Source organism: Rosa chinensis, chromosome 2, assembly GCF_002994745.2.
Source record: "Rosa chinensis cultivar Old Blush chromosome 2, RchiOBHm-V2, whole genome shotgun sequence".
NCBI lineage: Eukaryota > Viridiplantae > Streptophyta > Magnoliopsida > Rosales > Rosaceae > Rosa > Rosa chinensis.
Genome location: NC_037089.1, coordinates 63,904,730 through 63,976,043, shown reverse-complemented (window position 1 = coordinate 63,976,043; position 71,314 = coordinate 63,904,730). Strand labels below are relative to the sequence as shown.

Below are 71,314 nucleotides of genomic sequence, written 5' to 3'. Positions count from 1 at the left end.
CGTCATTGCCTAATCATGCTACTGCACTTGCTGCACTCATGCTCGTCCAATTCTACTACTGCACTCGTTGAACTCATACTCGTCCAGTTCTGCTACTGCACTCGTCCAATCATGCTACTGCACTCACTGAACTTATATTCGTCTAGTTCTGCTACTGCACTCATCATCGCCTAATCCTGCTACTGCACTCGTTGAGCTTATATTCGTCTAGTTCGGCTACTACACTCGTCATCGCCTAATCCTGCTACTACATTGGTCCAATCCTGCTACTGCACTCGCTGCATTCATACTCATCAAGTTCTGCTACTGCCTTCGTACTCGTGTTCTGCTACTGCACTCATCATCGCCTAATAGGGCTGGGCGTCTGGACAAGAGAACCTGTAACGCCCCAAGCTGCACCTCACCAGCTTAAGCACGTCACAGTGCCGCGAGCCTCTAAAACATAAACCGAACGCTCGGTTTACATTCTAGAGAACCGCTAGGCATTTTGTTTGAAAACTTTTCGTAGAAACACAGCGGAAGCTACGAATATTTTTGAGGTGAAAATAATTGAGTTGCTAAAATTTATTTCATTAGTCTAGAACTTGAAATGAGTTCTCACACAAGAGGTACCAACTCCAAGGAAATGAGAACTCAACCAACATTGACACAAGGCTACTATTAACAAGTCTCGGAATACGAAGTTCGAGAAATAGAATTTAGAATAAGGTTCAAACGACGATTACCGAACTTGTTTCCACACACCCAGCTCCTTTCGCTACTGTCCCGTCACCAGTGCACAGTACCTGCATCCACACTGTTGTAGGGGTGAGCTTTCGTCCTCGCTGCTCAACAGGAACTCTATCTCGACTAGATTTGAAAACCGATAAATAAATTATTGAGGCCTCAGTATGAAAACATGCTTAAACCAAGTGTGTAAAAGAAACGACAAACTTGAATGTTTTTCAACTAGAAAACTGATGCATGATGCTTAAACAACTATGGCGCCAAATCCAAGTTTTACCTGATGGCCGGTCCCATAGACCCACTACACGACCTTACCTCAATTTAATTTATCACCAGGTAAGCGTAGCGAGAGCGTCCGCTACCTAGCTATACACACGGATCGGGTCGTCATTGCGATTGCTCACCATCCGACCGGTGTAACTAACCCTCCGGAGGTTTTGGGGATCGAACCCAAGGAATTCAGAGCCACCCTTCGCTCTCAAGCCATCACATTTCTCACAGGGTTTGGTTAGTATGCATTGCATTTGAACATAACCAAACCATACCAACTAACATGCATAATTTAATAACAATATATAAGAAAATCACCAACCGAGGAGAGTCCTGAATCCCTACCTGGACTCCGATGCGTTCTCTCACGTACTCCGAGAGTTGCGAACCTTCTGTTCCTCGGGTAACTGGAGTCCTAGATTCCGACATTTCGTTAGTTAATACCTTTTGAACAGTTAAACGAAATCTCAACGATTAATATATCGTCCATCCCCAGCTTTTCCTGGTTTGACCAGGAATTGACCAACTTTGACCATTGTTTGACCAATCGAGATAGGTTCGATAATTAACTTAGATTATCGAACTTTCACTTAAAGTTACGTTATCCACCAAACATATATTGAGTGCACCCGATTTACTAAGGCCACCCAATACATGTATACACATTAATTTCTTTTCTTTACTTAATGATTGTGTCGCACAATAATTCGACAGAATTACTAAGGACACCCATACACTACTTCAGGCCACTTTCACCACATAATTTCACTTCAACACTAATCCCAAATACTAGTCTTGAATAAAAATGCATCAACAATATCGTTCAACCAACAGCCAAGGCAATGCTAACAAAACATAAACTTGATCATCCAAGTCCATTCAAATAAATACACGACAACCCATTCTGCCTATGCATTCAAACTTATAACTAGGATATCTCAATCTTAACCACAGCACAACAATTCATTCAATCTGTCCTCCCAGTTCAAACATATTGTCAAACCACCAAAACTACACAAATCAACCAAAACCAACCGGCAACAGTAACCAAAATACCAAGACGGAAATAATTCAAGAACCCTTCAGCCCACAAGTTCGAATTCGTCACAAGAACAGCCTTTCAATTCAAGGTTTGAAATTATACCTTCAAAACTCTACGCTGATCAAGCTCAGGTTTACAGAACCTCTTGCCGGAACTGGAACGTTGCTGAGCTGAAGATTTTGATGCCAACAACCCAGAAAGCCTCTTAATTCCTCGTCTACAGGTGAACTCGAGATGGAAACTAAGCCCAGAAGTGCCCGAAATGTCTCCAGTGTCGAAGAACACGACGGAGCCGTGGCTACCCAGAAACGAAATTGTCAAAACTTGATTAAATCGAAAAACTAATTTTACTAGGGTGTTGAGCATGACGAGGAGGTGAGTTTCCATACCAAATGCAGCTTAATCGGTCGCCGCAAGTTGCAGAGGTGGCCGGAGAAAGCTCGGGGCTTCCCGTCGTTGCTGCTCCCTTCATCGTCGGTGCATGGATGATCTGAGGATGTAGGGAGGTAGGCAACGCGGAGATGAAGCAGATGGTGGTCGTCCGTCAGCGATCGGTGGCCGGAGGAGCGGTTTTCAGTCGGACCCAGTCGCGGGTCGCGTTCCGGGTCGGAGAGCTCTAGTCCTCTCTCTCTGCCTCTCGATCCTTCTGGATCTCCCAACAGAGCAGCACCTACCACCTAGATATATAGACTGATCTAATTAAGGATGGACAGCTAGGATCAAGCGGTGGGTGAATCAATGGCTGGGATTTCACCACCTATTTTCTATTTTCTTAAATGATTTCCAAAATCTCAAAACTTCAGAAAATCGTTATAAATAGCTCGGGTAACTGGAAAATTCCCCGAAAATTTCCACGACCTCGTCGTGTCGTGTACTTTACCGTTCAATCCTTAAATCGAGGATCTCACTTTATGAAAATTTCTGAAAATTTTCTCGAGCATCTTCACCTTTATCGAGACCGTTGAATAATTTCTCGTACGATCTCTGCTAGGCTCGATATATTTTTTTCCGGAGCTCACAGAACCCGACCCAAACCAAGCAAAAAAACCCGACTCGGTTCGGTTTTGTGTTGGAAAATGTCGGTTCGGTGCAAAGCTCGACCCAAATTACAGTTTATCGGGTCGGTGTCGGGCTTGATATTTTCCTGGACCGAAAGACCGACCTGAACCGATTTCTCCTCCATCTTAGCCTCTTGAGATTCTCCTCCCAAGCCAGCTCCTCCTCCTCCTTCTCTATACTCAAATGTACAGAATTTCAGAAGAACCCAGAACCTGTATGAAACAAACTATTAAAATTTGAGCATAGGACATGGGAACACAGAGAAAGTTGTTGCTTTGAGTAATCTTACCTTGGGAACCAGTGAAGCAGAGAAACTCCTTCATCTGCAAAAACTCTTTTCTTGATGGCCTCTTGAGCTTGAATCTCGGAGTGGAGTAGATCGAAGTCGCCGAAGAAGAAGAAGATATGGTAAATAGAGAATTTCATAATGGGGATTGGGGAGGAAGAAAAGAGGGAAAAAAGAAGAAGAAGAAGAAGAAGATATGGTAAAGAGAGAACTGCATCATGGATTAATGAGGATTGGGGAGGAAGAAAAAAAGGGGGACAAAAAGAAGAAGAAGAAGAAGAATACGGCTAGAAAAGAGAGAGAGAAGAAAGTGAAAGAGGGTTCTGCACTTCTAGGTTTTGTTTTGTTCATTTCTCTCGCTTAGGATCAAATAAATATAAACTTTGGACAAATTATGTTGAGAGCGTCTCGTGCTCCAGTGGTTGGGAGCAAGGCTTTCGTGTAGGAGGTCGGGGGTTCAAACCCTGCCTCTCACCCAATTTTGTGTGTATTTTGCATAAAGCTGGGAAACTGGATTTGGGCCCGAAGACCGAACCGGCCCGTTTGGGTCGATTTCCATTTTTGAAAAAGCCCAAACCGGCCCGGACCGATTGTTTCAGGCTCGGTCTCGGTCTCACCAAATTTTGGGCCCAGCCTGACCCGAGCCCAGGCCTATCGCCCAATCCTGCTACTGCACTCATACTCGTCCAATCCTACTATTGCCCTTGTACTCGTGTTCTGCTACTGCACTCGTTAAAAGGTAAAAACAAGAATTTAAGGGAGAATTTGAACCAAAAACATTGAATATCATATCATTAATATAAACCATAAACTATAAAGTAACATATCAATTCAGTAGGAGATCATATCATTGACAGTAGCTGATCATATCAAAGTAAACTACAGTACCTCAGTGATACTAAATTCATGAATCTGCTCCTCATGTATATCAAAAGTAAACTACAGAACCTTTTGTGAGGGCAATTTCGTGTTTTGGATCTTTTGCAGCAGGGCCCTCTTAATTAAGCGAGACTAGGCCCGAAATTGATCAAAGGTTGGACCTGAGAACAACTTTGTTGTGACTAGCTGGGTGATAACAGCGGCAATTGGAATGATGACATCAGCGATTGGATTAGATGATTACAACAGCGATTGGAGTTAATTTCACGAGAACAACGGAGCTTATAGGTGGATATGGTGTGGGAGCTAGATGCCTTTGAGTTTAGTGAGGAGGAAATTCTAGCAGTGGCATGGTTTTGGGTTGTGGGATAAGGCTATTTGGGTATTGACAAGGTTTTATAGAGATCAAGCTTGATCTCTTGCTTGAAGTTTCTGGGTCGTTCTGGCTTTCCCTCCAACAGTAATGAACTTGCTTTTTATAGTGAATGTGGGAGGAGAAGATCAGTGCCAAGGACCAGGGGTTCTGAGAGAGCATTCTCAATTTTGAGGAGATGGTTCATATGCTTCCAATTGCTTGGTTTTCTCCATGAAACTAATTTAGTAAAAGGGGCTATGGAAATTTGTTCAGGCTATGAGATTGGAGGGCGATGGCATAGGTTTAGGACGGTGGTCATTCCCATAATTTGTGCTGCTGTGATTTTTGGGGGATTGTAATTCCCTAATTTCTGCTATTGTGAATCGTGATCACAGAGTTTAAGGGTTCTTGGAAATTGAAGGAGGATTACGAGGATATGAATTGGGTGACTCCTTCATAGATTCTGGGCTCTTACCAGAAATGGTGGAACAACAATCCCAGTAGCAGTTTTGATATAACATGTTTCTGGTTCAAGAAGAAGATGACTCCAATGTGCTTTGGGCTATAGGCTAATCTAATGGACTTTGGGTGAAATGACTCTAGTGGGCTTTAGGTTTTTGCTGGGCCTTCTTTGCATTCGTCTCACTAGCCCATATTAAGAATTTGGTCCGTCAAGCATGAATTTTGGTTCCCAAGTCCAAAATTATTGACTAACTTTATCTTAATGATAGGCCTCACAGGATCCGTTACCTTCCACACCACATCCTACTGTATAAGTACCAAACGTAGCTTGGGCTTACGTGTATTGCGTGGTAATTAATCATGTCGGCTGCTTTGAAGAGGCATGTTAGTTTGAGAGTTTGGGCTTGTTGTATCTCTTTCTAACTAGGAGGCTTTCTTTTGGCATGAAATAGGCTTGCTTAAAGGCCCAACTTCGTTACGAGGTTGATGACTCTCCTTCTTCACGTGTCACTTATTAAATTTGAACTCGTGGAAATTTGGGTGTCAACACCTTTGATTAACAAAAGACCAAAACTTCAAATAAACTTCACAAATACATTCATGAAGAATATGTACTGCACACATAGTAGCATATAACAATAATATGTACTTCACACATACACTTTATGAGTGATGGGATAATGAAACAATAGATGATCCCACAGAAGTGAAAATCATATTTTAGGCTCCATGTTTGGTTTCAAATAAAATCTCCAACAAAAGAAACGGATCCAAGATGTCTAGTTTCATAACCTTTGCAATATGATTAGACAATGCTACATATTGTAAGTAAATATGATTAATAATATCACTAATCTAAACGAAACATATACATATAATATAGAGCATCAAAACAATGAATTTTTAAAGGTAATAGCAAAGTAGCTGAGATATGAAATTGGCATTACTAGTAAACAAAACAAGAAACATATTATGCATAACAAGGTTTTCAATGTTTGTGTATCTCAGGTCTCACATATAGCAAGATAAGAACATTGATATAACAAAACCAGAAGCCAGAACAACAAAAAGCCATAACCCAAAATGGGGTAAGTTCCAAAACTGCAATAGAAGATGTATAGATAATCAATATAGCCTTAGGAGACACATGGGTTTTTGGATTTAAGGTACAGACACTTTTCCTCATAGTCACCTATACCAAGAAAACCTTCTCAGCCTTGCTCATTAATAATGATGTGAATGCGTAGAACTAGAATTTGTAAAGAGTGGGAATTATATATAACCAAGATAGTAGAAGCCACTAAGAGAAAAGAGAGATTCAAGAAAATGATATAGTTTCTATACAAAGAGGTATTGAACAAATAAGGTTTTCATTAGAACCTCAACCATGAGCAAGCAATCAAGCTAAAGTTGAGAAACTAGTAGAAATTGCTGAAATGGAATAAAGAAGCAAGCAATACCTTATGGTCTGTGAATTGTAATTGCAGGGAAACAAAATGGAATTTTTATTTTTTTTTTGCTGAAATGGATTAAAGGAGCAAGCAAGCAAGGGTGTTGGAAGATGTGCATCTAATTCTTGGCTTTGGGGTACTGGTGGTAGCAGTATATCATAGGCTTTGATAACCATAACATCATCCACAACATTTCATAATTGGGCCATCAAAAATCCTTCAACTCATCTAAATTACCTTGAAACCAGTACTTAAACCAACTTAATAACATCCAAATTATCCAAACCAAAATACATTTAACGAAAATTTTAGTTTATCAAGAGATTGAAAAGAAGAGCCTCATTGAACATCCAAATTAAGCATGATACTGCTACCACCTGCACCCTAGTTTCGTGATCAATTTCATTGGTACTAATCAAATGAGGAAATAACAGCTAATCAACTACACGAAACCAACCCAATACATGAATTCAACAGCTCTCTAGACACCATTGAAAGTACCCACGAAAGAAAAAGAGCAAAATCAAGCAAATTTCCACTCTGAAACTACCAAATGCAGCAGAAAACCAAACCCAACTCAAAGATTACAACTCAAATCTTCACATCCAACCAACGAAAGAAAAAGGGCTTACCTTATCAACCTCCATTGAAGCCAAATTCGAGCTGAGCACGGAATCGTAGCTGCTACTGCATTGGCCGCTGGGCATTTAGGCGTCTGTTTTGGCGTTTAGATCGGTTTAGGTTTTGGGTATTGGATACTGGCAGTGTCGTAAATTGTGGTGAAACTTAATCATTTTGGTCATTTTCCATTAAAACTGGGAATCAAGCTTGCATCATTTAGCTTTTGGGCCTGGACTCATGCCCTTATTTGTATAGATCTTTTAGTAAGTGAGTTTTCTGTGTTTACATATTTGGTCATGTGCTACTATGTAATTTTCTATTTGTTTAACTGAATCATAAACTAAACCATGAGAACAGAATTTGAGATGTTGGTAGTTTCTTCCGATATTTCATATTATCTGATAAAAATCAATAGAAAAGGAGAGTAATTTTTGACAAAAGAAAAACAATACTGCAATTGTACATTATTGATCCATCTCTTTAAATGGCAAAAACAGAATTATTGTCCTAGTTGCTCATTGTCATGTTATATGTATGTGAACTGAGTAATCATGCAAAGAAAGCCTCATATTCTCAAATGAAGTGTTATGATCAAAGCCACATAATGGAATAGTAGCTAGAATTGCGACCTTAAAAAGAATTTTTCACACATGACAATTCAATTAAAACCTACCATTCTAGAAAATTTATTTCCCTTCAAATTTCATGAAGAATTTCAGCTCTCATCTAGTTGATTATGTTTAACATCTAGTTGATATGTTTTTTGTGAAGCAAATATGGTTGCCGTGTCCTTTGCAAATTTAGGCAAGTCATATTCGCAAAATTGTATTTGGTTTACCAATTATCGTTCTTCTATAATGCCTTTGGTTGCTTTTGATGGTATGATATACAAGATCACTAGAGAATCTTCTCTTTAATGTATTTTCTTTTCTTAAAAAAAAAAATCATTTTTGCATCCTTCACTACTTGTAACTTGTAAGTGCACAATTTAAGAACCAAATAACCAACCACACAAGGACAGGAGTAGATACAAGATTCTGAACATATACGTATGTTTCTCTGGCATATGCATGATTTCTGCTCCATATATTGGAGCTGAATCTTATCCTCTTCCTCATCATCACTTGTTAATATCTCTAGCTTATGGTGCGATACGGACATCCTTAGAACTTAGAAGGCAGTAGAGATGGTTTTATGAGGGTCACTAAGTTGTATCGTCCCTGTCAAACTCTTCGTTTGCATCTCCAGTGTAAGCAGAAGAGATATAAAAGAGTGGCAGTTAAGTGTCCAAAACGAAATTTTGCCAAGAAAAAAGAGTGTCCAAAAAGAAAGAAGCCAGTTTTCAAATAAACTATGGGAAGTTGCCGATCGAACGTTTTGAAAGATGACGGAACTGTAAATGAGAGGATGAAGTATGATGAATCATGGAAGCCGGGGTTTTACCTGGTTGATTCTGGGATGGTGCCCAAAGAGTGAGACATAGGAGAGAGAAAGATAGAACTTGCCAGAAGACAAGGACGACCCATGCATTCTGCTACTGCTCATGTAGGTACGATAAACCCTAGCATAAACGGCTCATTGTAAACATCATTTGATTGAGTTGGTAATGTGTGTGTGTGTGTGTATAACTACAACTCTGCAAGCCTGCAACTACAAAGCTGAGAACTATCAAAGATATCAAGGTACTGTGTACGTACATGCAGAACTTTTGGCGAGGCTTATCGTTTAGGTTTCGCATGTTTTTAACACATATTGGTTTTGTAGGCCATCGGATAGAACTCGGTCGCTAAACCTACATATCATCATTTGAAGCTTCATCACTCTTCTCCAGAAAAGCAGAAACAAACATAATCTCTAGCTCAGCCCGAGACAATGGTTTCTCTGCAGTATACATGATCAATAGAGCAATGTTTACTAGCTCCTTTTTTTTTTTTTTTTTTCTCAACCCTATCATGACAAGACAATCCATTAAACCTGTGTGTCTAGGTGGTAGGAGGAACCTCGCTATCCCCGTTCACCAGCGAAGACAAAAGTGGTTCCATAAGCACAGGAGGCACATCGACGTTACCGTCATTTGCCACATTTGGTAGGGGTCGATCTCTAACAGAACAATCTCACTTGGTTCATTAGTCGCATTGCATTTAATAATCCGAACAGAGTGAGTAACCTCATTACTAGTAGAGCCTTATGCTTTTGTCTTCGATCGAGATTTCTTACCCTTTTTTTTATTGCATCTATAAGTCGGTTGAGTGGTTCTATCCATACCTCCACAATTAGTATTTAGACCTCTCAACTTTTTTGAAAATTTTATAGTTCTATTTTACCCTTAATTCAAAAAATGTCAAACACCATCCAAGCATCCACACCCCACTAAGCAGTACGAGCAACCTCCATAACTCGTTTCTAATCATTGAAACTGATCAAATATGCTTCAATTAATCATCCTTGAATCGACTAATTAAATGAACAGGTCAATTAATATGAACGAACACATCTCCTTGAATGTTTTTGCTGCAAAGTACTGACTATGGTTTTATGATTTCTCCTGCAAATTCTCATCAACTGTAACCAAAGAATAATAAAACAAAGAAACAATAGTGAAAAGGAAGACTCCAGTAAAACAATTACTAAAAAGTTTCAATATATTAGAATAGAATGAAAAGGATCGGAAGACTAGTCTTCAATTCTTGAGTTCTCCCAAATGATAAAGCTTGTGGGTTTTCATATATGGGGTTTCATCTCCAAATTTCAATTAATTCTAGATATGTACTTACTTTCCTAACTTCTTCAAGGTCCAACATTATACTTGTGAATTGAGTGTTGTTGAGGTAAGAAGAAGCAGCTAGATGAGCTAAAAAGATACATAAGGGTAAATTAGAACTTTTACTGACAATTTTTTTTAGATGAGGTCCAAATAATAATTGTTTTTTGTTTTTTCCAATTTTAGTAACATATCTACATTTCGATCTTTATAAAAATGAAAAATCCATTAACTAAGAAGACACACTGAGAGCATCTTTAGCAATGTTGGCCATTTTTTAGTCAAATTGTAGCTAAAGTAGCTAAAAAGTCATTTTAGCTAGCCACTTTAGAATTACGTCTGCATCAATGCTTTCTATTTTAGATAATTTTGAATTTATATTATTTTTTAAATGAATATTGAATAATTTAAATGTATTTATAAATTACATAAAATAACTTAAAATGAATGTTTTAAATTATAGAGAGCCTCATCCCACTCTCTATATTTAGGAGCGAGATAGCTACAAGATATAATAGAGAGCCACTTAGGAGTCTGGTGTAGCTGCTAAAATAGATAAAAAGCTAAACATGCTCTCCAAAATAGTTAAGAAGCCACAATAGAGTCTGCTAAAGATGCTCTCAGTTAAGAAAAAATCTAAATGCGCGCATGGTATGGAAAGTTAACAATTACTAGAGGCTAGCTGATTAAATGGATATCCGGCCACGCTAATTAAAGCGAGAAAAAAAAAATCATGATTAGAGAGGCATTCACAATATTAGGTAATAAATCAGATTGCATAGGATCGTAATCCGATTAAAATTTAGATACATGTTCATTTCACCTACTGCTAATCCTTGCATATATAAACAAGGGTTTGAGTTTGCATTCTGTATTAATCTCATCAACAATTCTTATAGCCGCATACAAATTTTCAAGCATGAGTAATGTACTTGTGAGCTGTGTGTTATTTTGCATTCTTGCTTCAACAGAATTTAGAATTGGTTATGGCCAAACGACTTATAATGTACTCGACCATGGTGCAGTTGGAGATGGCCAAAGAGATGATTCTGAAGTAATTCTCTATTTTCTTTTTTCTTTTTCTACTTACCCTTTGTGATAGTCTTATTGATTTTACATGAAACTAATTTGTTAAATTATTGTTAATTCGCATGAAACTAAGGCTTTCTTGAAAGCATGGAACGCCGCATGTCTAGATAAAGGGACACCAAGACTTGTAATACCAGGGGAGAAGACATTTTTACTTCAACCTACCAAATTCTCAGGTCCTTGCCAGTCCAGCTCCATTCAGGTTGAGGTAAGAAACCAAGTAGCGGATGAAACTGGAGAAGTGTTTTCTTGTTGATAGACCGAGCAATATAATTGAAATGATTAAATGGTTAATTAAATGCTAGAGTTTTTTATTTTTATTATTTATTATTATTATTATTATTTTATCAAAAAAGATCAGCCAATTATATAGATTCAGCGAGCAGGACAAAAACGAAACACCTCTATGGGGTCGATAGAAATAATCGTTTCTCAGAGTACTCTGAGATTCCTATTCTAGAACAAAAACAAGAACCCAATATACCCCCAGTACACCCACCTTTTAGAAAATTCACGCATCATTATTTCAAACAAAGACCTAGGAACTCCAAAGCAGAGTAAAAAACCCTCAAAGCTACTGGTCTTTGCAATCAAGATCAAAATTAAAAAAACATTTGGAGTAGAGGATGATGTATCACCATCCAATCCGTCTTCATTCATCAGAGCCGCCCCAATTGAGAAGTTCTAATCAAACTCAGCCCAGGAAGAGACTCTTGCAGCCCAATATCCAGCCCATGAGGAACCCAACATCCAAACTCGAGCCCAACATCCCCAACCATGAGCAAAAGTCCATCTCTCGCCCAACAACTCTGGAATCCAAATTGTTGTACTATAACTCATAACCCAGATTAAGGCCCAAAGAGCCCAATGTATGGAAGTTGCTATGGGCACCCTAACACCACCTCCAAACAGTTTCCAGCCACCAGCATTGTGAACCCGCGTCGCCGTTACAAGGCCTCCGCCACCGAGAAGCCTCCACCACCGTGTCCCCGTACGACACCGTCCCAACCGCTATCAAAAGCAAATCGGATCAAATCTCCACGACCAGCCGCACCCACGTCAGCTGCCTGAAAAGATCACATCGGAGTCAACCCCCAATCTTCGCCGTCCTTGGTCGGCCCCCCTCGAGAGCTAGCAAAATCTTCCGGCCATACCCCAACGAGCACCGATGGATCTTCCATTAAGCTTCACCCCAAAGTCGAACCCAGCCATTGCGGACGCTCTTCGGAAAGTCCGAAGACCAAACCATCCACCATAACACCATCCTCCAGTCGAAGCTCCGAGAAGCAAGCCAAATCAGCGACAGAGGAAGAAAGAAAAGCCCCAGACCAAGGCAGCTCCCCATATATATGATAAATCGAACACAACAAGCAAGACGAGACAATTAGCCACAAGGCTAGTGATGACCCTGGCGGCCATCAAGGTTTGGAATTTTTAGGAGTTTTGTCGAAGGTAGAAAACCGCCGAGCAAACCCTAGCAGAGCGCTAGGTCAGGATAAATTTAATGCTAGAGTTACGTAAACTTAAATTTTATTATGATGGCCATGATGGAAGGATGTTAGATTTGGAAACAAAGTAGATTCAACGGTTGATATAACTCGTAGATGTGATAATTTAAGAACCTGATAGAAATTTTCAATATTAATAAGACCTTTATTTTATTTTTTGTCGCTTATCAAATGTATTAATACATTATAAAACTTCCACATTGTAGATTTCGGGAAAAATTGTGGCACCCAGTTCAGAGGCCTGGAAAGAGTGTGCAAACCCTTGGCTAGCCTTCTTCCAGGTGACCAACCTCATCGTCAGTGGATCAGGAGAAATCAATGGCCAAGGTTCCTCTTGGTGGGCTAAATATGACCAACTTAACTATGTAAGAATTGTAAATTAATTTGTTCACATTCACATTCTGATAATTAACCACAATGTAGAACGTATAACCTTCTACATTTTGGTCAATTAATATTTCAGGTTTCTAGCTATGTACTTCTATATTGCTCTAACATGAAAATGTTCACCATTTCTAGGTGAATAAGGTGCAATGCGAACGACCAAAGGTACCAGTTTGTGAAAATCATTCATTGGTGTTCTATATATAGTTAAGCAAAGTTAACTTGGTAATCTGAAAAATTCATCATACATTGCTTGTGATACATTGTAGGCATTAGGTTTCCGCCGATGCGATAATCTTCAATTAAGTGGACTTACTCATGTTGACAGTCCAAAAACACATATTTCCATAAAATCTTGCAACAATGCAACTGTCTCTTATCTTACTATTAGGGCACCTGAAGATAGTCCGAACACAGATGGAATGGACATATCTATGTCAAGCCATGTCAATATTCATGATTGCAATATTGGAACCGGTAATTTAGTTTCTTAGTCTCACTTGGTTTTCCACATTATAATCAACTAGACAATTCCATTATCAAGTAATTAAGTACATAATCATCTTCTTGTTTGATTTTTTACTACGCCAGGTGATGATTGTATCGCCATTAACAATGCGTCATTCTATGTCAATATCAACAACATCCAATGCGGACCAGGTCATGGAATTAGGTAAGTATATCATCATGTATTAACCAAAGTATATATATGCATGAGTGCATGATCCCTGCTATAATTACATTTATACAGCATTGGAAGCTTAGGCCAAAATGGAGCTTATGAAACAGTAGAAGAGGTACATGTACAAAATTGCAGTTTCACTAGTACAATGTATGGAGCCAGAATCAAGACATATCAGGTAATTAACTTGTAAGGCGTTAATTTTATTTTATTTAAGAAACGTGAAAATTGTTGATGAAGTATACATGAGTATTCTTGAGCTAGATTATCTAAAAGTACCCTCTTTCTTTTTCAGGGTGGTTCCGGATATGCTAGAAAGATATCGTATGAACAAATCGCCCTTAGAACTACTAGGAACCCCATTATTATTGACCAATTCTACTGTAATGGTCAGCATGACTGCCAAACTTCGGTGAGTTATTTGCAAGCATGGTCATGAGATTTTTCGGCATGAGACGATAAAACATATACTCTACTTAGATATGACTAATGACTTCACGCAAACATACTTTTATTTAACTTTTCATTCACCTTACCTACTCGAATAACCTGAGATGAAAGGAACTAAGCTTTTCTTACATGATACAGACTTCGGCCGTACGGGTGAGTGAAGTGACATACAATGGGTTTCATGGAACTTCTGAGAACGAGCAAGCAATTACATTTAATTGCAGCCAAAGTATAAGTTGTGCCAACATTGTGATGAATCAAGTGAGTATCACTTCACCAGTTCCCAGTGAGCAGGTTAGGGCTTCTTGCAGCAATGTAAATGGGACTTCTCACGCAACTGTACCACAAGTCCCTTGCCTAAAAAATATTTAATTCTCCCATTTTTAGTGCAGTTTTTATTTGCATATGTTTTATGCTGTTTCTTTACAGCTAGCTAATTCAATGACACCCAACTGATTGCACAAGTTGCACAAAGTCGATCATGTAATAATGTTCAATGTCATCAAAGTTAAATAATAGTGCAGTTCTTCCGGAAATTTTATTTCAATTTCTACCATGCATAATCCATATATATATATATATTTGTGTTCTTCTAATTAACGAGTCATCTTGGCCATTTGCTCAGTGAATTTCAGTTGATTTGTCATATATTATAATCTACAAGATAATAGTTGTGTGTGTCTATATATATATATATATATATATATATATATATATATAAACACACAAATGTAAAGAAAATATTGAGAGACAAATATTACACAATAACTCGTCCTATGAAGGACCCATAAAAAATGAGCTACTGCTAAGAGCCACAGAAACTAGAATCTGATGTAAAGATGCTTTTGATAGCAACCGAAACTAAGTAACCAAGAAATCATGACACTTTCAAGAAATGAACTAAACCAGGCCAAATTCTCAACCTGTTGTAGTAAATAGGTAAAATGTCTATATCATGGAGTATGCACTTAAGAAGTGGAGAATGTGTGGTTTGTATGAAATGCACATTGAGAGGTAGAGAAATTGTGTAGCAAATATACTAATGTATGTAGGGCAAATTTACACTACTTTGTAACCCTATATAAACCCCCTCAATATGAGAAGAAGACTCACCAATTCACTCTTCAGTTTCTCTGAAACACGTTATCAGCACGAAATCGCTCTAGAATTAGAATCGAAATCGATTAGAGTAGTGAAAGTTCATGATCCGAACTAGGTCATTTTACCAACCTTACAAGAAACCCCCAAATCCTATCACATATCAAAGCCCTTGATCCCAGAAGCTCAGAACCGGTCTCAGAACCTCCAAAACCGGCCAAAAACAGCCTGAACCGGCCTCTGGAATTCCTGAACCGCTGCCGAACCGCTGCCGAGCAGCTGCCGAGGGCCCTGCACACCACCTGCCGAGACCTGCCGAGCACCTGCCGAGAGCCCTGCACATCACCTGCCGAGCAGCTGCCGAGGCCCCTGCACACCACCTGCCGAGACCTGCCGAGCAGCTGCCGAGGCCCCTGCACACCACCTGCCGAGACCTGCCGAGCACCTGCCGACAGCTGCCGAGCCCCCCTGCCGAGCACCTGCCGACAGCTGCCGAGCCCCCTGCCGAGCACCTGCCGAGCACCTGCCGAGCATCTGCCGGCAGATCTGCCGAGCCATTTCCGGCCACTTTTCCGGCAACTTTTCCGGCCACTTTTCCGGCAACTTTTCCGGTCACTTTTCCGGCAACTTTTCCTGCCACTTTTCCGGCAACTTTTCCGGCCACTTTTCCGGCCACTTTTCGGACACTTTTCCGGCGACTTTTCGGACATTTTTCCGGCGACTTTCGGACACTTTTCCGGCGACTTTTCGGACACTTCTCCGACGACTTCCGGACACTTTTCCGGCGACTTTCGGACACTTTTCCGGCGACTTTCCGGACACTTTTTCCGGTCAATTCTTAAGGTAAACTTTTCTAAAAGTTCCCGTTTTTGAAGTTTTTATTACTTTTCTCTTCTTTTCACGGGGACTTCCAACATCCCTTATTCTACCCCCCTTTCTTCTTCATAGGGGAGACCAAAAAGGCCGAACTGTGGGGGTTCGTGCTCACTCCAAGCTTGGAGCTTGTAGAGTCCTCCAAACTTAGAATTTGTTGAGAAGAAAACAATCGACCACATACATCATTGTTTCGATTTAATCCAAAACCCCTCTTGGAATCAAGATTTTCTTGGAAGCGACTACGCTCAGAAAATCCCTAATTTCTTGAAAGCGATTACGCTCAGAAAGTTTATAGTTTTTCGTGGTAGCTTTTTTCGCTCCGAAACTAACCCTATTTTCTTGTTGTTCTTCAGGATGAGTAACCTGAACAAGTTGAGCTTCAACCCACTAGGGACAACAGGCGCAGGATACCACAGGTGGATCCGTGATATGCGCCAGCATCTTAAGGCTGATGGGATCCTGAGTACGATCCAAGAGCCGAGTCAGGACGTGCTTACTCCTCAACAAGCTCTTGCTTTTGAAGCAAATAGAGCAAAGAGAGAGGCTAACGAAGCAAAAGCCATCATTCTCATGACAAGGCACATGAATGACGCGCTCCAAAATGAGTACCTCAATGAGGAAGACCCAAGAAAGCTATGGGTAGAACTCGAGCAGCGTTTTGGCAACGTCCGTGATTCCCTGCTTCCCGACTTAGAAGAGAGATGGCAAAGCCTCCGCTTCTGTGATTTCAAGACAGTTCTTGACTACAATTCGGAAGCACTTCGTATCAAGTCTATGATGGAATTCTGTGGACATCAAATCACTGATACGATGTTGATCGAGAAAACTCTCTCTACCTTCCCTGTCTCTGCATTAATGATAGCTAAAAACTATCGAATTGATATCAATGCTAGACGCATCACAAGATTTCATGAGCTAATTGGTGTCATGAACGTAGCTGAAAAGCACGACAACATACTTGTGAAGAACTATAACTCTAGACCCGTGGGAACCAAGTCAATTCCGGAGTCTAATTATAGTCGCACCTCCAAGGGAGGACGCAAGGAGCGAAACCCTAAAAGAAGGGATAATTATGGACGTTCAGGTCCATATTCTCGCCCTAAAGAGGAAGGAAACCGCCAAGATAGGCGTGCACGGAACCGTGGTGGTAAACGTGTGAAGAGAGAACGAGGCCAAGCCTCCGGTTATGGTGGTAACACCACCAATGGAAACAACCGTTTTCAAAGTGCTCCTAAAGCACCTCGATCAAGGGAACCTGACCATAATGATGCTTGTCTCCGATGTGGACTACCTGGACATTGGGCAAGGGCATGTAAAGCATCCCAGAATGTTGCAAACGCGTACAAAATGTATCGTGAAGCAAGGGAGGCAAATTACATGGAACAAGAAGATCAAGATGGCAATCTCGATCTAAGGGTGGAAGACGACAAAAATCAAAACCCAGAAACTGGCGATTTTGATTAAGTCTTTTCATTTTCCAAGAGATGTAGGCAATCGCCACATTATCCTATAGTAGATGCCAATGGGATTAATCTTTCTTCAAAAGTAGGCGTACTCAATGTAATTGTGATGTCTAGGAAGGTTTTGAGATAATTGGTACTTAAGCGAGCCTTTGCTCCACCAACATCTCTCTACTCACCTGGTCACCTTTGCATTGGAATTACCGAAAGAAGTTAGACGACTACCATTGCTTTGCATTAACTAAGTTTATTGGATTACGCTTTCTTTGATGAAATAAATGATGATGTAATTCCGTTTGGCTTATTAATAAAAGTTGAGTTCTTTCCTTTATGACTCCTTTTAATTACGAGCTTTTCTCTTAAGGAATGGATGAACTACAATGTCTCGCTGATAGTGCGACTACGCACACCATTCTACGACATAGGCAATTATTCTTGGAGATGTTGCCTACATATTCCACTATGACTACGATGGCTGGGCCATCAGGTTTAGTTCAAGGACATGGAATGGCCCAATTCCTATTGCCAAATGGCACCTTGATTAAAGTCACTGAAGCTCTCTATGCTCCTAAGGCAAATCGAACCTTATTGAGCTTTAAAGATTTAAGAGCCAACGGATTCCATGCGGAAACGCATACTGAGAACGGAAAAGAGTTCCTTTGCATTACCTCTAATGATTGCGGACGAAAGCGCATCTTAGAGAAACTTATGTGTCAATCTAGTGGACTTTATGTCACTACAATTCGACCAATTGAATCCAATAATGTCATAAGAGAAGATCTCTTGGATTCTGACACATATTGGCTTTGGCATGACCGACTAGGGCACCCTGGTCGTGATATGATGCTCCGTATACTAAAGACTTCACACGGACATCCATTCTTCAGAGTGAGAAGAAGCAAGAATCGAGAATTGATTCCTGGACTTAACAAGACCGCAACAATTGCAGCATCTGGTGCTGCAGCCGTCTTGGGGCGCCATAAGGCTGCCCAAGTCCCATGTAATGACACCAACCATGAGCATAACGCCATGATTGTTCCTCCCAATGGCTACGATGCCATAGAAGGAGATGTAGTCACACATTTTGCTTCTAATAGCGCTACAGACGCTCAGGCCCAACCAAAATCCTCATTGGTTGCTTCTAAGGCCCCTCGCTCATTTTGCAAAGCCTGTTCCTTCGGGAAATTAGGACCGAGACCGTCCTACGCAAAGGATCCTAAAATACTCATTCCGTTCTTACAGAGAATCCAAGGGGATATCTGTGGACCAATTCAACCATCATGCGGACCTTTCAAATACTTTATGGTATTGGTTGATGCGTCGACACGCTGGTCACATGTCGCGCTGTTGTCCACTCGAAATGCTGCTTATGCTAAACTCCTAGCCCAGATTATCCGTCTACGGGCTCACTACCCTGACCATCCAATTAAGTCAATTCGACTTGATAATGCTGGGGAGTTTACATCGAAAACATTCGATGACTATTGCATGTCACTGGGGATTGATGTAGAACATCCAGTTCCCCATGTTCATACCCAAAATGGTCTCGCAGAAGCTGCTATCAAAAGACTACAAATGATAGCACGGACATTAGTAATGCACACTAATCTTCCTGTTTCTGCTTGGGGATATGCAATATTACATGCAGCGACGCTAATTCGTCTACGACCCACTGCAACCCAATCTTACTCTGCGTTACAGCTAGTGACTGGGTACGAGCCTGATATCTCGCACTTACGCATTTTTGGGTGTACTATTTATGTGCCTATTACGCCGCCACAGCGTACTAAGATGGGTCCACAACGACGAATGAGCATTTATGTTGGATATGAATCTCCAACTATCGTCCGCTATCTTGAACCCTTGACAGGCGATCTCTTTACCGCTAGATTTGCGGATTGTCACTTTGATGAGACAGTCTTCCCATCATTAGGGGGAGATAAGAACACAAATGTTCAACAGGAACGACAGGAATTGTCGTGGTCTGTCCCCACTATGTCTCATCTCGATCCCCATACCGCACAGTCCGAACTTGAAGTGCGAAGAATAATCGAGCTCCAGAACGTAGCAGACACTCTGCCTGATGCGTTTTCTGATATTGCTAAAGTGACGAGATCACACATACCTGCTGCAAACGTGCCTGCAAGGATTGATGTCCCGAATAATGGACATAACGCCACTCCTATAACGCCAGGAGATGGCACCATTGCTCAACATGGCAATAATGTGGCATCTATGGCTGCAGGTCCCGCAAGGAAGCGCGGTAGACCGATTGGTTCGAAGGATACTCGCCCTAGAAAAAGAGCGAATGAGGCACAAATAAATCCTTTGATCATCGATACTCAAAATCCGTCCCATGAGAATGTTCCGGATTATGGTTATGTCCAAGAGACATCATTGGGGGACGCCTCAGTGTTAGAACCTATCCATGAGAACATAGAGATCTCTGTAAATTACACTAGTGTACATGGGACGTGGGAAAGAAACTCCATCATCATTGATGATGTATTCGCGTATTCAGTGGCGCGTGAGATTATTGAGACCGATGACATCGAACCACGCTCCGTTGATGAATGTCAACGTAGAGCTGATTGGCCAAAATGGAAAGATGCGATCCAGGCAGAACTTGATTCTCTAACGAAAAGAAAGGTATTTGGCAAAATTGTACCAATACCACCCAACACCAAACCAGTTGGTCACAAATGGGTATTCGTTAGAAAGCGTAATGAGAAAAACGAGATTGTAAGATACAAAGCTCGTCTCGTGGCGCAAGGCTTCTCACAACGCCCTGGAATCGACTACGAGGAGACCTACTCTCCCGTAATGGACGTTATTACGTTCCGCTACCTTGTCAGTTTGGTAGTTTCCGAAAAACTGAACATGCAGCTTATGGATGTGGTTACTGCATATCTATATGGGGATCTAGATACGGAGATATACATGAATATTCCAGATGGAATTCAACTACCCAAATCAGGTGGCTCTAATCCACGGAGCGCGTTTGCAATTAGATTGAAACGCTCACTATATGGATTAAAACAATCCGGACGGATGTGGTATAACCGTCTAAGTGACTACTTGATTGGTAAGGGATATGTCAATAACGAACTATGCCCATGTGTGTTCATAAAAAGGACAAGTTCCGGATTTTCAATAGTAGCGGTTTATGTCGATGACATGAACATAATTGGCACCCTTAAAGAGTTAAGGGAAACCGCTGAACACTTGAAATCCGAGTTTGAGATGAAAGATCTTGGGAAAACACGGTTTTGCCTCGGTTTAGAACTTGAGCACCGTAGAGATGGTATGCTGATTCATCAATCAGCTTATACCCAAAAGATGCTTAGGCGTTTCAACACTGACAAAATTAAGCCTTCAAGCACCCCAATGGTCGTCCGTAGTCTTGATCCAGAGAAGGATCCATTTCGTCCAAAAGATGACGATGAAGAAGTGCTAGAGGCAGAAGTGCCCTACCTAAGTGCAATAGGTGCATTATTGTACTTAGCACAATGCACGAGACCAGACATCTCATTCGCTGTGAACTTGCTAGCTAGATATAGCTCTGCGCCAACACGACGCCATTGGACTGGTGTTAAAGATATCTTTCGATACCTAAGTAGTACGATCGATATGGGCTTGTTCTATCCCTACAGAAAGAAGATGGATTCGGACCCATCAAGTGTCAGGAACGCCACACATAGTGGATTGCGTTCCCTCTCCCCATCCCAAAACGATATAAGTGTTTTGGAAGGTTTTGCTGATGCTGGGTACCTCTCTGACCCACACAAAGGTCGCTCCCAAACTGGTTATGTTTTCACCATGGGAAAAACCGCGATATCTTGGAGGTCTACAAAGCAGACCCTAGTCGCTACCTCTTCAAATCATGCAGAGATTATTGCTCTTCACGAAGCAGTTCGTGAATGTATATGGCTTCGATCCATAATTACGCATGTTCGAAGCAATTGTGGTTTGAAGTCTACCACAGATGAGCCAACAAGCATTTATGAAGATAATGCTGCTTGCATTGAACAAATGAAGCAAGGTTACATCAAAGGCGACAACACCAAGCACATATCCCCCAAATTCTTCTACAATCAGCAACAACAGAAGCTCCTCAAGATCAAAGTGAACCAGGTTCGATCTGAGGACAATGTGGCAGACTTGTTCACTAAGTCATTGCCCAAATCCACGTTCGAGAAACATGTGGCAAGAATTGGCTTGCGGAAATTATCTGAACTCCCATGATCGTTGTAATCAGGGGGAGACACAGACATCAGGGGGAGATGTCTACATGTTCATCTCAAAAGCGTGAAGGGTGTGTTGTGCTCTTTTTCCCTTTCGACCGAGGTTATTTTTATCCCACTGGGTTTTTGTTACTCGGCAAGGTTTTTAATGAGGCAACAAGAGAAGCACCATGTTATCCAGAAACAAACTCCACACTCAACGCGCGTTGTGCTCTTTTTCTCCTTCGACCAAGGTTGTTTTTCCCACAGGGTTTTATTACTTGGCAAGGTTTTTAACGAGGCAAATTAGAAGCGCACCTCCAAGACAATACTACTGACATGATATATCCAAGGGGGAGTGTTGTAGTAAATAGGTAAAATGTCTATATCATGGAGTATGCACTTAAGAAGTGGAGAATGTGTGGTTTGTATGAAATGCACATTGAGAGGTAGAGAAATTGTGTAGCAAATATACTAATGTATGTAGGGCAAATTTACACTACTTTGTAACCCTATATAAACCCCCTCAATATGAGAAGAAGACTCACCAATTCACTCTTCAGTTTCTCTGAAACACAACCCAATTTATTCTTAACACCTCTGGGACCTCCCTACGCAGAAGGGTGCTACCCCAGAAGCACCGTAAAGAAAATACTTGAGTTTTAGATTTTCAATAATATTTTATATAATGTTAACTATTGATACAAGCAATTGACACCAATAGAGTCGCTGTACAGTGCTGTTGGTATTTGACACCAAAATATAATAGTGACCCTTAGTGCAAAAAGCCACTAAATTTTTATCGGTACTATAAGTTATTATTCAAGTAGTGATGCAATCAACCCTTCCTAATACATTTATGCAAAACGAGTAATATATGAGCCGTACCCCTCATAATACATTTATACAATTTGGATTACGTAGATAGTGTGATTAGTGAATTCATTTTTTCTTTTGAAAGAAAATGAGGTTTTTGTTCGAGTCACGTTAGGAGGCTCAGAACATGTCCATATTATTATGAGTTAATTCATTTCAAGTCCAAAATTTATGTCCTATATTAGATGAAATCCATACGTATTTTTTCTAATTGCGGTCCAATGACTCACTTGCCACATAAAATTATTTTCATTTTTTTCGCATGTTGACTCAGCAAAGCATGTGGATGATATATTTTACAGCGGGATAACATAGAACCTAAACCTCAGATTACACATTAAAAGCATTACACATATCATCATAAATATAGTCTTAAATAATAGCAAGAATCTCAACTAACCAACACAAATTCCCTCGTCATCCCGGACAACAACCCTTTTTGCCACCCTTTCCCTTCTCAACTTGGAAGGCACCATCCGCTGAAGGGCACTGCCAATGTGTTGGTGGTCTTTTCCACTTTCTCCCCACGGCTGGTGAAGAGCATGATACTCCTCCAAAAATCCTAGTGCCCAACTCACTGCTCCACGGATTGAAGGCCCCTCCTTGCCAAACAACAGTTTTTATCTCGGTTCAACTCGCCCACAGTCAATTCATTTTTTGATCGAACATATCTGCTTAAGTAGCTCTACATCGTTGGCTGATGTGTAGAAGATATATTCCACATATATAGCCAAAAATGTACTTCGATATTATGAATGATGTAGTAGTTTTGGACAAATTAATAGCGTCTTTGGATCACCCATACCTGAACGTGTGAACTACTGACGAATGGCTTCTCATATTGCTATATATTAATAATGGCTTCTCATATTGCTATATATTAATAATGGCTTCTCATATATCAATATCACAAACATCATATGTGGACCAGGTCATGGAATAAAATTAGAATTGCTGCCATTATATGCTTTGACTAAAGCATGTATGAGGATGAGGGGAATTTCATTGAGTTTTCTTTGCTGGATCACATGTAAGAATCAATTTTTCTGACCAAAAAAAAAAAAAAAATCAATTTTCAATCTCTTTTTACCTCTTGATTCCTTACACAGTTACAGCCTACTAAGCTCTAACATCAGCTATAAAAGAAACTAACTATGAAGGGCATCCCGTCCATGTATGATAAGCCTGAAACTTGGCGGCAGATTGCGCCAACTCGTGGTTGCAACACCAGATGTATTCGCTAAAAGATGAGCTTAGTTTCCTCCAAATATGAAAGTGGTTAGTTTTCCTCCAATATTTTATATTTCATACAAAATTATTTAAATATTAAACTTTAATTTTAAAATTTTATTGAAACAACACTATTACAATTATTTGTGCATACAGTCGGAAAATATTTCGATTATTTGAAAGACTTGAGAAGACATGAATAAAGCAGCTTTAGTCTTCTTCTTTTAAATTTGTAGAACTTGACAAACTTGAGAAGACATGGATGAAGCAGTTTATTCTTCTTCTTTTGAATTTGTGGAATTTGAATTGATCATATTGGAGACTCCCTCTCCCTCTGATGTTTTTGAATTTTGTGGTTTTTGACATGACCTTAGTGGAGGGTAATTATTATTCATGTGGTTTTTTTTAAGAAAAAAAATGCTGAAATTGTAGCTGAGACGGCTGTATCTTTTGAAGTTTGTCCAACTATGGAGATTTTAAAAGAACTAGTTACTTATGTCTTAAACTACCAATTTTTAGAGTTTTATTGAAAAGTTTAACCCGTTTTCCTCACAATGTAATAGCAAAACTGCCTAAAAGGAAGATTGCAATAGTGCATCATTGATCCATCTTTTAAATGGCAAAAGGCCTATTTATTAGTGTGGTTGCTCACTTGCTCATAGCTGTGTCAATTCTATGCTCACAGTCATCGTACAGAAATTCTCACAGAAGCAGCATGCATCCACAGAATTTCCACATACTGAACTGAAATTCATGTTAAACGAATTGGATTCAGGGGAAAGTGGTCAATGGTTTCTCAACCCAGTGTCAAATAGAGAATTTATCGCAAAAGAACACAGCAAAAACTTATTGTTGCATCTTTACTTGTCGGAAGTGAACAATTGAATAAACAAGTAGACAGGTACACAAGGATAAAAAGCAACATTGAATTAACAAAACAATTCTAATTAGAAAACTAACTAATGATATAAACTCATATATTTATCCCTGTCATGATTCCTGCTCCTCTATGTTCCCTGTGTAATGAGGGAGCAGCTAAATAGTGTAGTAATGCCAAACATTCGAGATGTACTACTTTACTCTATCTTGTCCTCTTCCTCATCACCATTTGTTACTCCATTGCTGCTTTGCACCGCTCTAGCTTCTGTTGCTCTATGGACATCCTTAGAAGGCAGTAGAGATGGTTTTATGAGGGTCAAAGTAGTTTCATCCCTGTCAAACTCTTCACTTGCATCTCCAGAGTAAGCATATCTGTGGAAATACAGAATACAAAGAAAAGTGGCAATTAAATAAGGTCCAAAAGAACTAACCTAGTTTTCAAATATGTTAATGCCGATGAAATGTTTCAAAGAATGATCAGACTACTGTAAATGAGAGGATGAAATTTATTAATCATTGAAGCCAGGGTTTTACCTTGTTGAGTTCTGGGATGGTGCCCAAAGAGCACAGATGACACATAGGAGAGAGAAGGATAAAACTTGCCAGAAGGCAGGGATGATCCATGCATTCTGCCACTGCTCATTGTAAACATCATTTGATTTGTGATATAGCTGCAAGGAGAAAGTCGAGAACTATCAAAGATGTAACAGTTAATCTTTTTGGTCCTGAACATTTAATCTACTCAAATCTGAAAAATTTAATCTACTTAAATCTGAGTCATCCTTCTAACTTCTATTTAGAAGAAACTGTACCATCTGATTATAAATGCATGAGACAGACCATTTCATGCACTAATTAATGTTTTAACAAAGAAATGACTAGCGATGAGATTTTGACACCGGTATTATATGTAGAAGGGTCTTCCACAAAATCTAGAATCACCTTATCACTTTTAGTCATTAACATAGTTTCAGAAGTTATTCTGAGCATGCTAATACACAACCAAATCCCAAGTACTTTCATCTTCTTAAGTATGTTAAATTTCTAGGTTACCTCATAGCATATCCAGCCCACAGATACAACAACAGTTACTGCCAAAGCGTTGGTGAACTTCCTGTATATATCTACTTTAACCATCATTCGCCTAGCCTGTCATGTCACAAAGAAAGTAAAAGGTATCAGCTAGAGACTTGTTATAGGCAAAAACTCCCAAGATAAGTGAGGCAGCACACCCATCCCAAAAAGCAAATAAGCCACAGGCATGAAACTCACATCGATCAATATGCGCCTACTAATACAGACATAGTAATTTAAGCTTATGATCCTCAAATGCAAAGCAAGTACCTGAAGCTTATTTAAAGTTGCAGAGAGAGAAGTAAAAATCCAAAGAATGAAGAAAGCATCCAATATTGCCACAGGAAGAACCAAGAACAACCTTGCCTTTCCAGAAAGATCACTAACTGCACCAACATTTTCAACCATCTCAAGAACCTCAGTTGCCAAGAAGAATGTTAATCCTAGAAACACCACTTTTGATGTAAGCCCACCTAGGGATGGCCTTACAACCCCATAGCCCATGGAGACCATGAGAAGTATTAAACGCGCTACTGTTCGTTTAACTGCACCAAATGAAACTGCCCATACAGTGATCCCAGTTGGCCTGACCCCAGTCTCATTGAATTCAGCATACTCAAAATACCATAAAGCCATCTCAAGCATACCTAGTGTTATGACTAGTGTGATGCAATTCTGCAACGGAAGAACTTCTCTCCAAAACCTTGCATACTGTGAGAACCAAAAGATCCCAAGTATGAAAAAAGCAAGAGACATAAACCCGTAAAAAAGCATAAACGGTGCCATTCTACCAGGTAAATACCCGGTAGGGTTTTTCCATATAGTATTCCCCTCAACCACCAAATCCTTCAACTTCAAATCACAATGTATGAAATACAAATTATACATCCCAGTCTTATGAATCGGTATGAACTTGGATGGCAATGCGACAACTTCCTCATCTACTTCAAACGAAACACCAAAAACTTGAGGCCAACCTGGGTTCTTGGTGGACGGGCGGTGAATGATATCGCCTTGCTTACACACACCGAGCTTCGCAAGATCCCCAGTGCAACATACTGCTCTTTGACCTCCATATGCTGAACCCCCAATGTTCTCTCTATCTTCCACCTCAAAAACAATGGCATGGACAGGCCCAGAGCTGAAATTAGCCGATTCTTTGCTTCTCCGAAACGTAACCTTCTCAAAGCTGGTCCCAAATCACAATACAAAATCAGATAAATGAAACAAACATGGATCAAGCTATTGGGACAATCACATTTAAGTTCCTATCAAAGCTTATGACTTTACTAACTAATAAGCTTATTGCTCTTGGTTTCTTCACAATTCACAAACAGGGTTTAAGTCACCAACCCAATAATTGGAGCAACCACATTCAAGTGCCCATAAAGCTTTTGACTTTACTAAGCAACAACCTCATCATATCCAAAATTTTCACAATTGGGCAACAGATCTTAGCCAACTACAAGACAAACCCACAAAAATTACCATAAAAAAGCAGAGAGATTTAAGTTGGGGGGGAATGCCTGGGATTACCGTATGTAAGAGTTGTCCTTGGCGGAGTCGTCGGCAGGGGCAGAAGAGTAAATTCCCTCGCTGCCGCCGTGGACGACAAAGGCGTTGCCTTTGGCGACGAATCTGTCTCCGGCGTAGTGGTGGACGGAGGCTTCCACACTCAGAAGGCAGTGCACAAGAAGAAGAAGAGCAGAGTACCACATTTCAGCCCAAATCTAAAGACAGGAACACCAGAAGCTTCTGGTCTCTCTCACAGTCTCACTTCACTCACTCACTCTGTAAATCTGATCTGTTTGTTGTGTTCAGATGGTCTTGTCCCTAATAAGGCTGTCTCAAATCTGTCTACTTGGGACTGGTTCAGGACTATTGTGTGAGACATTTGTAGGGACTAGTTTGTGTGTGAGTGAAGTTGAAGCCGTTAAATGCTTTTATTTATTGGTTTATGTGTAGCATGACTGGTTCATGTGTGGAACAAGGAGGGTATCACTGTCTCCTGCACTGCATGCTATAACTTTTGTTTGCTTGCTCAGAGCAACTCCAACAGCTTCCCTATAATTTTTGTATTATAGAGAAGCAAAAGTCAAACATTTAGCCTATTTTTCTTCTCCAACTCCAACAGATTCCCTAGTTTACAGTAATCTATAAAATCTCCATATTCTTCTTTAAAATTTTGGAGTTTGCTATAAATATAGGGAATTTGGTTTTCTCTCTCCTCACTTTCTCTAAAATAGAGATACTTATAGGGAATCTGTTGGAGCAAAAGAGGCTTATTTTTCCCTAAAGTAGAGAAAAATCAAATTATAGGGAAGCTGTTGGAGTTGCTCTCACAGTTAAGCCTGGCCGGTAAAGGCTTCAATGCGGTGCCGGTGATATATTGAGTAGTTATTTATTAATTTGAAAAATTGACCAAAAGAAAAATATTAACTCTGAAAAAGAAAAGGACTATAGCCGAGGGGTGGGCGCGGTGCGGTTCAGTTCGGTTTGAGGTCCAAACCGCTTTTTTCGGTTGGCCTATATATCAAACCGCAACCACAACACAAAAGAGCTTAATCAATTATTTCGGTTACACCATTTTTCGGTGCGGTGCGGTGCGGTTTCAGTTTGGAGCGATTTATTAACTTCAACTAAAAAGAGACGCCCAAAATCAGGTTTATTTTTAACAATTTCAATAAGACATAAATAAATTTTGAATGCATTTAGAGTCCACACAAGTCGGCAAATGTAACCCAAATATCAAGCAACTTGCAGAAAGACCATAACAACTTATACACACACACACACATACATATATATATATATATATATATATATGTATCAATGATCAAGCAAACATAGCAACTTATTACAAACTGAAAACCTAATCAAAAATGAATTTCTTATATATTGAAAACCAACATTTCCATCAATGGAGAAATAATAAATGAATAAATAAATACAATGTAATTAAAATAAATTCAGTGTGGGTCGATTTAAATCGGGCGGTTTATGATCCGAAACGGCAACCAAACCGCTTTAATTAATACGGTTCGATGCAGTGTGATCATAAAACGAAACTGTTTTAGTTTGGTGCGGTTCGGGTCGGTAACCGTATTTTCGGTACAAAATGTCCACCCCTACTATAGCCTGGACAGTAACATTTCAACAACTGCGCTATTCACTACTTTAAAATCAAGACCCACCCTTAATTATGTAGCAAATACAGTTCTTTAGTTACAAGTGTAAGTAGTACTTACATCTTGGATATGAAGTGAGTTTCTCATGCAACTACTTTATCATTATTGTCTTGCCTTTGCTGTGTGGAAATACCACTAGTGTAGGTATCCCTTGATCAATTGTTGTTCATTATTGCTCAGAAAAGCCATTTCCAACTTTGTAGTCTGACATGCTTGAGGTTCTAAAGCAAAGAAACAGTTGAATACTTCTATTCATTCAGACAAATAGTACACAGAACTTGAACAATTGTTCATGAAAGTACTAATTTTCAAGATTTAAAGATCTACCATCTAACAACACTAGACAGCCATATGGAGACGATGAGAGCAAAACAACCGCTATAATATTTGCGGATGGAAGTGAATAAACTCCATGAACTTGGGAAATTCATTTAGTCCATGTCAAGAAACTCCATTCTTTTTCTCATGGTGCCTTTAAGATCAGAAGCTTCTCTTTCTGCTTTCTGTGCCTGCCCAAATTCACAATAATATTCATCAGTATAGGATTCCCATAAACTCATCCGTGTATATCAAACAAAGCAGAGCCAAATATCATTAAAAAACATTCACAGGGAACAAAACTGACAAGCATTCAAATTATACAAAGTTGTGAGTGCAGTTGAACATATGAACACTGTGCACTACCGCCAGGAAAGCCATAAATAAATCCCCATGCTGAAACCAATATCACCAAAACTTCAACAACAAGAGAAGAAGGGGGTCACTAGGTTTTCATGCTACAACCAATCATAAGGGCTACATCTGTCTGGCCGGCATCCCAGATATTTCACAGTATGAAAACACCAGAATTTACTCAAATTCACATATAATCCCATTTTGGCATTTTACTTAACTGGATTCCAAGCGCACAAGAATATGAAAAATAACGAAATAACCTATGCAGGCCCTGTGGAAAGAAATAATTGCAAATAGTAACAGAAACTCTTTAGCAGACAACAGTAAATGTGCATGATTTCTCTGATGCATAGATGCACAATAATCATCCTGTAAATTAGAAGCAAACTTACTAAGATGTAATGGTTATGTGCTTCAAAGCTACACCACTTATCTACTAATTTCATTTGTTAATTTTATTCTCATAATCTTTGAAACCAAGCTTTTCAAAATCAAGAAGCCTTCAAGTTTTACAGCATGCCTTAAAACAAGATTCACAAACTACAACTCAGCAACTTGGCCAAATAAAACTCCAGAAATAGTTTTATGTTGTGAAAGAAAAAGGAAGAAGGCAAGGAAGTTCATCTCAACAAGTAACACATACCCTTTTAATTTCTGCAGGTGAAACACGAGTCATATGCGGTGGAAGTTCCTCCCTCTCCGAGTCCTACAACATCAAAATGGAAATCATAAACGCATACAAGGGTGCATATTTTTGAGTAACTTTTCACATGCCAAACCAACTAATGAGCTATCGTACCAGCTCGCCAATTAAAACAACATTCTCCCCACGAATTACGTAAAGACCCAAAGGGAGGTCACAATAAAGTTCGCCAACAATGACCCTCTCACACGCACCCTCAAGAACAGCATTGGCTGCAAAAGAAAAACAATAATCATTTCCCCATTCTGGTATACATATAGTACATTCCACAACAACATAGGACATAACTTACCAAATTGATCAAAGGAACGAAGTACTCCTAAAAGCTTCCGACCATCTCGGAGCAGCACAAGAAGTTTCTCTGCAGCATGAAGAATAACACAAGAGACCACGCAAACTTTTCTGTAAGAAAGCAGTTGCTTGGCCCACAACCCACAATTCAAAGGTCAACCTAAACAGATCATACAACATTCCTATACTCCAGAATTCCATTAAGCAAACAACTATTTTACAGCATGCACCAACCTCACCCTATAACACATACCAGATTTGTACACACTTTTAAAGTCTTCATAACTCAGAGCAAAAAATAGTTTCATTCATGTATAAATCAGTCTAAACTTAACAAAAAACACTACAAAATATTCAAATGCCAGCCTATAAGCAACATATTCTACATTCAGAACATAAATCCCTGTAATACAATCGAATCAAGATACAGTCTTGAAAGACTATTACAAATTTTTGCAGCTAACCCCAGAAAAACTATAATTAGGGTGAGAGAGCATACTATCAAGATAGCTGGCAAGAGAAGTAGAGAGGTAAACATCTTCTGGGCCGGCCCAAGACATTGATGCTTCTTCTTCTTCTTCTTCTTATCTCAAAAGACTTAAAATTTTCCGGTTTCTCAAAATTCACCGAAAAATTAACCAAAACAACCGATAGTTGCATTGGCTTACAATGAAACCAAGTACCCTTAAATACACTCCAAGAGTATACAAAGACTCTAACTTTCACGAACTAATCAATAAAAACCCAACCTTTTCAGATCCAAAAACCCAAGAATCTGATGAAGAAACAAAGAATTGGGTGCTTCTCTTCCGGATTGATGGGACCAGATGGAGTTCTGATAATAAGACTCAGATCCAATCGCTCCGGAAGAAATGTTAGAGGCGAAGAGTGATGTAATCAATTTGGCAAAGGATAACAGTTGTAGGGTTTGGAGAGTGACATGGTGGAATGGAAGTTCAGCCAGATGTAGAAGAGTTGGAGAAGAAGAAGACCAAGTGTGTTGGTTTGTACTTGGTCTTGTTTTATGATTGGGACCGGCAGATATTATTTCATTCGTAACTGTCAGCGCTCACCAGTAAATCATTTTCTTTTTCTTTAATTCCTTCCTTCAATGGAATGTGACCGGTAAATGTTTTTTGAAAAGGAACAGTAAATGTTAAATTATACAACAGGAATTCACTGTAGGACAACTTTTGAGGCTCCAATTGTGGCTAATGATAATTGCATGGACAATCCTAAGATAGGGATATGGTTGTGTCGTCAAAACTAATAAAAGATTATACCATTGGATTGTGATTGAAGAGCAAAATTTTGACCATGTTAGGCCGCGAGAAACCATGAGTTTCTGATACTCAATTTGTGATCATCATTGAGTGCATGGTTCAATGAAGAATAAAGGTAAGATAGCATGGTCAGAGAGGATCAAGCTGGACAACTTTTGAAGCTCAATTCGCTGTTAATGGTAATTGCATGGACAATCCTATGATAGAGATATGGTTGTTTTGTCAAAACGAATAAAACATTACTATTGAATTGTGATTGAAGAGCGTAGTTTTGAGTTTTGACTATGTTCAATTGCGAGAAATTGCTAGCTTCTAATACTCAATTTGTAGTATATCACTGATTGCATGGTCAATTAAAGGTTAAAGGTTTGATTGCACCGTCAAAAGATAAACAATATAACCTAGTAAGTTCTGGATCACGAGGAGTGGTAGCGAATGTTAACCATGGAGGTATGACTACGTTGGGTGTAGATGGGTGGAACTATGGAAAAGCATTGTTCTTTTTCTTTGTTTGTATGTGGAAGAGTACTCGGAGCAAAGATTGAAAAACAAGTATACGTCGGTGTGGGGAGATTTCCAATGAGGACACTAAAATGAGGACTTAATGAGTGTTGAAGGATATCGACATAATGTGTGCCTCTACAAACTAGGGTTTAGAGTTGTAATAGGAAAGTACCATAGGTATACTAATTGTATTCCGATTCTGTTACCTTTTGTGTACTCTGTAAACTCCCTATATAAAGGGCTCTTATTATCAATAATAAACACAATTCTATTTTCCTACAACACGTTATCAGCACGAGTTCTAACCCTAACTTCAGGAAAAAAAAAACCCTAGAACTTCTTCTCTACCGCCCACCCAAAACAAAAAAAAAAAATCAAACTTCTTCTCTACCGGCCGACCTCAGCCTCACCCCATCTCATCTCACCGGCCGAACCTGCAAACCCAGCAGCCCAGCCCGGCCGGCGACGCTCCCCCGCGCACCAGCACACCTGCTCGCTCCCTGCAGCCACCCGCTACTGCTTTCGCGTCCCTGCAACCCGCCTGCGTATCAGCCCAGCCTATTAGCCCAGCCCGAACGCCACCGCCGCCGCAGCGCCCCCGCCACCTGCAGTTTTTCTGCCCACCGCCACCTGCAGACCAGAAGAGAGGAAGAACAGCAGAAGAAGGAAAACCAGAAGAAAGAAAGAGGGAGAAGAACCGGAAGAAAGAAAGAGAAAAAAAAAAAAAGAACAGAAGAACCAGAAGATAGAAAGAAGGAGAAGACCAGAAGAAAAGGAAAAGAAAAAAGGTGAGAAGAATCTCCCACCCACGTGCCAGCAAAAGAAAGAAAGAAAAAAGAAAGGGGGCCCAGAAGAGAAGAAAAGGAAAAGGGTGGAAGAAGGTGGACGCAAAGTCAAAAACCAGAAGGAAGAAAAGAAAAGAAGAAAAGAAAGAAAAAAAAGGGAAGGCAGGCCTGGGCCGAGAGAGAAAAAAAAAGAAAAAAAGAAGGGGAAGCAGGCCTGGGCTGCGAGAAAAAAAAAAGGGGGCAAGAAAAAAAAAAAAAAAAAAGGAAGAGAGAAGGGCAGCCCACCAACTGCCAATTTTCGACCAGATTCCAGCAATCCTAATTTAGTTACACGCCTGCATCAACACGCGCGTGTATTCAACCCAAGAACAATCACGTAAGTTTTTATTAAGGTTGCTGCTTTCATGTATTTTAAATTCTTTTATTTTATGCAAATATTGGAATATATGTTGCCAAATGGTTTTTGAGTATTTAACAAAGCGGAATTGTGGGGATTCACGCTTAACGAACTAAGAATGTTCGTATGAACTAAGAGTGTTCATAATTAAACGAACTAAGAGTGTTCGTGTGAACTAAGAGCGTTCACAATGCTTGGACTAAGAGCGTCCGTAAGCATCAAATTGTGACCATATTAAACATCATTGTTGGTCTAATCCAAAAGAGATTCTTGGAAATTGATTTCTTGGTAGCATAGCTCGGAAATCTTATTATTTTAGTTTTCGTGGAAGTTTAGCTCCGAAACTAATTTATCTTCTCTTCTTATTTTCAGGATGTCGAATGAACCTAGACTCGACTTTCCCATGCTTGACTCAACATGCTCGGATTATCACAGTTGGGTAACCGATGTTGAGAACCATCTCACTTCAAAGGGAATATTACCCATAATCCAGGCACCTAACCCGGATATTGAGTTCAACCGAACATCTACAAAGCATGCTCAAGCAGTTATCTTGATGCGACGCCATATGGATAAGGCACTCAGATTGGAGTATATGTCGATCAAGAATGCAAGAGAGCTATGGGTAGCGCTAGAAGAGCGCTTTGGCAATGTCCAAGATTCCCTCCTCCCTGACTTGAAGGTTCAATGGAACAATCTGCGCTTTGCTGACTTCAAGTCTGTTGCTGAATATAATTCAGAAGCTCTTCGCATACAGTCCATGTTGAGGTTTTGTGGACAACCTGTCACAGAGCAAGAGCTAATTGAGAAAACTCTCTCCACCTTCCCTGTTTCAGCCATTGTGGTATCAAAGCAATACCGTACTGAAGTCAATGCTGGACGGATCACGAGGTTTCATCAGCTTATCAATATTATATCTGTAGCCGAGAAACATGATAACATACTCGTGAGGAATTATAATTCAAGGCCTATTGGAACTAAGAGCGTTCATGAGGCGAATTATAATGCACCCAAAGGAGGGCGCAAGGAGCGGTACCCTAAGAATGGGGGACAAGAGGGACGTATGGGCCCATATAACCGCCCTAACCAGGAAGGAAACGGCAAGTTTGGTGCGGATACACGTGGTGGTAATGCCACACGTGGGAGAGGGGGTCGTGGTATCCCTAGCCGTAATTATGGCTCAATGGGTAGTGGTGGTGGCACCAACCCTCCTAGGGAACGCCCGCAACGTGCATAACGTGCACCTCAATTAAAGGGAGGCAACCGCAATGATGAGTGTCATCGATGTGGATCAATTGAGCATTGGTTCAAGCAATGCAAGGCAAGTGAGGAACTAGCTGCAAGCTACAGGGCATATAGGGACCTGAGAGAGCAAGAAGTGTACCTTGCAAAAGAAGAAGAAGATGGTGGAGATGTCAATCTCACCATAGAGGACTTCAAAGCTGAAGATGAAGTGCACATGGATGCAACAGACTTTGATTATTAGTCCTTTTTATTTTTCCAAGAACTTTTGTAATGGCAATTTGCCTTAGTCAATAAATGACAATTGTCTTAAACTCTTTCTTATGTGGCGGACCCAATAAAATGTGATGTCTAGGAAAGTCATTGAGATTATTGGTACTTAAGAGAGCCTTGCTCCACCAACATCTCTCTACTTTCCTGGTCATATTTGATTGGAGTTACCAAATGGATAGAATGACTACAATGTGTCTTACTTTGATTTTATTTTGGATTAGACTTTGGAAACTTTGATGTAATCATTGGCTATTAATAAAGTGTCAATTCTTTTACTTAATGTCTTGGACATACCTTAATTCGAACTTTATAGAGCCAATGGTTTTCATGTGGAAACACATTATGAGAATGGACAGAGTTCCTTTGCATCACCTCTAATGACTACGGACATAAACGAGTATTAGAGAAACTTATGTATCGCTCTAGTGGGTTGTATGCAACCACTATTTGAGTTATTGAGTTATTGAATCCAACCATGTCATGAGAGATGACTTATGGGATTTTGACACATATAGGCTTTGACATGATGATCCCTGTATTAAAGACTTTACACGGACATCCATTTTCAGAACGAAGAAAAGTAAGAACCAAGAATTGGTTCGAGGAGCTGCACATGCGCCTCATGGCGCCATGATTGTGCAAAGATAGGCCATACATGGCCAGTGCCGCCTACCCCCTGCGGCAAATACATGGCGTTGAAGCCATAAACTCCTCTATCTACTTCTCAAGTCTATTGTGAAACTATGGCTTCACCAAAACCTTTATTGGTTGATTATAAAGCCCATGTTTCGTTCTGTAAAGCCTGTTATTTAGGATTGAGACCATCCTATGCAAAGGAGATTGAGGAAATAATTCCATTCTCACAAAGAATCTAAGGGAATTCTATGGATTTGATCAACCAACTTGCGGACCATATAGATGTTTTATGGTGTTGGTTGATACGCAAACACGCCGGTCACGTGTTGTGCCATTATCCACTCGTAATGCTGCTTATACTACACTCCTAGCACATAACATATGGCAACGGGCTCACTACCCAGATCATCCCACTAAGTCAATTTGACTTGATAATGCTAGAGAGTTTACATCGACAGTTTTCGATGACTATTTCATTTCATTGGGTATTGATATCAAGTATCATATTCCCATGTACACACCCAATTGGTCTAGCGGAAAAGCCACCATTAAACGACTACAATGGTAGCCCGGACATTGGTAATGCGCACCAATATTTCCGCTTGGGTTATGCAATAACGCATGCAGCTATGCTAATTCGTCTACGACTCATAGCCGCCACTCAACTTTTATTTGCGTTACAGCTAGTGACTGGGTTCGAGTTTAATATCTCGTATTTATGCATATTTGAGTGTGCGGTTCATGTGCCAATTGCGTCGCCACAGCGCATCAACATGAGTCATTGCAACGAATGCATATATATATTTGTTGGACATGAGTCTCCAACTATAAGTCCGCTATGTAGAACCCTTGACAGGCGATCTCTATTTTTGCTGGATTTGCGAATTGTCACTTTGATGAGACAGTCTTCCCGTCGTTAGGGGGAGATTAGAACGTCAATGTTCAACAGGAACGACAGGAATTGTCGTGGTCTGTCCCCACTATGTCTCATCTTGATCCCCTAAAAGTGACGAGATCACATATACCTGTTGCAAACATGCCTGCAAGGATTGATGTCCCCACAAGAGGACATGGTGCCACCCAGAGAAGATGGGTACTGCACCACTACCATGGATGGTAGTATGGTGACGCCACAAAAGTGGCATAATGGCGTCATAGGCCATGGGTTCCGCTAGAGAGAGTAGGAAACCCATAGGTTCGATGGATTCTCGCCCTAAGAAGAGAGCGAGTTTGGCACAACTTGATCCATTGATCATTGATACTCATAATCCGTCTCATGAGAATATTTTGGATTGTGGTTATGTCCAAGAGACATCGTTGGGGGACGCCTCAATGTTAGAACCAATTCCTAAGAATATAGAGATCTCTACAAACTACACTAGTGTACATGAGGACGTGGAATTATTGAGACCAATGACATCGAACCTTACTCCGTTGAAGAATGCCAACGTAGAGAAACTTGGCCTAAATGGAAAGATGCGATCCAGGTTGAATTGGATTCACTAACGAAGATGAATGATTTAGGGCCTGAGATGCCAACACCTCCTAACATAAAACCTATTGACACTAATAGGTATTCGTTAGATAGCGTGATGAGAAAAAAGAGATGGTAATCTCACCTTATGGCGCAAGGTTTCTCACAACGCCCTGGAATCGACTACGAGAAGACATATTCTCTCGTAATGGATGTCATTGCACTCCACTACCTTATCAGTTTGGTAGTTTCCAAATAACTGAACATGCAGCTTACGAATGTGGTCACTACGTATCTTTATGGGGATCTAGATACGGAATACAATGAAGGTTCTTGTGGACTTCATTTACCCAAGTCAAGTGGCTCTAGACCACGGAGCGCATTTGCAACGAGGTTGAAATGCTCACTAAAATGACTACTTGATTGGGAAGGGATATGATGAACTATGCCCACGCGTTTCCATGACAAGTTCCGGATTTGCAATTGTCGCGGTTTATGTTGATAAACATAATTGGAACCCTTGAGAGTTTAGGGAAACCGCTTAACACTTGAAATCCGAGTTTGAGAGGAAGGACCTTGGGAGAACACGGTTTTGTCCAGATTCAGAACTTGTATACCGTGTCAATAGACATTTTTGATAAAGTCAAAGATGCACCATGGTCGTCCGTAGTCTTAGCCCTAAAAGGGATCCGTTTCGTCTCAGGGATGATGACGAAGACGTGTTACTAGCAGAAGTGCTTATTTATGTACAATAGGCGCATTATTGTACTTAGCAAAATACAAGACCGGACACCTCAATTATTATGAACTTGTTGGCTAGATATAGCCCCGTGCCAACGCAACGCCATTAGATTGGTATAAAGACAATCTTTCGATATTTGAGAGGTACGATTGATATGGGCTTGTTCTATCCCTACAGAGAAAAGAGACGACGGAAGTGTGGGATCGGACTCCACAAGGCAAAATGCCACCTTCCGTGCTCTTCCTCCTCTCTATCAAAATGACAACAAGCACTTCTAAATACTGAAGTGAACCAAATCCGATCAGAGGATAATGTAGCGGACTTATTTACTAAGTCTTTACCAAAATCCACTTTCGAGAAACATGTAAAGAGCATCGGATTGAGAAAGTTATCCGAACTCCCATGATTGTAGCAATCAGGGGGAGATATTGACATCAGGGGGAGGCATGATGTCTACATGTTCGATCTCGAAGAGTGAAGGACGTGTTGTGCTCTTTTTGTCCTTCGACCAGGGTTATTTTTGTCCCACAGGGTTTTTGTTACCTGGCAAGGTTTTTAACGAGGCAACAATTAAAGCGTCATCACCAAGTTTGAGCGGCACAAGGGGGAGTGTTGAAGGATATCGACATAATGTGTGCCTCTACAAACTAGGGTTTAGAGTTGTAATAGGAAAGTACCATAGGTATACTAATTGTATTCCGATTCTGTTACCTTTTGTGTACTCTGTAAACTCCCTATATAAAGGGCTCTTATTATCAATAATAAACACAATTCTATTTTCCTACAACAATGAGAACTTTCTAATCAACGGTTTGGGAAACCCATTTTTCGATTACATTACCTCAGGTCAACCGTTAGATGTTTATGTAGGCATGAGTAAATCACTTCTGAAATTTTTTTTCCAAATTGCTAATCGTTAAGGTATTGAACTAGATCAAATCAATGGAATAACTAAATCTGTTAAACCTAAACCTAATTTTCAATTTGGTTGAAAAATTATATAAATGATTTGCACATGACTATCTAAATATCTAACGGTTCATTTGCATAAATGTAATCGAAAAGTGGGTCTCACATGAAAGTCCTTATGAAGTCCTTATTTTAGTGGCTCCCATTAGATACTCTCCTTGTCAGTGCGTGCTATAAACTTGTTTGTATGCGATTCACATATAGTCTCTAAACACTTGAACATGTATTATTGAGAGCCCGTGTGAGTTTAGAGATTATATTTTACTTTTTGTGTGTCTAATTGATTATGATGGATTGATTGGACCTATGGCTAAGCTCACACACTAAAGCATTTTACATGTACATCTTAATTGAGAAATTCTCCGAGTGGAGTAAGGTACAGTAATTGTCTTCATTGGATTTCTTAGATGGACTTTCGTTCTTCACACATTTATAGAGAGGGTAATCAAGTTGCTAATGCTTTAGCTAATTTTGGTGATTCTTTGTCTGATATGATTTGGTGTGATTCAATTCCACAATTTGCAATTTCTTTTTGTGCTCGAGACCGTTTAGGTCTTCCTAATTTTCGTTTTAGCTAGTTTGTAGTTCATTACTTGTTCTTGAAGAGGCATGTCTCTTCAATCTTTTGAGGGGTAAGGTTGTTGTCTTCCCCTTGCCCGTCTTGATGTACTCGTTTTTCTTTTTCTCTCAATAAATTTCCCTCGTTATGTAGAGGTTTGCCAAAAAAATAAAAGAGAGAGAGAAATTCTCCGAGAGTTTTTGTTGAAAATACGCACCACATACTTCTTGATGTGTCTTGAGCATTGAATTGGACTATAGTGAAAACCCAAGCACTCATCACTCCTTTTAGAATCACATCCTTCAGTTTAGCTACTTGCATTTATTTGTTTTAGTTTGTTGCACTTTATTTGTTTGTTTTCGACAGCTTTCTCAACTCAAGATCACAAAATTGAACAACCATAGCTCATATGTACATAGCCATAAACAACGCCGTAGCCTTTTTTTTTTTTTTTGATAGATGGGGTTTGGAACCCAGTCAAGCTGGGAGGCTCATCCCCATGCCTATATTATTATTCATAAAGTTTTGCCGCATCGGGGGGGACGTAATACATGTACCCCGAGTGTGCATAGTTGCGTTACATAAATCCTAATAAAGGACATCCTGTAAGAAGTCAGGAGCCTCGACTAAAGAAAGATCCACAACACGATCTAAACTAGCAAAGTGAGCTAACCTATAAGCAACACTATTTGCTTCACGATAAATGTGATGAATTCTGAAACAATCAAAACATTGCAAGTAACAGCACCGTCGCTTAGGCCCTAGGAGAAGTTATTGTGAGCCTACTGTTCTTACATAGGCATAAGGTGACCTAGGCCGTGCTTGTCCTGGGGTCTTAGTTCCTTTCCTATTCTCTTGACACGATTCAGATATTTGCAAGTATATGATTCAAGTTAATGCCGCGCTTACTAAAGCGAAACTATACAGTTGAAGGATTTTTTTTGTTTCTACAAGTGGTATTTAGCAAACTGGGGTTAATTCCTATTTTCTGTGAAGACGTTACAACTGTTTCATCCATATCAGCTATTATCCCATTGAAACTGAAACATGAGACTGTATAACAGAATACAACTCTCCCCCCAACATGCACGTTTAGAAATTAACAATTTCCTTCATCGATCATGCAAGTCAATCTAGTATTTATTCACCTCAAAATATATTACAAAGTGAGCAATTCAGTCAAAAAAGAAAAGATAGATAGAGAGAAGACACAGAAAACCGTGTATAAAATAGGATGAAAAATGTAGATATTGTCTAGCTCAATTTGCCAGCACATATCACTAGAGATAATCCTCTATCCCTTGATAATCCATAACATGTGTTGTACTGTTTCCACAGATGCAACCATGAAAAAAGAAACGGGAACCACCCGTTAAGAAAAAAGAAATGCTGTCTCAGAAGCCGATGAGGATGAACTTATTGATGATTTGTTGCCCCTGATCTGAAATTTCTCGAACTTTTTGCACTTTCAAGTATTTGAGTTCATAAATGGGAGGCATGAACTTTTCTGAAGCTGCAAAATTGTTTAGCATATATTTAGTGTTTGTATCAAGCTGCTATTGAAGTACATGCTTCTAGCAAAGTCGATCATTTCAGTGAAGCTCAAAAAGGGTTCTCTTACCTTGTAATAACTGATAAGAAGCCAAATAAAGATAGAAGGAGACTCATATTTCTAGGACTATATCTGCAACAAAAAACATGTAGCTCGCATCAATTCCATATTCTGAGCAATTTAGAACTATATTTAATCATAATACTTCGAAAATTCAGATTGCACTTACATTCAGAATCAGTCTTGACCCATTTACATCCATCATTGATTTTCTCTTTTGTATTTTCTTCATTATTATTTCCCTTCTTGGTTGGACTTTGTCTAGTATCCTCAAGGTATTTCTTCATTGATGATGCTCGAGAAGAACTTTGCGGATTGATGATCTTCTTGTTAAGCATTAGCCTCAAAAACTGTAATCAATATCACATTAATGATAATTTGAAGCAGAATATACAGTAGACACAATTGAATTAAGGTTCATGTAAGTTTGCTCATACCTTCTCCATTCTTGACTCTTGAAATGTATCTCTCAAACTTGGTGCTGGTGCAAATCCACTTCTACAAACAAACATCTTCTTGAGAAGGAAAGAAAGTGATTTCTTCCCAATCGCCTTCTTGTTACTATCTGCACAAATGTCTTTGCATCTACCAAGTATAACACTAATGGTTTTCTCAATATCTTCATCTTTGGGATCATCTGAATCAGAGCAAAGCACGTTGCTTGTTCTCCTATCAACCTCCAAGCTTGATGGACAATTTAGAAATCTGTCCAACGGAAGAGCTGCAATTTCCTTTTCAATGTCTGGTTTTCGTGTCAAGAGTTTCGTTAACTCTTTATGTAACTTACCAACTTCTTCAGGAGTGAAATTTTCTAGTATTTCATCTGATGAAGATGGTTCTTCCTGAATATTTTGGCTTCGATGATCAGTATTCTCTTTCAAATTGTTGTTTCCAAAAGTTCCGATTGCTAGTAAACCATGAGGCCAGTCATTGAATTCTTCACGAGGCTCTGGTTTTACAAGATCTACAAAATAGTTATATTATTAGTAATATATAACAAGGAGACTCAGTATTTAACACAACCTCATGTATCAAAAATTCCAAATACAGTAGATGAATCATAGAGCTAGAGTGATATATATTAAGATCATGGAAGTGTTTTAATATGGTTAATTCATACAAGGAAGAATAAAAAGATGAATGGGCCATGTTGCCACATTTTCCAGTGTATGCCAGACAACAGATCTACTTTGTGACTCAGAAAAATGCACCTTTGATGATCCCTAACTGCACTTTGCCCATACTTTATATGAAAAGGGCACAATAAAAAGCACCAGCACTTAATTGGATTTGAACTTGTTATATACATCAAGGCAAAACTATATATTGATTTGTACGTTCCTAATAGTACTGCTAATCCGTTGCTTAATCAATTCGAGTACATGTCAACTTATATATCTAACATGATTTAAAGCTTCTTTTCTTCTTCATTCTTTTGTTAATGAAGTAGAATGCCAGCATTATCAAGCGATCTGAATCATGCATTACTGCGAATCGATCTTGAGATCCCCAGTTTGCAGGACTCAGATCACTCATGTAACACGTACTAATGGGCCACTAGTCCTAGCAGAACTCTTTACTCTCCGACTCATGCATGAGACCCACATGAACTTGAAGTCACACTTAACAATGATGAATAACCCTTCTTCAAAAGAACAGTTATCCTCAGAATAGGAAGCACTGGTCTTCGGAATTAAAATCAAAGCACAAACCATATGAACTAATGAACATAAAAGTAACACAGAAGTTCATTAGAATTAAAGAACAATGCTTACGGGTACTAGTCGAAGCTGTATTTGGTTTCTTGTTCCCCTGCTTCCCATTAAGCTTACCTTGCACCCAACCGAAAAGCTGCAATCATACAAATCAAAACCATCACTACACCACCTCATTTACCACTCATGTCAGGCATGTTTCATCTGAAGAACTTAACATAGAGCAAACACACTAACATAAACTAATGCAATAGAATCAAATGAAGAGTTACCCTCATTTTCTGAGATACAACTGGAGGGTCAGTCACTCTTTCAGTAAAGAAAGGTGGTATTGCTGGAGGAGGAAGTTTGTTTGCAAAATGTGAGGTGTTAAAGAGCAGATCTTAAAAGCCAATGAGAGCGGATCTTTGGGAGTATCAAACTAAAGATGGGGTTTTATTGAATTTCATGGCCAAGCTGATCTGAAATGAGAGAGAAAAAAAAAAAAAAAAAAGAGTGGCTTTTTCTATTGGTTCAAGTTCCTAAACATGGCTTTTTTCTCACTGGCACTGCCCTACTATCTTTGTATCTAGCCTCTCTTTCCTATTTCTCTCCTTATATACAACTGCTACCACCCATACCCCACTAGCAAAGCCAAACATTCTCTCTTAATTCTTTTGCGAATTTATTTTTCACCTCACTTGAATAATTTAATCCGTACTCGACTACTCGTAGTTAAATAACACATGGGTTTCATCTGATTTTGCGGACACCATTCTGGAACCTCTCCTGTACATGGTAGCCCTCGTGTCCCCAGTTTTGTCCATACGAAATCTGGAAATCAATCTCTATATATTTTCTATGGTACATTACATAACAGAGCTTAGTTCCGAGACAAGTTGTGATTTAATATCCAAATATATGAACCTAATAAGCAGTTTTAGTATTAAGAACATGGTTTTCAGTTTTTCACCACCCACTTTCACAAGCTTCCAATCTGATCTGAATACATGCATGCACACAAGCTATTATGGCTACCTTGGATTACAGCATACATGCCTTCAATTCCCTTTATGGTTTCCAGAACAAGCGCAACTTGTTTCCAATATATGCTTTTGCTAATTTATGATAGGACCTGTCAAACGATATCAGACGAGCAGATATCTGTTCCTTCAAAACTGCCATCTTGTGTTACTATTGCAGTTTCAGTCTTGAAGCATAGCAAATTTGATTGCTTCCTTTTGTCACACTGAATATACTAGCTTGCTCCTAACACAATAACAGTGCTTTGTTATCAAAATGAGTTTGGCAATGGCAGAGTCAGAAAATTTTCATTATGAGAGTATGATAAAGCATCTTATGAAATAAGCATACATGCCTCAATCTTCTCAATTTTGTGACATGTCATCAAACACATTTCTCCTATATTCACTTGAGACTTACTGGGGTCAGTTGACTCCATTTTGCACTCCGCCATACGGGGTTGGGAGCCCGGCAAGACCTCATGGAGCCAAAGCTCTAAGATCATGTTAAACAACACCGCAGACCAGATCATGTCAAGAGGGATCGGCCAACAGTGTATATCAAACTAAAAATGGGCATATGTGCCTATGATATAGCTACCTTTTTTTTCCCTGAAACTATTTTGTCAAGTGCACTATGAGCCTAATAGGAACAGAGCTGAAGGAATCCTGTCATCAGCAAAAGAACCATTATGTGGCCAGCAGATACCAGTTGGAGCCCTACTATCTACCAGAAACTTTATGCTCAGAAATTTATGATAATAAGTTGAATCAAATTATGGTAGATATAGACAAATGGTTTAAGCCAGAATGGATTAACATGGAGGAATGGGCAGCATGCGGCATTTAGTAATAATATATAATTAAGAGTATAAGTCAAGGAGAACATGAATTGGGTTGTCCATCAATCGTGAAATGAATGTATGTATACCTCACTTTCGCGTGAGACTGTTCCTCACTGACCGGACTGTCTGGCTCATAATCTCACCTGCCCTTCATTGTAGGGCACACAGAACTCTCTCAATCTTCAGAGTTCAACTAATATTGGATCCTTTGGCCAAAAATAACATCTCATGGATCCTGTTTCAATAAGTACCAAGAGAAATGGTACACGAGTGATATGCAGTACGTAATTGTTTGTCTTAACTTTCTTTGTTTCTCCATGCTAAGAACCCACCAAAGTTTTATCAGCATCAACATGAATAAGTTTTGGTAGATTCAACAGCTCCAGTAAACAACTATGTAAAAGCAAAAGGATGAATGTTATTAAGTTGATATGAATTTTGCAACAGCAGCATGAATGGGAAAGATTTGGTCTTTTCCCGGAGGGATACTTCAAAGTATATATAACCTTATCATTTTTTTATCACGGTCACAAAATATTTCTGGTTTAGTTAATCAGGAAGCATGATCTAGATGAAGAATCTGGAAAGATTTTATTGGAACATGAGCAGAACAATCTCTCCACAACATTCAGATGTCCAGGAAACATGACTCAGGTCTAGAATTTGGAAAATCTTGTTGAAACATGAGCAGAAAGAACAACAGAAATTGAGACAGTTCTTCAACTACATATCATTTGTAAAACACATCAAGCAATTTGATGCCCGTGCCCCATCTTTTCTTCAAATCCAACTTGAAAATCTACAATGAACTCATAGTGATAAATTGTGAGAGCAAAAAGGACACAGAGATTACTATTGTGCCTGACAGAAATTATATCCTACGTACAACGTTTTATGACATACTCAACTTTTTTTCTTTTTTACCATTGAATCGCCTAAAACAAACAAACAAAAAATGGTTTAACAACATGGAGCATGTTATTTCATTGACAAAAAAGGCGGAGTATGTTATTTCACTTAAAAGCTGATATAATCCAGTGGAGCCGTGCACATCATCTTAGAGCATACCAACACAGTGGAAGTGGATTAGGTTGTAGCAGTCGGCTACGTGTCACGACAAAGAGACTCCCATCATGTATTGTCGGACCAACACGTGTACCAAAAATGGGGGGAGTTGACTTGTACCAAACTATCATGATTCATGCTATTCCTCTAATTAAACCCCAGACAAGCAAAAAACCCCTTTGCTCAATCACTCAAGCTCAGCTAGTAGCAGCAACCATCTCTTTGATTTCTGCATAGTTATAATCTTATAGCCTATAGGTTCATAGCTAAATCTCACTTTTCCATTTCATTTTGCTCCCTTCAAGACCCATCTTTGAATCTTTATTTTAAACATGATTGGATTTTTGAAGTCTAAACAGTATCTTAGACCAACCATGAGAACTAATTAAAATGAGCATAAACACAGTTTTACTTGTTGAGTCTTGTGTTCTGTCAGTCTCAGATTGCATGATGCCACATAAAATACAAATACAAAACCCTTTGGACCAAAATTCAAAGCAGGTTTAGGGTAAATAAACCCTTTGATTGGTGGAAACAACTCTCACATGGACGAACTTAAACAATCCAACATCTGAGAATGTGCAGCCTACAATATTATGTGATATCAATCCCAACATGTTGAAGAACTAAATGAGCTATGTGTAGGATGTTCTTTGGTTTGTATATTTGATACACGATCAACACAGCTAAACCGTACCTTGATTCATACTTTATTTGATACACAATTAGCGTGGCTAAACCATAACCTTAATCATAATTTATTACCAAAGCCTGTACACTGAAAGAGCTATCATATGAATGAAAACTCACAAAGATGATTGATCCAATAGAAAAACGAGCAAGGAATTAAACTGTAAACCAAAAGATACCAAGTTCAATGCTTTATAGGTGTAAAAAAGTTCAAGGCTACCTGTTATCTTCATGGAATGGAATTCATGAATTTCACTTATCTGAGATACAACAAATTGTTTTTTTTCTTTCTTTAAAAAAAAAAAAAACAGTCATACTATTCTATACATCAAGAGACGACTACGGTACGAATCAATCAATTTCAATCTAGATAATGAACAACAAGAAGAATTATCAAAAACGAAAACGAAACAACGAATCAAACACACACACACTCTCTCTCTCTGTGTGAATAATATTGATAAGAGTCAATGGAAGAAAAAAGATTATTGAATCATCATCTTAACGTTTCTGAGTGGTATTTCAATCTAAATACAACAAATTGCTTACCTCAAACTCTTTGAGACATTTTATCAAACACCGTACGTTTATTTAGAAGAAGAAAAAAAAAAGAACTCTACTTTCCATACAAATATCAGTCAGTATTTTCAAATGATTACACATATATGAAATTTATGTAAGATAAAACGAGTGAGTTAGGGGTTTCCTCACCCAAAATTTTCATATGAATGCAAGTGAAACTGTCCAAGATGCACCTCCGTCATTGCGCTTGTCATCCTGAATCTGATGCCCAAAAAAGTTGCCTAGAATTCGAAAATTTCCTCGAGATGCAATAATATGCATGCAAAGAGAGTTCAAAAGAAGTCACTCCCACCAAGATTCAACTTTTTAAGGAAAAAGAAAACGAAGCCATGTGAGATTGTGCATCTACTAGATGTCTAGGGTTTACAATTTTAGCTTGATCTAGTAATCGTGGACCTAAAGTTTCCCATTCTGGAATGTTGTACACTTTGTTCAAGGCCTTGTATGATGTGGAGCTCTATCGTCCAAAGGGTTCTAGTAGTGCCATCATTGTTTGACTATCTCTTCTTTCATTGGATCTTCAATTAGTTTATAAACAATGTGTCTTTTGCATTGAGATTAAGCAGATGTTTAGTCTTGCATTAAGGTCCCTACAGACCTCAGAAATTGTAATACAATATCTTTAGTGACATAAAAGTAATAAACTAGGGATTCTGTCTCTAGAAAACAAAGAGACACCCACCATTGTTGGCTGCTAATTAGGACCTTGTTGGTCTAGTCTAGTCTGGCCGTAGTTTATTTGAGTTCAATTTCTAGGGTTGAGTTTGATTAATTCAACAAACTTTTCAAGGGCAGTTTCATTGTATGAAATTCATAATGTTTGTGTTTCCATCAAACTGAGAATCAAAATATGTTTCTGTAGTCAAATTGATTATTGAGAAGTTCCAAACCCTTGCTTCCATCTAGTTAAGTTGAAAGACATCCACTTCTGGATTAAAGGGTACAACTTTAACTGCAGGGTTTTCAATCATAATATCAGTAACTAAGGTCATTCTATTCTGGATTCAGGAACCATACCATTTGATATTTTGATTTCGAGTAATCAATAGAGGTTCTAAAGCATTCTCCAAAAATAAGACCATTCAAAGTTTCAAACTGTATAGACATTACCAATAATCTTAATTCACCAAATGGATGAAAGTATGTAATCTAGCAAGATTCTCGGAATCAGTCATATAATATGAGCTTTTGATGTACACCCTCATCAACAACTTCATCTTTTTATGCATCTCCTACACTTTGTAAGTTTGTATAATACCACCTGATATACTTATTCCACAGTATGAAAAAAAAATGATTTCTTGCGTTTCAAGGAAGGCAGAAGCAAACCAAAGAATGAAAACGACAACATAGCCTGGTTAAAAATACGTAAGAATTAACATTCAATTGATGTTTACAGGATAGCATTTGACCCTTGAAAAAAGAAAAAAGAAAAAGAAAAAGTAGACAGCTAGCATTTGACAACAGATGCCTTGACTGTCATTAAGGAATTGGTACAACAGTTATTTTAGATATGGAGAGGCTTCTCAAAGACATCAAGTTCAGAGTTCTGCTATGAGTTTTCGCCAGCTACAATTCGTCATGCTCAGTAACTACTCTACCTGCCAAAAGAAATAAGCAGCATATATACACTTCTCATTTCACGCTTAAAAACAAGAAAACTCGTCTCTTTTCAAAGAATTCAAGGATAAGTGTTTTTTCAGTTCAGCATTCCACTTAGCATATTGAATTAGTGATTGTAACTCAAGTCTATACTTGAGATTCAAAAGTAACACCATAACAAAGAGTTTTACCTGAAGACTTCTCCTCAAAGAAGAATGCAATCTCTTGTCGAGCTGATTGCAAAGAATCTGACCCGTGAACACAGTTCTTTTCTATAGTCACCCCACACATTGCTCTGATGCTGATGGCAAAGAAAAGGAAAGAACTAATCAGTAGGAAATTTAATAGCAGCTGAAATTATCGTATGAGATATTTTGAAAGAAGAGCAAAACAGACCTGTGAGGATGAGTAATCTTTGCTGCACTCGCATCAGTTGGGCCAATTAAAGCACGCCAATCAGCAACAGCATTTTCCTTCTCCAAAACCAAAATCAATACTGGTCCACTGATAAAGTAAGGAGCAGGAGGGTAATAAGACAGGGCAGTCCGAACATAATGCAATAACTTCAAAATATCACTGAAAATACGCTAATGTGCATTAAGAATTGAAATTCATTCGAGCATCAATATGACGAGAACTACAAAGAAGCCTAGGAGAGAAGCCACTCTTAGAATATTTCAACCTTCTGATTAAATTGCTAGAACAGCAAAGCTCCAAATAAGAGGGACATGCCTCACAATAACAACTTTTCATAAAAGTTGTGGAGAACCTGAACACTCCAAATAACTAGCTCTGAGATAAGGTTTAGATGGCTTTACGGTTTTACACAAGTACAAATAGCTCATGCATTGAATGAAAATGGATTTCCATCAGTAAACCACTAAGTGAAGAAACTACACATGTGCGCTTATAGTCAGGTTAAATAAATGTGCAAATGGCCTGGATGTCAGCATAATAAGAAAGACACATCTTGAGTTATGAAATTCATATTGTAGAATAAGAAAAGATGGGAAAGAAAACATCCATCAGCAACATATTTCATTCCTACACTAATATGAAGCTTGCAAATCCAATCATGTCAAACTTTTGTCAGGGCAACTAATAATCATCGTTTACCTTGTCATGTACTTGACTAGGCTAGAAAAGAAGCTCCTCGAAGAATGCTCGGCGTAGAATCCCATTGCAGCATCCTCATCAAGCTGAATGGTCATTTCCTTGAGAATTGTAAACCCAGAATCCAAAATAGCATTCTTTATCTTTTCACTGTAGTTACCACTCATCCCATCTGGCTTTATTATAGCTAACGTCTTCTCCTTCTCTGTAATTCCATCACACCTATATATATACATTTCCCCAAACATTCAAGATCAGTTCTACATAACTGTCCAAATAAATTTTACTTGATTCTCTTGCATTAAACTAAGTCTGCAACTATCAGATCCCCACTCATACAAAGCTAAAGTTCTAAACATGAAGATTTACAAGAAAACGAGTAAAACCCAGATAACAAACAATCCATTAATCAAAGTCAAGTGCAAGAATGAATCTTTTGGGAAACCAAGAAGCTTCTGTAATCAGATATTGAAATTATATAGGGAAAGATAGAATCTTTAATGGGTTTAATTACCTGCAAATGAGAGAAAAAGAGACGACGACGACGACGATGAAGAAGAAGGAAACTCTGGGGAGCGTCATGACCCAGCAGCAGAGCCGGTCACTGTAAATGGCAGTCAAATTACAATATTAACCCTCTACGAACTGTCCCAGACAGAGTTGAATTGTGTCAGTGGTTGGTGCTAGGAAAACGGAGGAAAAGTAGTGGAATCTCTAGAATTTCTGATTACGTTTTAGTAACCAAAGAAGGATCGATGCACCCTTGGATCCAAGGAAAAAGGAGGAGCGGGAAAGGAAAATCTGGACGTGATCAGAAATTAAGACAGGTAAAGAAAATTTTTCAATATGAAATGAGTGATTTGGAGAGAGAATTGATTCATACTTTTATTAATAATATGGATCTATTTATATAAATAATTTAAAGACATAAAATCAGAGTTGTACAAGAAAAGATAATCGTATAAATTAATCGGATATCTATGAATATCTCTGAGAATATCTCTAATTCAAAATTTTATTACAGCTAGGTCAAGTAACCTAGAGTCTGGACCAGACACATATTCTGGATTTACTTGAACACTCCCCCTTGTGTCGTCAAACGTGATGCTCTTCTCATTGCCACATTAAAAACCTTGCCGAGTAACAAAAACCTTGTGGGATAAAAATAACCTCGGTCGAATGGAAAAAAGAGTACGACACACCCTTTACGCTTCGAGACCATACATGTAGACATCCCCCCCTGATGTCTGAATCTCCCCTGATGACAACGGTAATGGGAGTTCAGATAACTACCCAAACGATACTACCAACTTGTTCTCGAAAGTGGAATTTAGGTAATGACTTAGTGAGCAAGTATGCCACACTGTCCTCAAATCGAACCTAGTTCACTTTGATCTTAAGGAGAGTCTGTTGTGCTGATTATACTTAGTGTTGTCGCTTTGATGTAGTCTTACTTCATTTGTTTAAAGCAACATTAACCTAATTGCTCGTAGGCTCATTTGTGGTATACTTCAAACCACAATTGTTCGAACATGCGTAATTATGGATCTAATCTATATACATTCACGAACCACTTCGCGAAGAGCAATAATCTCTGCATGGTTCGAAGATAGAGTGACTAGGGTCTGTTCTATAGACTTACAAGATATCACGGTCGTTACCCATGATAAACACTTAACCATTTTGGGAATGACCTTTGTGTGGGTCACATCAGCAAAACTTTCCAAAACACATGTTGTTTTGGGATGGGGATAGAGGACGCAGGCCAATGTTGGTGCGCTCCTGGTGTGTGATGGGTCCAAATCCATCATCTCTCTGTAGGGATAAAATAAACTCATATCAATCGTACATCTCAATTACTAAAAGATATTTCTTAAACCAATTCAATAGCGTCGCATTGGCGCAAAACTATATCTAGCTAACAAGTTTATGGCAAATGAGATGTCCGGTCTTGTGCATTGAGCTAAGTACAATAATGCGCTCATTTTACTTAAGTATGACATTTTTTCCTTTAGCAAGTCTTCATCACTATCCTTTGGACGAAGATGATCCTTTTCAAGATCAAGACTACTGATGATCATGGGGGTGCTTGAAGGTTTGACCTTGTCAAAATGCCTAAGCATCTATCAACATGATGCTGAAGTTCCAAACTGAGATATAATCGTGTTCTCCCAAAATCGTTCATCTTAAAATCAGATTTCAAGTGTTCAGCGGTTTCCCTTAACTCTTTAAGGGCTTCCAATGAAGATCATGTCCAACATGAACTACAATAAAACTCGAAACATGTTATGGAAACCCGTGGGCATATCCCTTCCCAATCAAGTAGTCATTTTAGTGAGCATTTTAACCTCTTTATAAAACGCTCTCCGTGGTCTAGAGCCACTTGACTTGGGTAAATGAAGTTCACCATGAACCTTCATGTATATTCCTTATCTAGATCCCCATAGAGATACGTAGTGACCACATTCATAAGTTGCATGTTCAATTATTCGGAAACTACCAAACTGACAGGGTAATGGAGTGCAATGACATCCATTACGACAGAATATGTCTCATCATAGTCGATTCCATGGCTTTTTGTGAGAAGCCTTGTGTCATAAGGCGAGATTACCATATCTTTTTCTCATCATGCTTTCTAACTAAGACCCATTAGTCAACAGGTTTTATGTTAGCAGATATTGACATCACTGGCTCGAAAAGCTTCATCTTCGTTAGGGAATCCAACTTAACCTGGATTGCATCTTTCCGTAGGTCAAATTTCTCTACGTTGGCATTCATTCATCAACGGAGCGTGGTTCGATATCATCAGACTCAACAAGCTCATGCGCAACGAAATGCGTGATTACATCATCACTTATGATGGAATTTATATCCCACATCTCATGGACACTAGTATGATTTTCAAAGAGCTCTATATTCTCAGGAATAGGTTCTGACGTTGAGGAGTCCCCCAACGATAACCATAATCCGGAAGATTCTCATGAGACGGATTTTGAGTGTTGATGATCAAAGGATTTGAATGTGCCCAAGTATCCTTCGAACCCACTGGCCTCCCACGTATCCTAGCTGGGGCCATGGTCTGTAATGCTAGAGTGCCACTCTCATTGGCGTTGGCGTCGTGCCTACCTTCGTGTAGGGTGGCGCTACGTCCTCTCGTAGGGACGTCCTTCCTTGCAGTCATATTTGCAGTATATATGTGTGATCTCGTCACTTTAACAGGGATCGAGATGAGACATAATGGGGACAGACCATGACAATTCTTGTCGTTCCTGCTAAACATTCGTGTTCTTATCGCCCCTTAATGACGGTAAGACTGTCTCATCAAAGTGACAATCCGCAAGACATGCGGTAAAGAGATCGCCTAATGAGGGCATTAAGTGGCGGACGATTGTTGGGATATCAAATCCAACGTAGTTGCCCATTCATCTGTAAGGACCCATCATAGTGCGCTGTAGCGACGCAATTGGCACATAAATGCCACACTCAAATTTGAGTAAGTACGAGATAGTACCCAGTCACTAGTTGTAACGTAGAGGTAAATGGAGTGGCGGTGGGTCATAACAAATTAGCATAGCTACATGCGATATTGCATCACCCCAAGCGAATATAGGGAGATTGGTGTGCATTACCAATATTCTGGCTACCATCGTAGTCGTTTTCGCAAGACCATTTGAGTATGTACATAAGAATATAATGTCCAACATCAGTCCCAGTGATATGCAATAACCATCGAAAGTCTTCACTGTAAACTCTCTAGCAATGTCAAATCCAATTGACTAAAAAGGATGATCCTGAGAGTGATCAGTCCGTTGTCATGTGATATTTGCTAGGAGTGTAGTATTAGCAGCATTTACGGATAGACAATGGCACAACACGTGACCAGCGTGTTTGCATGTCAACCAACATCATGAGATATTTAAGCGTCCGCAAGTTGGTTGAATCAATCCACAGAATCCCCACGGATTCTATGTAAAAACAGAATGAGTATTGTCATATCCTTTGCATAGGATGGTCTCAATCCTAATTTTCCTAAGGAACAGGCTTTGTAAAACGAGCGAGAGGCTTTAGAAGAAACCAATGAGGATTTTGGTTGGGCCTAAGCGTTTGAAATGCTATTTGAAGCAAAGTTGGTGATTGCAGAATCACCTGGGGCCTCATCACCATGATGGATGTCATCCATGGCATCATGGATAAGAACTGTGCCAGCCCTAGGCTGGTAGTGGATGGTAAAGGCTCCCGAGGCAGCGGCGGCGGTTACACTTAGTCCTGAAATCAACTTTTGATTCATGCTTCGTTTCGCTCAAAAGAAAGGATGTCCGTGTGAAGTCTTTAGTAGACAGATTATCATATCATGACTAGGATGACCTATCTTGTCATGACATAGCCAATATGTGTCTGAATTGAAGAGATCTTCTCCCATAACTTTATTGAATTTAATAGCTCAAATAGTGACATAGAGTTCATTAGAGAGACACATAAATTTCTCCAAGATGCGCCTTTGTTCGCAATCACTAAAGGTAATGCAAAGAAACTCATTTCCGTTCTCTACATGCGTTTTCGTAAGAATCTGTTGGCTATTCATAGGTGCGATCTGTGACAATAATCAAGGTGCCATTCAGCAAGGAGAACCTTGGGCTATTCCATGTCGACCTTGAATTAATACGATGGCCCAGCTATCGTAGTCACAAAGTCATATGCTTAAAATCAAAATGGAGTCATAATGAAAAGAACTCAAAAGTTTATTCATAAACTAACGGAGTTACATCATTGTCTCTTTGACCAAAGAATATCTAATTCAAAAATGATAGCTAATGCAAAACAATGGTAGTCATCTAACTTTTTTTAGTAACTCCAAAATAAATGTGACCAGGTGGGTAGAGAGATGTCAGTGGAGCAAGGTTTGCTTAAGTACCACTAATCTCAAAACCTTCCCAGACATCACACTTATTTTGAGTTAGCCTACTTTGAAGAAATACTAAACTATTGCCATCTACTACAAAAATATATGGCAATTGCCTATTACATCTCTTGGAACATAAAAAGACTTAATCAAAATCGCTAGTCTCTGGATCTTGGTCTTTGAAGTCTTCAACCCTTAGAGCAAGATCGTCATCTTAATCTTCTTGCTCCATGTAATGTCTTTCCCTTGCTTCATTATACGTCTTGTAAGCATTAACAACATTCTGGGGTGCATCCATGCTTTGGTCCAATGTCTAGACCCTCCACACCAAAGATAAGCATCATTATGGTCAAACTCACTTGGTCGAGGTGCACTTTGGGCACTTTGGGGACGACTTTAATCCTTGGTAGCACCACCACCAAAATCGGAGGCTTTGCCTCTCTCTCTCTTTACACGTTGACCTCCACGGTTCCGTGCACGCCTATCTTGGCGGTTTCCTTCCTCTTTGCGGCGAGAATATGGACCAGAAAGTCCAGAATTATCCATTTCCTTAGGGCTTCGCTCCTTGTGCCCTTCCTTAGGAGCGCGACTATAATTAGACTCCGGAATTGACTTTACTCCCACGGGTCTAGAGTTATAGTTCTTCATAAGTATGTTGTCGTGCTTTTCAGCTACATTCATGGCTCCAATAAGCTCATGAAATCTCGTGATGCGTCCGGCATTGACATCAATCCGATAGTTCTTGGCTATCATCAATGCAAAGACAGGGAAGGTAGAGAAAGTCCTCTCGATCAACATCGTATCAGTGATTTTCTGCCCACAAAATTCCATCAAAGACTTGATTCGAAGTGCTTCCAAATTGTAGTCAAGTACAAACTTGAAATCACATAAACGGAGGCTATGCCATCTCACTTCTAAATCAGGAAGCAGAGAGTCACGAATGTTGCCAAATCGCTGCTCGAGTTCTACCCATACCTTTTTAGGGTCTTCTTCATTGAGGTACTCATTATGGAGCGCGTCATTCATGTGTCTTGTCATGAGAATTATGACTTTATCTTCATTGGCCTCTCTCGTAGCTCTGTTCACTTCAAAAGCGGCAGCTTGTTGAGGAGTAAGCACTTTCTGACTTGGCTCTCGGATAGTATCTCAAAAGCTGTTTTTTTTAAAGCGAAGCAATCATAAACGGTACCTTAATCATGTTAGTTAAACTATTTTTTATTCTTATTATTTTTAGTTGATAAAAAGAAACATGATAATCATCAATTTATTTCTATTAGGCACAAAATAATTTCATAAGCAAATTTTAACAACAGCTATCAATTGTAAGATAGTTGCAACTGCTGTTGCTAGTTGCATTAATATGCTTTTCCTGTTTTCCACAATAGTTTAGGGCCTAGAATTTGGGAATCAATGTAGGTCACCATGAGAGCGCAAATGATAACAGAAGTCTAATATCTTAAAAAATCAAATCTTTATAGCTGTCTTTAAATTTCCTCCACGTAGGTTACACTCAATAATTTTGTGAAGACAACCTAAATACCTGATAGGCCAATTCTTAGGTGCGGGTAGCCGCACCACGTGTACGGTGCGCCTGCCCAATCAAATCTCAGAATTTTTTGTCTTTGTTTCGAAATTGTCCCTGGTTTTTAAATGTGAAATACCCAAAATACCCCCCTACTTGGGCACTGATTGGTCAACCGCACCACGTGGCGGTGCGGCTGCCCCACGCAAGAATCACTATACCCGATATCCTCATTATTTCGGTGGAAAGCTACATGTGGAGGCCCTCTGTTGGTCTCATTAATAGAATATCTTTCAAAGTTAGGAACCATTTGAGCTTGCCTTCGACTCTATTGTCCTTCACCACCTGTTTCAAACTCCCAAACTTTGATTGAATGCAGATCCTCATCGTCAAAGGATGTTGCCATATACATGTACATCAGCAGTCGCCCTTGTTCCGCTAGTTTTTAAATCCTCAGGCAGCTCAACGAAACGATATTTGGTAATGGCAGAAGAATCCATAGATGCGAATGATGGAAAGCGGTCGCGAGCATATATACAACTGCTAACTCTCTCCATTTATGGCTTTCGAGGAGAAGTTCTCCACATGGATGTTAGGATCTGATGAATTTAGTACTACTCGCACAACCTTCCACTGATACTCAGCATTAGGAATGATTGACTTTGTACTCTTGGCTCCCTCGTACTTATAGTATGGATCACTGACGAAGGCCACTTGCACCTTATGGTAGACTTGAATTGAGGACTAGGAGGAAGACAAGCCCATTCCTTAGTGTATGTATGGATTGCAGAGGTAGTAATCACGTTGACAATACTTGGTTGGCGGCACAAACTAAGTCTTTATATGTCCCTATCCCAACCGGTGGTACGTACTATGAAAGCATCTTCTAGGACATTCCAATGATAACCTTTTGCTACTCTCCTAATGCTTCAGCTTTCAACTATTCAGCATGGGAGGAAACTAATTATACGTATTTTTATGCATGTAATTGTATCTAAAACACTATAAATTAGTTGATCCTCAAGTCAGTTATTATGTAATTGATTCATTTTTATTTATTGTGTAGGAAATAAGCAAAGTTGTGGAAATCAAGAGAAAATTGTGCGAAGTTGTGCAAATCGGAGTGTCTAGACAAAAGGACAAAATAGTAGTGGCGCCGGTCAACCTTAATCAATGTCAGCGAGACAGTGGAACCCGACCACTCACTTGATGGTGTGCGCTAAAATATATTGTGGTCCTAGGAAAAGATGAGGGAGAAAAGAAGGAAAAAGAAAAAAAGAAGAAGAAAGAAGAAATAGAAAAGAAATTAAAAAGAATAAAAATAAAGGAAAATGACAGAAGAAAGAATGGAGCTGCACGTGCATTCAACCATTAGCCACCATTTTCCTTCTTTCTTCCCTAACCCAATCAGATTGTGCCACCTCACAATCACCTCATCTATTCCTTTGCATAGTCCTCTCACCAAGACCGCTTAACTGACTCTATTCTCTCTCGACCAAAAGGGCAGCTATATATATATATATATATATATATATATATATTGTACATACTAGGGAGTCTCAACTAGGTTTAGCACTAGCCCCTAAGCCCCATCGGTACTCCCAGGTACTACGCCATGGGCCTGGTTCACACCCCACCATGGCGGGCTTCACATAAGATGCCACCCCGGGCACCCAGGGCCCGGGGCAAGGTCAGCACAGCCCATCTAACTTTACAAATACAAGACTGATATGGCATCAGAAGAACCTGTGTCCCACATCGAGGATAGGGGAGACTCCCTTCCCACGCTTGAATATAAAGATTATAGCACAACCACCTTTGGGAGGTAAGAACTCCTTGATCCACGATTTATTCTACACAACTATTAGTTTCTCACTCAGGCATCGGAGAGGTATAGACCGTCCGGTACGGTTTATTCCTCTAACGTTGTGTCCTTGATACAGGATTTAGGAGCCGATCGGTGCCCCAGGCGGTATAGCATTCTGTGTGAGGTACCCAGAGAAAGCCACCAGAAACATTGGCGCGCCAGATAGGGGATACGGATATGAGTGAGCCAGAAGCGACAGGTGAGGGGAGAAGTGTCGCCCGGGCTCTTGTATTCTCCCCGGGAACTTCATCAGCAGAGGCGCCAGCTGTTCGGGAGGAAATCCATGGTCTCGGATCCTTGGACCCAATAGTCCCGGATCAGGTGACTCCAGTATCGGAGTTAGAGTATATGCGAGTTGAGATCGTAGCCTTCAAGGAGCAGTCCAGGATCGATCGGGAACAACGAAGTACCGATAGGGAAACAAACCGCCACACGCAACAGAGAATGCAGGATTTGGAAGATGAAAACACGGCGCTGACCCGAGCACTAGACAGGAGGCACCAGCACAACGAGGCACTTACTCAGGCCCTGGATAGAGCATCCCAGCTAGCAGACCTGAACGCTGCCCCGATAACAAGAAACACCAACATCGCACCAGCACCTCCTACGGAAGGCAGCCAGAGGTTAATCCAGGTACCGGTAGACTTATTCCCGGAAAGCTTGAGGCATCTACCACCACCACCTTTACCACAGCCAGTTCACAGTATCACGCCGGTACCCGACGCAAACACGGCATTACTCGTACAAATGAGCAACTCCTTGCATGCCCTGCAGGCAAGGGTACAGGCCACGGAAAATAGAGACACCTGGAGAGCTATGAACAGTGATGCGCTTCTAGCAAGCGCATAATTTAACCCTGAAATATCGTTAGTAGTATAAGCAAATAGGGATCGTTCTATTCCGGGGATTGAGGGTACACCTGTCATTGTGAAACAAATAAAGAAAAGTATTATTTACAAAAATAAAATAAATAATAAATATATACAAGTGAACAAAACTAAGGGGGGGGTTTAGGATTCTTAAAATTAAAATTAAAATAAATAAAATAAAGAAAACGTAAAAACATATATACAATGGTGGAACGCAAGGAACAAAGATCAAAACCAATTCCATGTAATCAAATTCGATTCAAACCCTATAATTGGTCTTCCAAGTCATGAGAAAGGAGTTGATCATGTGAAACATTCGAAAGCAAATGATTTCCCATATTTTACTTTTCAATGCTAATTAACTTAAGCGAAAGCACCTAGATTAATCCTATCAAACATGCAATCAAGCCCTAGAAAGCTAGTCAATCATGACATGTTCAATGCATTAGACATAGAGAAAGGCTATCAACTCAAGTGTACAATTTAGTTATGGAAAAGTCCACCTAATTGCAATCCTCTTCAATTAAATTCGATTCTTGTCCAGAACCTTTACTACTTTTGATTCAAGTTACACAAAACGAAAAGTCGATTTCATGTTCTTAAACCTAGCACCAATTACATGCAAATCCTATAAGTGTCGACCCAAATAAGATAAACATATAAAAGTTTTCTGTAAAGCAAATTTAATCAAACAAACTCACATAAGCAACTTAGAATCACAATTATAGAATTCGAAAACTTTATTTAAACATAGAAATTGGGCTTAAACTTTGCCCTAAACATTATTGTTAACTAGAAACAAGTTCATATGAATTCAAACAAGGAAAACAAAAGATCATTACAAGGAAAAAGAATGAATTACACCGTGAGGGGAGATGGAGATAGAGAGCTAGATGGTTGGATCTTGAATCTTGGAAGCAAGCCTTCAAGGTGGATGATGGAGGATATGATCTTCACGGCTCCTTCTTCTTCTTCCTCTCCTTGCTTGAAAACGCAGAACTTTGCAACTAGAGAATGGAGAAGGAAAATGGAAAGGAAATGGAGAGACAAAGAAGATGAAATGGATGAAGGAATGTATGACTAAGGAAAATGGAGAGGAAATGGTGAGACAAGGAGATGAAATGGATGAAGGAATGTATTTTGAGAGTGAGAGGAGAAGTGTATTTATAGCCCAAAAAATGATGAATGGAGGGTGGAGATGAACATAAATGAAAGGCTAGATATGTTAGACATATTTGTAAAAAATATCTTCCCACTTGTTTATCACTTGTTCAACTTGAATTGATTTTCCTCCTCAAGATTTTCCACTTGGTTGCAACTTTGATTTTCCTCCTCAAGATTTTCCACTTGCTTGGAGGTCCTAAAAATAGAAACTAATAAGAAAAATAGAAACTTTCCTAAAATGAAAAATGGCAACTTTCCTAAACTGAAAATGGAAACTTACTAAAAATGATAAATAGAAACTACAAAAATATAAACTTTCTACAAATAGGAACTTTCCCAATCAAAGAATGGAAACTTTCCTAAACAGGGTTTTAATAAGGAAATAACGTAAGAAATGTAGGGAAATACAGTTAAAACGTCGCATTAAAATGCTCCTATCAAACAGTTACGAGGACCGCCCGGGGCCTTTCACCCAACAGGTTAGGGGAGCCATTCGAGCGAATACATCGAAACCACTGAAAATTGACTATACTGGAGTTGGAGATCCCTACCAACATCTACAGGCTTTCCGATCGCAAACAAACGCCAAGGGATATACGGACGAAGTGTGTTGTAACATGTTCCAGGAAACCCTGTCAGGGGAGGCTTTAAGTTGGTTCTACGAACTGCCGGTCGGTTTTGTAGGGAATTTTAAGGAGTTGGCTGACAAATTTGTCGCTCGATTCATCTTACGCACTGATGGGATACACACATCAAAGGACCTACTGAAGGTCCAGCAAGGAGAAGAGGAAACCCTGAAGTCTTTTGTAAATTGATGGCAAGCAGCTACCGCTAAGTGTCGGGACCTCAATAAGGAACTAGCTGAGCTGGCTTTCAGGAGGGGCCTAAGGCGAGGATAATTTCTCTACAGGATCAACCATAATCCTCCAGCTAGCTATGACGAACTGATGGCCACTGCCATCGGACATGCTCAGGCCGAATTCGAAACATACGGAGACACACCCAGACCAGAGCTAAGATTTTCTACACCGACTTCGACGATTAGGGATGAGCCACGAAAGAGGGAGTGGGTCCACAGTCATGATAGGTCACCCCATACCTCGAGCAAAAGAAGCAAAGAATCCTCGTCCAGGTCGAACAGTTACGGGAACACCCACCCTACCCGGGAGCAAAGGGCACAGCAGGGTCCAAGGACACCACCACCACCCCGGTATGAGGTGTTCACAATCCTGAACGCTTCATATGAGACTATTGATAGGAGCATTTTAATGCGACGTTTTAACTGCATTTCCCTACATTTCTTGCGTTATTTCCTTATTAAAACCTTGTTTAGGAAAGTTTCCATTCTTTGATTGGGAAAGTTCCTATTTGTAGAAAATTTATATTTTTGTAGTTTCTATTTATCATTTTTAGTAAGTTTCCATTTTCAGTTTAGGAAACTTGTCATTTTTCATTTTAGGAAAGTTTCTATTTTTCTTATTAGTTTCTATTTTCAGGACCTCCGAGCTAAAAAGTGGAAATGAACTCATAAATGGAAAGAGGAGCTTGCGAACACCAAGGGGAGCAAAGATGAAGGTACATTGGAGTAGATGAAGGTGAAATGTACTAAAAGATCAATTTTACACATATTCCTACTCCGGCTAGGAGAAACCAAGCCAAGCAAAGAAGAAGGAGCGGCTGCCTGATCAAATGAACTTCAAATGAGCTGAAACCTTCCAGATCCATTCTAGACACCCAAATGATCATTTCTTATGAAGAGTGCCAGAGTAAAATATGAGTGGAAGGCCTTCAAACAATCAGTCCAATTTTCTGCAGAAGCAAAACTGGAAAATTGGACCTGTAAGAGGTCCAGCAGCATTTCCGGCCCAACCACATGGTAATAAATTCTGAAATTTTACCACAGTAATCTACACTCATGGTGGAAAATTTCATATGAAGAAGTCAAAGGCTAAAATTGAGTTCTTAGTGGAGATAAAAATTAAAGGAATAAAGGAAGAGAAAGTGATCTCACCTAACAAATCCACTAAGTGTTTAAGTGCTCTCACCTAACAAATCCACCAAGTGTTTAAGTGCTCAAACATAACCCATTATGATTTGTTTAAAGGCCAAATAGTTTTGCTTGGAAGCCTATAAATAGAGGCAAAAACAAAGACACAAAACATTCCTTCACCCATTCCATCTTCTTTGTCTCTCCATTTCCTTTCCATTTTCCCAAAAATTCCTTCATCCATCTCATCTTCTTTGTCTCTCCATTTCCTTTTCATTTTTCTCTCCATTCTCTAGTTGCAAAGTTCTGCATTTTCAAGCAAGGAGAGGAAGAAGAAGAAGGAGCCGTGAAGATCATATCCTCCATCATCCACCTTGAAGGCTTGCTTCCAAGATTCAAGATCCAACCATCTAGCTCTCCATCTCCATCTCCCATCACGGTGTAATTCATTCTTTTTCCTTGTAATGATCTTTTGTTTTCCTTGTTTGAATTCATATGAACTTGTTTCTAGTTAACAATAATGTTTATGGCAAAGTTTAAGCTCAATTTCTATGTTTAAATAAAGTTTTTGAATTCTATAATTGTGATTCTAAGTTGCTTATGTGAGTTTGTTCGATTAAATTTGCTTTACAGAAAACTTTTATATGTTTATCTTATTTGGGTCGACACTTATAGGATTTGCATGTAATTGGTGCTAGGTTTAAGAACATGAAATCGACTTTTCGTTTTGTGTAACTTGAATCAAAAGTAGTAAAGGTTCTGGACAAGAATCGAATTTAATTGAAGAGGATTGCAATTAGGTGGACTTTTCCATAACTAAGTTGTACACTTGAGTTGATAGCCTTTCTCTATGTGTAATGCGTTAAACATGACATGATTGACTAGCTTTCTAGGGTTTGATTGCATGTTTAATAGGATTAATCTAGGTGCTTTCACTTAGATTAATTAGCATTGAAAAGTAAAATATGGGAAATTGTTTGCTTTTAACGTTTCACATGATCAACTCCTCTCTCATGACTTAGATGAACAATATTAGGGTTTGAATCAATTTTAATCATATGTTTCGATTTTGATCTTTGTTCTCTCATTCCATTCATATTTTTATGTTTTTGCATTTTAATTATTTTGTTAACTTAGTTTTATTTTCGAAAAAACCAAAAACAAAATCCCCCCTTTTTCGTAAATAATGTTTATACTTGTGAATATCTTTGTGAATATTATACTTTGTTTTAATTTTAATTGTTTAATTGTTTGACAATGACAGGTGTACCCTCAATCCCCGGAATAGAACGATCCCTATTTGCTTATACTACTAACGATATTTCAGGGTTAAATTGCGCGCTTGCTTTTAGCGACATCAACTATATGGAACGAAAACAGGGATGAGATACCAGGACCACCCCCAAGGAAATTCCCGAAGAGCAAACTTACCCAGCACGATACCGGAAAATTCTGCACTTACCACGAGGATGCAGGACACAATACCAATCTGTGTGTTGCTTTAAAAAATACCATCGAGTCCCTCATTCAGAGGGGCAAGCTCCAACGATACCTACCTGCTAAGGAAATAGGAGCGGTCGACGTATACGGCCAGATATTCATGATCCACGGTGGGGGTCCGAAAGAGTCGCCCGCCCAGGGGAAGAAACGAAATTCTAGTTTCGGCCGTCCGGAAGTTTTCAACTTCCACCAGGCCCCGCAGCAAAACAGTGGCACCAGGTGGACATCGGCGACATTCCTGCAGGAGGAGGAAGTCGATCTGAGGATGCCCCATGATGATCCCTTCCTAATCACACTCCAAATGGACCACTACATAATGTCCAGGGTGCTCATAGACACCGGGGCCTCGGTTAGAGTATTATTTCGCGATGCATACAAAGCTTTGAACAGAGGAAGAGCCAAACTGTCACAGGATAATGAGCCCCTCATTAGTTTTTCAGGAGACATCGTCCAACCACTCAGATCAGATTACCTATCGATCACGATAGGTGAAAGTCCAAATTGTTCAACCATCAAAACAGAGTTCATCGTAGTGGACTGCGTCTCGTCGTATAATGCTATCCTGGGCCGACCGGCACTTTGGCATCTGAAAACCTTCATAGCAGGTCGCATGTTGATGATGAAAGTACCAACCCCGACCGACATGGCTACGATCCGGGGTGATCAGGCCGCTGCAAGTAAATGTTATTCTCTAACTGTATCCCGCGGTAAGGGAAAGTCTGAAATGTTGCACGTAGCTACTAACCCTCTGTTGGACAGATACGAGGATCCCAGGGCCGATACCGACCTGGACGAAGAACGGCCCGGTGCTGTAGAAGACATTGAAGAGGTGGTGCTGTCAGAGCAGTTCCCAGACAGAACTGTTAGGATTAGTACAAAGTTGTCTCCGGTTGTCAGGGAAGGATTAATCTCGTTCCTCCGCTCTAACACATCCGCATTCGCTTGGTCCTATGAGGACATGCCTGGGATACCGCTAGAAGTAGCCACGCACAATCTTAGTATCGTTCCTTACTCAAGACCGGTAAGATAAAAGCGAAGGGCCTTCACACACGATAAGTACCGGGCTATCCAGGTTGAGGTAAAGAAGTTGATCTCCATCAACTTTGTCAGGGAAGTTACATACCCCCGGTGGTTAGCCAACGTGGTAATGGTACCAAAGAAATCCCCGGGAACATGGCGCATGTGTGTCGACTACACAAACCTCAATCGGGCATGCCCTAAAGATAGCTTCCCATTCCCGCGAATTGATCAATTGATCGACTCCACCGCTGGGTACCGGTTACTCAGCTTCATGGATGCGTTTAGCAGGTACAACCAGATTCGAATGAACCCTGCAGACGAGGAGCACACTGCCTTCACTACAGACAAAGGTTTCTATTGCTACCAGGTCATGCCTTTCGGGTTAAAGAATGCAGGTGCCACCTATCAGCGACTCGTCAACTCCATGTTTGAGGAAGTTATCGGTACTATCATGGAGGTATACGTGGACGACATGCTGGTAAAAAGTTTAACTCCGGAGGATCATGTAGCCAACTTGTCAATCGTCTTCACCATCATATTGCGCAACGGGATGCGGCTTAACCCATAGAAGTGCATCTTCGGGGTCGAGGCCGGAAAGTTTCTTGGGTACATCATCAGCCACAGGGGAATTGAGGCCAATCCAGAGAAAGTGCAGGCTATAATAGACATGGTATCCCCAACCTACCGAAACGAGGTCCAATCTCTTGTAGGCAAGGTGGCCGCCCTATCAAGATTCATCTCCAGGCTGACGGACAAGTGTACCCCTTTCTTCAAACTGCTAAAGACCCAACACGTCGAGGTGATAGCCTGGACAGCGGAGCACGAGGCTGCTTTCCTTGGCTTGAAGTCGTACCTGTCACATGTACCTCTACTCTACAAACCTGTTCCCGGAGAAATGCTCTACGTATATGTGGCAGCATCGGCAACTGCTGTGAGCTCAGTCCTAATTAGGAAGGACTCCGATTGCGAGTACCCAGTGTATTACGCTGGGAAAGGTTACACTGGTGCAGAGTCCAAGTACCCGGACATTGAAAGAGTAGCATTGGCCCTCCTAGTATCAGCCCGGAAGCTCAGACATTACTTCCAAGCACATTCTATCACCGTTTTCGTTAATCACCCATTAAGGCAGGTTTTGCAGAAACCAGAGACATCGGGCAGGTTAATTAAATGGGTCATCGAGCTTGGGGAATTCGATATCAAGTACCTACCCCGGACAGCCATCAAAGGCCAGGCAGCGGCCGATTTTATTTCTGAATCAATCCCTTCCCATGACCCAAACAAGGAACCACCTGAACCGCTAGCCTCGGATCCACCTCCGCCAAACACTTGGCGATTATACGTGGACGAATCATCCAACAAGAAAACTAGCGGAGCCGGCATCCTACTCATTAGCCCGGACGAGCAAGTCTACGAGTACGCCCTCAAATTTGCCTTCAAAGCATCCAATAATACCGCAGAATACGAGGCACTCATAGCCGGTCTGCAAATCGCCCGGGAACTAGGGGTCCAACACCTCCATATCTTCAGTGATTCCCAGTTGGTCGTAAACCAGGTCAGCGGTAACTTCGAGGCAAAGGAGCCCCACATGTCCTCCTACTAGGCCTTGGCCCGGGCTTTAGTTCAGAGTTCACCTCCTACATTTTTACCCAAATACCAAGGGCAGAAAACGACAAGGCAGACGCTCTTGCTAAGCTCGCATCAACTTCTCCAAACCCTACCTATGGGACCACTAAAGTCGAAATACTCGCGGGACCTAGCACTTCCAAAACGGTGTCAGAAATATTTTCGGTGGATCACAAAGCTTCATGGATGGACCCAATTTTGAAATACATGGTTGATGGCCTAGCACCGGATGATAAGGTCGAGGCCAGAAGACTGCAGCTAAGGTCAGCTCGATACACGATCATGAATGGCAAACTCTACAGAAGAGGACATTGCTTTCCCAACCTGAAGTGTGTGACACCGGAGGAAGGTCACAAAATAATGACGGACATTCACGCTGGTGTATGTGGTAACCATGCCGGAGCTCGATCTCTCGCACACAAGACCCTAAGGGCAGGATATTTCTGGCCAACCATGTCGGCCCTGGCTCAAACTATATCTAGTTCTTGCCACAAATGCCAAATGTACACAAATATCCCACGAGCACCGCCCATCGCCCTTTCCATCCTCCTTGCACCATGGCCGTTCTGTCAGTGGGGTTTGGACCTGATTGGTAAACTTCCCACGGCAGTGGGACAGTTCAAATACGCCATCGTTGCCGTGGACTACCAAACAAAGTGCGTAGAGGCAGAACCTCTCGTCGCCATCACCACGGAAAAAGTCAAGAACTTCCTATGGAAGAACATCTACTGCAGGTTTGGAGTCCCGGATACCATAGTCACGGACAATGGTACCCAGTTTGACAATGATGAGTTAAGGGCTTACACACAGAACCTCGGCACTAAGATCCACTATGCTTCCCCGGCTCACCCCCAGACAAACTGTCAGGTCGAAGCTGTCAACAAGATAATCAAGAAAATACTGAAAAAGAAGCTTGACGAAGCCAAGGGTCTTTGGGCCGCTAAGCTCCCGGAAGTGTTGTGGGCTATCAGAACCACGACAACCGAGGCCACGGGCGAGACCCCTTTCTGCATGGCTTTTGGATCAGAAGCAATACTCCCTATTGAAACACAAATCCAGAGTCCCCGGATCGAATACTTCGATGCGGGTACCAACTCAGATGGCCTACACCTCGATGTTGATTTACTCGAGGAACGAAGAGAAGTGGCACATATGCATAACTTGGCAAACAAGCGGAGGATAGCTCGTTACTACGATGCCAAGGTACAGTCCCGAACATTAAAATTGGGGGACTGGGTCATGAAGCAAGTCTTCCCAGAACCCCGGGGACTGGATCCATCCTAGACAGGGCCTTACGAGATCATTGAAGAAGTAGGTCCCACAACCTTTTTCATCCGGGATATGAACGGGGTCGTTTCCAGGCATCCATGGAATACCCAGCGCCTGCGGTACTCTTACAAGTAGCTTCGGGAGCATCTTGTCCTAGCTTTTGCTTTTTGGACATACAGCTATGACAAGCTACCCATCGGGTACTCATTCTGTATTTAACCACCGTGTGGTATTTCAATGGAAAAATGAATTATTCAGACCATTTCTAGCATTTTTTTTACCTACCCCGGACATTCCCGGACATAGCTATTGTCAGTTACTTTATTCCGGTAATAAGTGATGCAAACAAATGCTCAAAGGTACGAAAAGCCTAGAAATTTTAATTCCTTTCTAATTCCCATTCAAATCAAGGATGTTCCCATTCACAAAAAGTCGGGACTACCAGACAAAATTAGACAATAGTTCAAAAAAGAAATAAAAATAAAAATTTTACAACTGATCTCCATCGGTACTCTGGGACCCACCGGCACCGGACTTGGCCGCCTCCTCCCGCTCCTTCTTCCTTTTCTCCAGGAGACCCCGCCTAAATTTGGCTTCATCTAAGTACCCGGCCGCCACCCACTCCTTAAGCTTCATGATGACAGCCTTATCTTGGGCAGCAGCCAGCATCGAGATAAGCTCATCCGAGGACTTGTACTCCTCCACGGCCTCGTGCCTCTCCGGGGGAAGGCGATCCTCCAGAGAGTCTGCCTTCTCCTTCCATGAGACGGCAGACTCTGCAGCCTTTTTCTCGGAGTCCCGGGCGTTCTTTACCTCCTCCCGCGCCTCAGTAACCTCACCCTCAAGCTCCGCAATCCGCTGCTTAGAGGCGGCCATCTCAGCCCTCAATGAGTCCCACTCCTTCTCCAGCTTGGCCTTCTCGCCATGAAGATACTTCACCTGCCCAGAGAGATTGCTAACCTCCTCCTTCAGATGAGTATCTTCCTCGCTGGCGTCGATGGCGTACACATTGAAGAGTGCCTGCAGATACACCGATTAAAACGTATAACAAAAAAGGTATAGAGAAAATAAAACAAGACATGCCTGCATCATTGATTCCCGGGCGAGACGGCGATTCTCCTGGGGGGTATTATCTTTGGCTCGAACCCGGTCGAGGTCAATATCCTTCAGATCCCCAAGCATGGACCGCACGAACTTTTCATCGGCAACCCCGTATTCATTCAGCAGCTGCTTGATGGGCTTCTTGGGGATTACCGGAACGGCGGGAGATAACAGGCCAAGAGAAGGCGAAAGCCCTGATCCCGGGTGACCTTTCTTCTGCCTCTTCGCACCAGTACCCTGGACATCCCGGCCAGTGTATGTCACCTCCTTATCAGTTCGATGCTTGTGCTTCTGGGATCTCTTCTTCTCACCGGGGAGTAACGCCTCATCGCTCCCAGTGGAACGAGAGGAAATAGGCACTGAGGCCGGTACTTTTCCCACCCCGGTGTCATCTATCGTAATGACATCGGCCATAGAGGGCTGCACGGCGTGGGTCACAGGAGCGTCGGGATCAGGTTCACCATATCCCTCATCGGTTATCTCCAAAAGGGTCTCTTCGATAGACCGACTCGTGCCTTTCGACCCTAGGTCGACGTTGATGTGCAGGGCATCTTCTCCCTGGCTCATCAGCATGTCTATCAGTTGAGCATCATCCATCCTGTCCTCTTCCTTGCCTTTCCGGGGTTTCCTCTTCGGGGCTTTCACTGCAACTAGTTCAAAGATTTGTCGAAAGTAAGAAGGACGAGCGGGAAAAAAAAAAAAAAAAAAAAAAACTACTACATATACGTATAGTATAATAAGTCCCTTACCGGGGAGCCACCCTAACCCTAGCCTAAAAAGTATAGAGTGCCGGATGAACCTAGAGCTCCTCTCTTTCTCTGACCACACGGCATATACTCGGGCTATCCTCTTCTTTTCTACTTCGGATAGCGTATAGGACTGGTCCCCGATAGCTTGGAAAGTACCAGTCAGCTGCCACTTCTTATTTTTTATCTGCCACCGCCCACCAGCTAGGAACACTTTGTTCCTCCACCTTTTGCTCATCAAGGTAGGCATATCGGTAACTAGCGGCTCGTAATCCCTAGCGGCAAAGGTCACTGTACCCGCACAAGACTGCTTCCTAGAGTACAGTACCCGGTGTACCGCGCGGAACTCATTTATGGAAGGCCACCCTTGCTGGCACAGGTCCCACATGGCCATCATACTATATATTTGGCGAACGGCATTCGGGGTTAGCTGCCCCGGTGACAGGTTCAGCATCCGCAGCAGATACTGTAGGCACCGGGGCAGGGGTAGCGATAACCCTTGGTGGAGCTGATTCTCGTGCAGCGCCACCCACCCCGGGGCAGGATTCGCGGCCATCTCCCCATCCCTAAGAGGCCTAAGCTCTACTGCGTCCGGTATCCCCACTTCAGCCGCATGTCTACGATCTCCTTCATCGTCATGCTTCTCCCAGGTTCGTCGCATACGGTCCCGTCCGCAAGTGTGTACCTCAGCTTCGGAATGCCCTCTGGAATGGCCACTGTAACTACCGGGGCCTCCGCAGATCCACCCTCGCTCTCACCCTCATCGGACTCCCCACTACTCTCCAAGAACACCCCAGTCGAGGACCCGTGTTCTCCGCTAGTTGGTCTAACCGGCCTAGGTACCGGTCGATGTCCATTTCAGCTCGCCTGGCAGAAGACTGGTACGACGATCCCGTATCCCCACCCCTGGCTTCTGATTCCATCCTAACTACAGTACCGGGGACCTCAAATCTTGCTATATCTGGAACCAGAAGCACAAGGGTTAGCCTATCCAAAACCGAGAAATTCATCCCAAAACCCAGAAATTCAAAGGAAAACCCAGAAATTCATCCCAAAACTCAGAAATTTATCCCAAAACCCAAAACCCACAAAATGAAGCAAACCCAAATAATCTAAAACAACACAACAATGACACTGGCATTGCCCGTTTCTATATTTATGCAAACAAGAGCAACACAAACACAAACACAAACACAAAACAGAAAACTGCCTTGGCAGTAACAGAAGCAGACCTAGCAAGAAAATAGGTAAAATCCACAGGCAGAGAGAGATCTAACCTTTTCCTCGGCAGACGATCGATCTCACTCCACAGGCACTCACAATTCTCCCTTGGTACAGTCAGTTTCCCTCTTAAATTCAATCTCCAATGCATCAGGACCGTCGAAACCGAAACGACCTCTGCCATAGGATCGCTACACGTGTCCCACGCGTTCTCCCATTTCTCGAAGCCTCGGCAGAAGAAGGGACGGGCATTTATTGCACAGCCTAGTCTGCCACGTGGTCGACATGCAACGCCTACCCCATCGGGTACCAGAGATTCAAAGTATCTACCCCATCGGGTATCGGAGCCAAGCTCTCTCCACCCCATTGGGTACCAGAGGCTCAAATCTTCTACCCCATCGGGTATCGGAGCCAAGCTCTCTCCACCCCATTGGGTACCGGAGGCTCAAAACTTCTACCCCATCGGGTATCGGAGCCAAGATCTCTCCACCCATTGGGTACCGGAGGCTCAAATCTTCTACCCCATCGGGTATCGGAGCCAAGCTCTCTCCACCCCATTGGGTACCGGAGGCTCAAATCTTCTACCCCATCGGGTATCGGAGCCAAGCTCTCTCCACCCCATTGGGTACCGGAGGCTCAAAACTTCTACCCCATCGGGTATCTGAGCTAAGCTCTCTCCACCCCATTGGGTACCGGAGGCTCAAATCTTCTACCCCATCGGGTATCGGAGCCAAGCTCTCTCCACCCCATTGGGTACCGGAGGCTCAAATCTTCTACCCCATCGGGTATCGGAGCCAAGCTCTCTCTACCCCATTGGGTACCGGAGGCTCAAATTCTC

The 71,314-nt window shown here is 40.6% G+C and overlaps 6 protein-coding genes across 6 annotated transcripts; 1 reads left to right on the top strand and 5 right to left on the bottom strand.

Moving 5' to 3' along the window:
* Positions 1-10,831: 10,831 nt before the first annotated feature.
* On the top strand, positions 10,832-14,481 carry LOC112184750 (probable polygalacturonase At3g15720). Its single transcript, XM_040513536.1, has 10 exons — positions 10,832-10,966; positions 11,075-11,209; positions 12,716-12,874; positions 13,029-13,058; positions 13,163-13,370; positions 13,485-13,566; positions 13,645-13,753; positions 13,871-13,968; positions 14,145-14,319; positions 14,455-14,481. Exons 1-10 carry the CDS (start codon positions 10,832-10,834, stop codon positions 14,479-14,481), a joined length of 1,158 nt encoding a protein of 385 aa, XP_040369470.1.
* Positions 14,482-24,629: 10,148 nt separating this feature from the next.
* On the bottom strand, positions 24,630-27,607 carry LOC112187065 (transmembrane protein 87A). Its single transcript, XM_024325700.2, has 5 exons — positions 27,278-27,607; positions 26,012-26,930; positions 25,721-25,816; positions 25,202-25,338; positions 24,630-25,039 (listed from the first exon to the last, which is right to left on the bottom strand). The coding sequence occupies exons 1-5, from the start codon at positions 27,457-27,459 to the stop codon at positions 24,865-24,867; spliced, it is 1,509 nt and encodes a 502-aa protein (XP_024181468.1). The 5' UTR covers positions 27,460-27,607; the 3' UTR covers positions 24,630-24,864.
* A 1,491-nt stretch (positions 27,608-29,098) lies between these two features.
* Positions 29,099-31,627, bottom strand: LOC112187067 (sm-like protein LSM1B). Its single transcript, XM_024325702.2, has 5 exons — positions 31,098-31,627; positions 30,600-30,668; positions 30,404-30,519; positions 30,248-30,310; positions 29,099-29,438 (listed from the first exon to the last, which is right to left on the bottom strand). The coding sequence occupies exons 1-5, from the start codon at positions 31,156-31,158 to the stop codon at positions 29,361-29,363; spliced, it is 387 nt and encodes a 128-aa protein (XP_024181470.1). The 5' UTR covers positions 31,159-31,627; the 3' UTR covers positions 29,099-29,360.
* Positions 31,628-40,579: 8,952 nt separating this feature from the next.
* On the bottom strand, positions 40,580-43,322 carry LOC112187066 (protein DEEPER ROOTING 1). Its single transcript, XM_024325701.2, has 6 exons — positions 43,062-43,322; positions 42,850-42,925; positions 41,512-42,038; positions 41,244-41,424; positions 41,084-41,146; positions 40,580-40,975 (listed from the first exon to the last, which is right to left on the bottom strand). Exons 1-5 carry the CDS (start codon positions 43,065-43,067, stop codon positions 41,127-41,129), a joined length of 810 nt encoding a protein of 269 aa, XP_024181469.1. The 5' UTR covers positions 43,068-43,322; the 3' UTR covers positions 40,580-40,975; positions 41,084-41,126.
* Positions 43,323-48,308: 4,986 nt separating this feature from the next.
* LOC112189286 (probable nucleoside diphosphate kinase 5) lies at positions 48,309-50,552 on the bottom strand. Its single transcript, XM_024328590.2, has 5 exons — positions 50,202-50,552; positions 49,691-49,909; positions 48,971-49,078; positions 48,766-48,875; positions 48,309-48,573 (listed from the first exon to the last, which is right to left on the bottom strand). The coding sequence occupies exons 1-5, from the start codon at positions 50,267-50,269 to the stop codon at positions 48,542-48,544; spliced, it is 537 nt and encodes a 178-aa protein (XP_024184358.1). The 5' UTR covers positions 50,270-50,552; the 3' UTR covers positions 48,309-48,541.
* A 17,345-nt stretch (positions 50,553-67,897) lies between these two features.
* On the bottom strand, positions 67,898-69,916 carry LOC112184749. The gene is made up of 3 exons (XM_024322990.1): positions 69,259-69,916; positions 68,492-69,159; positions 67,898-68,428 (listed from the first exon to the last, which is right to left on the bottom strand). The coding sequence occupies exons 1-3, from the start codon at positions 69,914-69,916 to the stop codon at positions 67,898-67,900; spliced, it is 1,857 nt and encodes a 618-aa protein (XP_024178758.1).
* Between the last annotated feature and the right edge of the window lie 1,398 nt (positions 69,917-71,314).

Bases quoted from the DNA above. Each gene is read 5' to 3' on its own strand.
- LOC112184749 (XM_024322990.1), bottom strand. From the start codon at position 69,916: ATGCGACGAACCTGGGAGAAGCATGACGATGAAGGAGATCGTAGACAT. The intron at 69,160-69,258 runs GTAAGGGACTTA...TCTTTGAACTAG, and splicing joins AGGGTTAGGGTGGCTCCCCG to TTGCAGTGAAAGCCCCGAAG. The intron at 68,429-68,491 runs GCATGTCTTGTT...GTGTATCTGCAG, and splicing joins CCCGGGAATCAATGATGCAG to GCACTCTTCAATGTGTACGC.
- LOC112187067 (XM_024325702.2), bottom strand. From the start codon at position 31,158: ATGTCTTGGGCCGGCCCAGAAGATGTTTACCTCTCTACTTCTCTTGCC. The intron at 30,669-31,097 runs GTATGCTCTCTC...TTCATGCTGCAG, and splicing joins TCTTGCCAGCTATCTTGATA to AGAAACTTCTTGTGCTGCTC. The intron at 30,520-30,599 runs GTAAGTTATGTC...TTTCTTTTGCAG, and splicing joins TCGTTCCTTTGATCAATTTG to CCAATGCTGTTCTTGAGGGT.
- LOC112187066 (XM_024325701.2), bottom strand. The intron at 41,425-41,511 runs GTATGAGCAAAC...TATTGATTACAG, and splicing joins AAGAGTCAAGAATGGAGAAG to TTTTTGAGGCTAATGCTTAA. The intron at 41,147-41,243 runs GTAAGTGCAATC...TTTTTGTTGCAG, and splicing joins GGTCAAGACTGATTCTGAAT to ATATAGTCCTAGAAATATGA.
- LOC112184750 (XM_040513536.1), top strand. From the start codon at position 10,832: ATGAGTAATGTACTTGTGAGCTGTGTGTTATTTTGCATTCTTGCTTCA. The intron at 10,967-11,074 runs GTAATTCTCTAT...CATGAAACTAAG, and splicing joins GCCAAAGAGATGATTCTGAA to GCTTTCTTGAAAGCATGGAA. The intron at 13,567-13,644 runs GTAAGTATATCA...ACATTTATACAG, and splicing joins GGACCAGGTCATGGAATTAG to CATTGGAAGCTTAGGCCAAA.
- LOC112187065 (XM_024325700.2), bottom strand. From the start codon at position 27,459: ATGTGGTACTCTGCTCTTCTTCTTCTTGTGCACTGCCTTCTGAGTGTG. The intron at 26,931-27,277 runs GTAATCCCAGGC...ATTTGGGACCAG, and splicing joins AAGGACAACTCTTACATACG to CTTTGAGAAGGTTACGTTTC. The intron at 25,817-26,011 runs GTACTTGCTTTG...GTGACATGACAG, and splicing joins CAACTTTAAATAAGCTTCAG to GCTAGGCGAATGATGGTTAA.
- LOC112189286 (XM_024328590.2), bottom strand. From the start codon at position 50,269: ATGACGCTCCCCAGAGTTTCCTTCTTCTTCATCGTCGTCGTCGTCGTC. The intron at 49,910-50,201 runs GTAATTAAACCC...GTATATATATAG, and splicing joins TCTTTTTCTCTCATTTGCAG to GTGTGATGGAATTACAGAGA. The intron at 48,574-48,765 runs GTAAAACTCTTT...TTCTTTTGGCAG, and splicing joins CTTTGAGGAGAAGTCTTCAG to GTAGAGTAGTTACTGAGCAT.